The sequence below is a fragment of the Hetaerina americana genome, unplaced genomic scaffold (assembly GCF_022747635.1).
Source record: "Hetaerina americana unplaced genomic scaffold, ioHetAmer1.1.p SCAF_22, whole genome shotgun sequence".
Taxonomy (NCBI): Eukaryota; Metazoa; Arthropoda; class Insecta; order Odonata; family Calopterygidae; genus Hetaerina; species Hetaerina americana.
The window spans coordinates 10,445,296-10,517,384 of record NW_027286786.1 but is presented as its reverse complement, the minus strand read 5'-3'; the positions used below and the strand labels follow the sequence as shown (position 1 = coordinate 10,517,384).

General features: G+C 35.3%; 1 protein-coding gene across 2 annotated transcripts; it reads right to left on the bottom strand.

Annotated features, from left to right (window-relative positions):
- Positions 1-37,532: 37,532 nt before the first annotated feature.
- LOC139689311 (transmembrane protein 72-like) lies at positions 37,533-69,725 on the bottom strand. Of its 2 annotated transcripts, none has more exons than XM_071586387.1 (6): positions 69,171-69,725; positions 53,473-53,533; positions 51,711-51,782; positions 49,076-49,242; positions 45,849-45,954; positions 37,533-38,171 (listed from the first exon to the last, which is right to left on the bottom strand). In XM_071586387.1, the coding sequence occupies exons 1-6, from the start codon at positions 69,265-69,267 to the stop codon at positions 37,868-37,870; spliced, it is 807 nt and encodes a 268-aa protein (XP_071442488.1). In that variant the 5' UTR covers positions 69,268-69,725; the 3' UTR covers positions 37,533-37,867. The 2 variants fall into 2 exon arrangements, with proteins under 2 accessions (XP_071442488.1, XP_071442489.1); XM_071586388.1 differs by lacking the exon at positions 69,171-69,725 and adding an exon at positions 69,048-69,134.
- Positions 69,726-72,089: the final 2,364 nt, after the last annotated feature.

Here is a 72,089-nt window from a genome sequence, read left to right as displayed (position 1 = left end):
TTTTCATGGAAAAATGTGAAAAATTAAAATTTCTAAAAATGAAATTAATGCCTTTTAAACACCTAACACCTTCACTCAAAAACTGAAGATTGTTGTTTTTCGCAATATTTTTAGAAATTTGGGCTCTTTTAGTAACATTAACACTTGCGCTGAGACATCTTTTATGCTCATTTCTAGTCTTTAATGATTTATTCTGGGTTTTATTTTGTTTATTTGATGAATGTGAACAACAACACAAACCATGGAAACATTTTTGTTTGATTTGTGCCAAGTAAGATTTTCACCCAGAACCCAAAGGGAAGGCTATTGGTACTTTTCATGGAAAAATGCGAAAAATTAAAATTTCTAAAAATGAAATAAATGCCTTCTAAACACCTCAAACATTCACTCTAAAACCGATGATTGTTGTTTTTTACAATATTTTAAGAAATTTGGGATCTTTTTGTAACATTAACACTAGAGCTGAAGCATCTTTAATGCTTATTTCTTGTCTTTCAGGATTAAAACTATGTTTTATTTTGTTTATTTGATGAAAATGAACAACAATACTCACCATGGAAACATTTTTGTTTGATAGGTGTCGAGTGAGATTTTCACCTGGAACCCAAAGGGAAGGGTATTGGCACTTTTCATGGAAAAATGTGAAAAATTAAAATTTCTAAAAATGAAATAAATGCCTTCTAAACACCTCAAACATTCACTCTAAAACCGAAGATTGTCGTTTTTTACAATATTTTTAGAAATTTGGGCTCTTTTAATAACATTAACACTTTCGCTGAAGCATCTTTTATGCTCATTTCTTGTCTTTCAGGATTAATTCTGGGTTTTTCTTTGTTAATTTAATGAAAATGAACAACAATACACACCATGGAAACATTATTGTTTGATTTGTGTCGAGTGATATTTTCACCTAGAAACCAAAGGGGGGGGTATTGGTACTTTTAATGGAAAAATGTGAAAAATTAAAATTTCTAAAAATGAAATAAATGCCTTCTATACACCTCAAACATTCACTCTATATTGGAAGATTGTCGTTTTTTCGCAATATTTTTTGAAATTTGGGCTCTTTTACTACCATTAACACTTGTGCTGAGGCATCTTTTATGCTCATTTCTAGTCTTTAATGATTTATTCTGGGTTTTATTTTGTTTATTTGATGAAAATGAACAACAATACACACCATGGAAACATTTTTGGTTGATTTGTGTCGAGTGAGATTTTCACCTAGAACCCAAAGGGGGGGTATGGGCACTTTTCATGGAAAATTGTGAAAAATTAAAATTTTTTAAAAAGAAATAAATGCCTTCTAAACACCTCAAACCTTCACTCAAAAACTGAAGATTGTTGTTTTTCCGCAATATTTTTAGAAATTTGGGTTCTTTAAGTAACATTAACACTTTCTCTGAAGCATCTTTTATGCTCATTTCTTGTCTTTCAGGAATAATTATGGGTTTTATTTAGTTTATTTAATGAAAATGGACAACAATACATACCATGGCAACATTTTTGTTTGAGTTGTGTCGTGTGATATTTTCACCTAGAACCCAAAGGGACGGTATTGCCACTTTTAATGGAAAAATGTGAAAAATTAAAATTTTTAAAAAATGAAATAAATGCCTTCTAAATACCTCAAACATTCACTCTAAAACAGAAGATTGTTGTTTTTCGCAATATTTTTAGAAATTTGGGCTCTTTTAGTAACATTAACACTTGCGCTGAGACATCTTTTATGCTCATTTCTTGTCTTTAATGATATATTCTGGGTTTTATTTTGTTTATTTGATGAAAATGAACAACAATACACACCATGGAAACATTTTTGTTTCATTTGTGTCGAGTGAGATTTTCACCTAGAACCCAAAGGGGGGTATTGGCACTTTTCATGGAAAAATTAGAAAAATTAAATTTTCCAAAAATGAAATTAATGCCTTCTATACACCTCAAACATTCACTCTATATAGGAAGATTGGTGTTTTTTGCAATATTTTTTTAAATTTGGGCTCTTTTACTAACATTAACACTTGCGCTGAGGCATATTTTATGCTCATTTCTTGTCTTTCAGGATTAAAACTTGGTTTTATTTTGTTTATTTTTGAAAATGAAAACACAATACACACCATGGAAACATTATTGTTTGATTTGTGTCGAGTGAGATTTTCACCTAGAACCCAAAGGGGGGGGTATTGGCACTTTTAATGGATAAATGTGAAAAATTAAAATTTCTACAAATGAAATAAATGCCTTTCAAACACCTCAAACATTCACTCTATAACAGATGATTGTTGTTTTTCGTAATTTTTTTAGAAATTTGGGCTCTTTTAGTAACATTAACACTTTCTCTGAAGCATCTTTTATGCTCATTTCTTGTCTTTCAGGATTAATTCTGGGTTTTATTTTGTTTATTTAATGAAAATGGACAACAATACACACCATGGAAACATTATTGTTTGATTTGTGTCGAGTGAGATTTTCACCCAGAACCCAAAGGGGGGGTATTGGCAATTTTCATGGAAAAATATGAAAAATTAAATTTTCCAAAAATGAAATTAATACCTTCCATACACCTCAAACATTCAATCTATAATGGAAGATTGGTGTTTTTGCAATATTTTTTTAAATTTGGGCTCTTTTACTAACATTAACACTTGCGCTGAGGCATATTTTATGCTCATTTCTTGCCTTTCAGGATTAAAACTTGGTTTTATTTTGTTTATTTGATGAAAATGAACAACAATACACAACATGGAAACATTTTTGTTTGATTTGTGTCGAGTGAGATTTTCACCTAGAACCCAAAGGGGGGTATTGGCACTTTTCATGGAAAAATGTGAAAAATTAAAATTTCTAAAAAAGAAATAAATGCCTTCTAAACACCTCAAACCTTCAATCTAAAAAGAAGGTTGTTGTTTTTCGCAATATTTTTAGAAATTTTGGCTCTTTTAGTAACATTAACACTTTCGCTGAAGCATCTTTTATGCGCTTTGTTTGTCTCTCAGGATTACTTCTGGATTTTATTTTGTTTATTTAATGGAAATGAACAACAATACACACCATGGCAACATTTTTGTTTGATTTGTGACGAGTGAGATTTTCACAGAGAACCCAAAGGGGGGGTATTGGCACTTTTAATGGAAAAATGTGAAAAATTAAAATTTCTAAAAATGAAATAAATGCCTTCTAAACACCTCAAACATTCACTCTAAAACCGAAGATTGTTGTTTTTCGCAATATTTTTAGAAATTTGGGCTCTTTTAGTAACATTAACACTTGCGCAGAAGCATCTTTATGCTCATTTCTTGTCTTTCAGGATTAATTCTGGGTTTTATTTTGTTTATTTGATAAAAATGAACAACAATACACACCATGGAAACATTTTTGTTTCATTTGTGTCGAGTGAGATTTTCACCTAGAACCCAAAGGGACGGTATTGGCACTTTTAATGGAAAAATGTGAAAAAATAAAATTTCTAAAAATGAAATTAATGCCTTTTAAACACCTAACACCTTCACTCAAAAACTGAAGATTGTTGTTTTTCGCAATATTTTTAGAAATTTGGGCCCTTTTACTAACATTAACACTTGCGCTGAGGCATATTTTATGCTCATTTCTTGCCTTTCAGGATTAAAACTTGGTTTTATTTTGTTTATTTTTGAAAATGAACAACAATACACACCATGGAAACATTATTGTTTGATTTGTGTCGAGTGAGATTTTCACCTAGAACCCAAAGGGCGGGGTATTGGCACTTTTCATGGAAAAATGTAAAAAATTAAAATTTCGACAAATGAAATAAATGCCTTTTAAACACCTCAAACATTCACTCTATAACAGATGATTGTATTTTTTCGCAATTTTTTTAGAAATTTGGGCTCTTTTAGTAACATTAACACTTTCTCTGAAGCATCTTTTATGCTCATTTCTTGTCTTTCAGGATTAATTCTGGGTTTTATTTTGTTTATTTGATGAAAATGGACAACAATACATACCATGGCAACATTTTTGTTTGATTTGTGTCGTGTGAGATTTTCACCTAGAACCCAAAGGGGGGGGGTATTGGCACTTTTCATGGAAAAATGTGAAAAATTAAAATTTCTAAAAAAGAAATTAATGCCTTTTTAACACCTAACACCTTCACTCAAAAACTGAAGATTGTTGTTTTTCGCAATTTTTTTAGAAATTTGGGCTCTTTTAGTAACATTAAAACTTTCTCTGAAGCATCTTTTATGCTCATTTCTTGTCTTTCAGGATTAATTCTGGGTTTTATTTTGTTTATTTAATGAAAATGGACAACAATACATACCATGGCAACATTTTTGTTTGATTTGTTTCGAGTGAGATTTTCACCTACAACCCAAATGGCGGGGTATTGGCACTTTTAATGGAAAAATGTGAAAAATTAAAATTTCTAAAAATGAAATAAATGCCTTCTAAACACCTCAAACATTCACTCTAAAACCGAGGATTGTTGTTTTTTGCAATATTTTTAGAAATTTGGGCTCTTTTAGTAACATTAACACTTGCGCAGAAGCATCTTTATGCTCATTTCTTGTCTTTCAGGATTAATTCTGGGTTTTATTTTGTTTATTTGATAAAAATGAACAACAATACACACCATGGAAACATTTTTGTTTCATTTGTGTCGAGTGAGATTTTCACCTAGAACCCAAAGGGACGGTATTGGCACTTTTAATGGAAAAATGTGAAAAAATAAAATTTCTAAAAATGAAATTAATGCCTTTTAAACACCTAACACCTTCACTCAAAAACTGAAGATTGTTGTTTTTCGCAATATTTTTAGAAATTTGGGCCCTTTTACTAACATTAACACTTGCGCTGAGGCATATTTTATGCTCATTTCTTGCCTTTCAGGATTAAAACTTGGTTTTATTTTGTTTATTTTTGAAAATGAACAACAATACACACCATGGAAACATTATTGTTTGATTTGTGTCGAGTGAGATTTTCACCTAGAACCCAAAGGGCGGGGTATTGGCACTTTTAATGGAAAAATGTGAAAAATTAAAATTTCGACAAATGAAATAAATGCCTTTTAAACACCTCAAACATTCACTCTATAACAGATGATTGTATTTTTTCGCAATTTTTTTAGAAATTTGGGCTCTTTTAGTAACATTAACACTTTCTCTGAAGCATCTTTTATGCTCATTTCTTGTCTTTCAGGATTAATTCTGGGTTTTATTTTGTTTATTTAATGAAAATGGACAACAATACATACCATGGCAACATTTTTGTTTGATTTGTGTCGTGTGAGATTTTCACCTAGAACCCAAAGGGGGGGGGTATTGGCACTTTTCATGGAAAAATGTGAAAAATTAAAATTTCTAAAAAAGAAATTAATGCCTTTTTAACACCTAACACCTTCACTCAAAAACTGAAGATTGTTGTTTTTCGCAATTTTTTTAGAAATTTGGGCTCTTTTAGTAACATTAAAACTTTCTCTGAAGCATCTTTTATGCTCATTTCTTGTCTTTCAGGATTAATTCTGGGTTTTATTTTGTTTATTTAATGAAAATGGACAACAATACATACCATGGCAACATTTTTGTTTGATTTGTTTCGAGTGAGATTTTCACCTAGAACCCAAATGGCGGGGTATTGGCACTTTTAATGGAAAAATGTGAAAAATTAAAATTTCTAAAAATGAAATAAATGCCTTCTAAACACCTCAAACATTCACTCTAAAACCGAAGATTGTTGTTTTTCGCAATATTTTTAGAAATTTGGGCTCTTTTAGTAACATTAACACTTGCGCAGAAGCATCTTTATGCTCATTTCTTGTCTTTCAGGATTAATTCTGGGTTTTATTTTGTTTATTTGATAAAAATGAACAACAATACACACCATGGAAACATTTTTGTTTCATTTGTGTCGAGTGAGATTTTCACCTAGAACCCAAAGGGACGGTATTGGCACTTTTAATGGAAAAATGTGAAAAAATAAAATTTCTAAAAATGAAATTAATGCCTTTTAAACACCTAACACCTTCACTCAAAAACTGAAGATTGTTGTTTTTCGCAATATTTTTAGAAATTTGGGCCCTTTTACTAACATTAACACTTGCGCTGAGGCATATTTTATGCTCATTTCTTGCCTTTCAGGATTAAAACTTGGTTTTATTTTGTTTATTTTTGAAAATGAACAACAATACACACCATGGAAACATTATTGTTTGATTTGTGTCGAGTGAGATTTTCACCTAGAACCCAAAGGGCGGGGTATTGGCACTTTTAATGGAAAAATGTGAAAAATTAAAATTTCGACAAATGAAATAAATGCCTTTTAAACACCTCAAACATTCACTCTATAACAGATGATTGTATTTTTTCGCAATTTTTTTAGAAATTTGGGCTCTTTTAGTAACATTAACACTTTCTCTGAAGCATCTTTTATGCTCATTTCTTGTCTTTCAGGATTAATTCTGGGTTTTATTTTGTTTATTTAATGAAAATGGACAACAATACATACCATGGCAACATTTTTGTTTGATTTGTGTCGTGTGAGATTTTCACCTAGAACCCAAAGGGGGGGGGTATTGGCACTTTTCATGGAAAAATGTGAAAAATTAAAATTTCTAAAAAAGAAATTAATGCCTTTTTAACACCTAACACCTTCACTCAAAAACTGAAGATTGTTGTTTTTCGCAATTTTTTTAGAAATTTGGGCTCTTTTAGTAACATTAAAACTTTCTCTGAAGCATCTTTTATGCTCATTTCTTGTCTTTCAGGATTAATTCTGGGTTTTATTTTGTTTATTTAATGAAAATGGACAACAATACATACCATGGCAACATTTTTGTTTGATTTGTTTCGAGTGAGATTTTCACCTAGAACCCAAATGGCGGGGTATTGGCACTTTTAATGGAAAAATGTGAAAAATTAAAATTTCTAAAAATGAAATAAATGCCTTCTAAACACCTCAAACATTCACTCTAAAACCGAAGATTGTTGTTTTTCGCAATATTTTTAGAAATTTGGGCTCTTTTAGTAACATTAACACTTGCGCAGAAGCATCTTTATGCTCATTTCTTGTCTTTCAGGATTAATTCTGGGTTTTATTTTGTTTATTTGATAAAAATGAACAACAATACACACCATGGAAACATTTTTGTTTCATTTGTGTCGAGTGAGATTTTCACCTAGAACCCAAAGGGACGGTATTGGCACTTTTAATGGAAAAATGTGAAAAAATAAAATTTCTAAAAATGAAATTAATGCCTTTTAAACACCTAACACCTTCACTCAAAAACTGAAGATTGTTGTTTTTCGCAATATTTTTAGAAATTTGGGCCCTTTTACTAACATTAACACTTGCGCTGAGGCATATTTTATGCTCATTTCTTGCCTTTCAGGATTAAAACTTGGTTTTATTTTGTTTATTTTTGAAAATGAACAACAATACACACCATGGAAACATTATTGTTTGATTTGTGTCGAGTGAGATTTTCACCTAGAACCCAAAGGGCGGGGTATTGGCACTTTTCATGGAAAAATGTAAAAAATTAAAATTTCGACAAATGAAATAAATGCCTTTTAAACACCTCAAACATTCACTCTATAACAGATGATTGTATTTTTTCGCAATTTTTTTAGAAATTTGGGCTCTTTTAGTAACATTAACACTTTCTCTGAAGCATCTTTTATGCTCATTTCTTGTCTTTCAGGATTAATTCTGGGTTTTATTTTGTTTATTTGATGAAAATGGACAACAATACATACCATGGCAACATTTTTGTTTGATTTGTGTCGTGTGAGATTTTCACCTAGAACCCAAAGGGGGGGGGTATTGGCACTTTTCATGGAAAAATGTGAAAAATTAAAATTTCTAAAAAAGAAATTAATGCCTTTTTAACACCTAACACCTTCACTCAAAAACTGAAGATTGTTGTTTTTCGCAATTTTTTTAGAAATTTGGGCTCTTTTAGTAACATTAAAACTTTCTCTGAAGCATCTTTTATGCTCATTTCTTGTCTTTCAGGATTAATTCTGGGTTTTATTTTGTTTATTTAATGAAAATGGACAACAATACATACCATGGCAACATTTTTGTTTGATTTGTTTCGAGTGAGATTTTCACCTACAACCCAAATGGCGGGGTATTGGCACTTTTAATGGAAAAATGTGAAAAATTAAAATTTCTAAAAATGAAATAAATGCCTTCTAAACACCTCAAACATTCACTCTAAAACCGAGGATTGTTGTTTTTTGCAATATTTTTAGAAATTTGGGCTCTTTTAGTAACATTAACACTTGCGCAGAAGCATCTTTATGCTCATTTCTTGTCTTTCAGGATTAATTCTGGGTTTTATTTTGTTTATTTGATAAAAATGAACAACAATACACACCATGGAAACATTTTTGTTTCATTTGTGTCGAGTGAGATTTTCACCTAGAACCCAAAGGGACGGTATTGGCACTTTTAATGGAAAAATGTGAAAAATTAAAATTTCAAAAAATGAAATAAATGCCTTCTAAACAACTAAAACATTCACCTTAAAACAGAAGATTGTTGTTTTTCGCAATATTTTTAGAAATTTGGGCTCTTTTAGTAACATTAACACTTGCGCTGACACATCTTTTATGCTCATTTCTTGTCTTTAATGATATATTCTGGGTTTTATTTTGTTTATTTTTGAAAATGAACAACAATATACACCATGGAAACATTATTGTTTGATTAGTGTCTATTGAGATTTTCACATAGAACCCAAAGGGCGGGGTATTGGCACTTTTAATGGAAAAATGTGAAAAATTAAAATTTCTACAAATGAAATAAATGCCTTTTAAACAAATAAAACATTCACTCTATAACAGATGATTGTATTTTTTCACAATTTTTTTAGAAATTTGGGCTCTTTTAGTAACATTAACACTTTCTCTGAAGCATCTTTTATGCTCATTTCTTGTCTTTCAGGATTAATTCTAGGTTTTATTTTGTTTATTTAATGAAAATGGACAATATTACATACCATGGAAAAATTTTTGTTTGATTTGTGTCGTGTGAGATTTTCACCTAGAACCCAAAGGGGGGGGAATTTCAAAAAATGAAATAAATGCCTTCTAAACACCTCAAACATTCAATCTAAAACAGAAGATTGTTGTTTTTCGCAATATTTTTAGAAATTTGGGCTCTTTTACTAACATTAACACTTGCGCTGAGACATCTTTTATGCTCATTTCTTGTCTTTAATGATATATTCTGGGTTTTATTTTGTTTATTTGATGAAAATGAACAACAATACACACCATGGAAACATTTTTGTTTGATTTGTGTTGAGTGAGATTTTCACCTAGAACCCAAAGGGGGGGGTATTGGCACTTTTCATGGAAAAATGTGAAAAATTAGAATTTCAAAAAAGGAAATTAATGCCTTTTAAACACCTAACACCTTCACTCAAAAACTGAAGATTGTTGTTTTTCGCAATATTTTTAGAAATTTGTGCTCTTTTAGTAACATTAACACTTTCGCTGAAGCATCTTTTATGCTCATATCTTGCCTTTCAGGATTAATTCTGGGTTTTATTTTGTTTATTTAATGCAAATGGACAACAATACATACCATGGCAACATTTTTGTTTGATTTGTGTCGTGTGAGATTTTCACCTAGAACCCAAAGGGGGGGTATTGGCACTTTTCATGGAAAAATGTGAAAAATTAAATTTTCCAAAAATGAAATTAATGCCTTCTATACACCTCAAACATTCAATCTATAATGGAAGATTGGTGTTTTTGCAATATTTTTTTAAATTTGGGCTCTTTTACTAACATTAACACTTGCGCTGAGGCATCTTTTATGCTCATTTCTTGCCTTTCAGGATTAATTCTGGGTTTAATTTGTTTATTTAATGAAAATGGACAACAATACATACAATGGAAACATTTTTGTTTGATTTTTGTCGTGTGAGATTTTCACCTAGAACCCTAAGGGGGGGAATTTCAAAAAATGAAATAAATGCCTTCTAAACACCTCAAACATTCACTCTAAAACAGAAGATTGTTGTTTTTCGCAATATGTTTAGAAATTTGGGCTCTTTTACTAACATTAACACTTGCGCTGAGACATCTTTTATGCTCATTTCTTGTCTTTAATGATATATTCTGGGTTTTATTTTGTTTATTTGATGAAAATGAACAACAATACACACCATGGAAACATTTTTGTTTGATTTGTGTTGAGTGAGATTTTCACCTAGAACCCAAAGGGGGGGTATTGCCACTTTTAATGGAAAAATGTGAAAAATTAAAATTCCAAAAAAATGAAATAACTGCCTTCTAAACACCTCAAACATTCACTCTAAAACAGAAGATTGTTGTTTTTCGCAATATTTTTAGAAATTTGGGCTCTTTTACTAACATTAACACTTGCGCTGAGACATCTTTTATGCTCATTTCTTGTCTTTAATGACATAATCTGGGTTTTATTTTTTTTATTTGATGAAAATGAACAACAATACACACCATGAAAACATTTTTGTTTGATTTGTGTCGAGTGAGATTTTCACCTAGGGTATTGGCACTTTTCATGGAAAAATGTGAAAAATTAAAATTTCTAAAAATGAAATAAATGCCTTCTAAACACCTCAAACATTCACTCTAAAACCGAAGATTGTTGTTTTTTACAATATTTTTAGAAATTTGGGCTCTTTTAGTAACATTAACACTTTCTCTGAAGCATCTTTTATGCTCATTTCTTGTCTTTCAGGATTAATTCTAGGTTTTATTTTGTTTATTTAATGAAAATGGACAACAATACATACCATGGAAAAATTTTTGTTTGATTTGTGTCGTGTGAGATTTTCACCTAGAACCCAAAGGGGGGGGAATTTCAAAAAATGAAATAAATGCCTTCTAAACACCTCAAACATTCACTCTAAAACAGAAGATTGTTGTTTTTCGCAATATTTTTAGAAATTTGGGCTCTTTTACTAACATTAACACTTGCGCTGAGACATATTTTATGCTCATTTCTTGTCTTTAATGATATATTCTGGGTTTTATTTTGTTTATTTGATGAAAATGAACAACAATACACACCATGGAAACATTTTTGTTTGATTTGTGTCGAGTGAGATTTTCACCTAGAACCCAAAGGGGGGGTATTGGCACTTTTCATGGAAAAATATGAAAAATTAAATTTTCCAAAAATGAAATTAATGCCTTCTATACACCTCAAACATTCAATCTATAATGGAAGATTGGTGTTTTTGCAATATTTTTTTAAATTTGGGCTCTTTTACTAACATTAACACTTGCGCTGAGGCATCTTTTATGCTCATTTCTTGCCTTTCAGGATTAATTCTGGGTTTAATTTGTTTATTTAATGAAAATGGACAACAATACATACAATGGAAACATTTTTGTTTGATTTGTGTCATGTGAGATTTTCACCTAGAACCCAAAGGGGGGGTATTGGCACTTTTCATGGAAAAATATGAAAAATTAAATTTTCCAAAAATGAAATTAATGCCTTCCATACACCTCAAACATTCAATCTATAATGGAAGATTGGTGTTTTTGCAATATTTTTTTAAATTTTGGCTCTTTTACTAACATTAACACTTGCGCTGAGGCATATTTTATGCTCATTTCTTGCCTTTCAGGATTAAAACTTGGTTTTATTTTGTTTATTTTTGAAAATGAACAACAATACACACCATGGAAACATTATTGTTTGATTTGTGTCGAGTGAGATTTTCACCTAGAACCCAAAGGGCGGGGTATTGGCACTTTTCATGGAAAAATGTGAAAAATTAAAATTTCAAAAAATGAAATAAATGCCTTTTAAACACCTCAAACATTCACTCTAAAACAGATGATTGTTGTTTTTCGCAATTTTTTTAGAAATTTGGGCTCTTTTAGTAACATTAACACTTTCTCTGAAGCATCTTTTATGCTCATTTCTTGTCTTTCAGGATTAATTCTGGGTTTTATTTTTTTTATTTAATGAAAATGGACAACAATACATACCATGGAAACATTTTTGTTTGATTTGTGTCGTGTGAGATTTTCACCTAGAACCCAAAGGGGGGGGTATTAACACTTTTAATGGAAAAATGTGAATAATTAAAATTTCAAAAAATGAAATAAATGCCTTCTAAACACCTCAAACATTCACTCTAAAACAGAAGATTGTTGTTTTTGGCAATATTTTTAGAAATTTGGGCTCTCTTTGTAACATTAACACTTGCGCTGACACACCTTTTATGCTCATTTCTTGTCTTTAATGATATATTCTGGGTTTTATTTTGTTTATTTGATAAAAATGAACAACAATACACACCATGGAAACATTTTTGTTTCATTTGTGTCGAGTGAGATTTTCACCTAGAACCCAAAGGGGGGGTATTGGCACTTTTCATGGAAAAATATGAAAAATTAAATTTTCCAAAAATGAAATAAATGCCTTCTAAACACCTCAAACATTCACTCTAAAACAGAAGATTGTTGTTTTTCGCAATATTTTTAGAAATTTGGGCTCTTTTAGTAACATTAACACTTTCGCTAAAGCATCTTTTATGGTCATTTCTTGTCTTTCAGGATTAATTCTGGGTTTTTTTTTGTTTATTTAATGAAAATGGACAACAATATATACCAAGGCAACATTTTTGTTTGATTTGTGTCGTGTGAGATTTTCACCTAGAACCCATAGGGAAGGCTATTGGTACTTTTCATGGAAAAATGCGAAAAATTAAAATTTCTAAAAATGAAATAAATGCCTTCTTAACACCTCAAACATTCACTTTATATTGGAAGATTGTTGTTTTTCGCAATATTTTTTGAAATTTGGGCTCTTTTACTAACATTAACACTTGCGCTGAAGCATCTTTTATGCTCAATTCTTGCCTCTCAGGATTAATTCTGGGTTTTATTTTGTTTATTTAATGAAAATGGACAACAATATATACCATGGCAACATTTTTGTTTGATTTGTGTCGAGTGAGATTTTCACCTAGTACCCAAAGGGCACTTTTCATGGAAAAATATGAAAAATTAAAATTTCTAAAAATGAAATAAATGCCTTCTTAATACCTCAAACATTTACTCTTTATTGGAAGATTGTTGTTTTTCGCAATATTTAAAGAAATTTGGGCTCTTAAAGTAACCTTTAACTTCCGCTGAAGCCCTTTTATGCTCATTTCTTGTCTTTAATGATATGTTCTGGGTTTTATTTTGTTTATTTGATGAAAATTAAAAACAATACACACCATGGAAACATTTTTGTTTGATTTGTGTCGAGTGAGATTTTCACCTAGAACCCAAAGGGACGGTATTGGCACTTTTAATGGAAAAATGTGAAAAATTAAAATTTCTAAAAATGAAATTAATGCCTTTTAAACACCTAACACCTTCACTCAAAAACTGAAGATTGTTGTTTTTCGCAATATTTTTAGAAATTTGGGCTCTTTTAGTAACATTAACACTTGCGCAAAAGCATCTTTATGCTCATTTCTTGCCTTTCAGGATTAATTCTGGGTTTTATTTTGTTTATTTGATGAAAATTAAAAACAATACACACCATGGAAACATTTTTGTTTGATTTGTGTCGAGTGAGATTTACACCTAGAACCCAAAGGGACGGTATTGGCACTTTTAATGGAAAAATGTGAAAAATTAAAATTTCTAAAAATGAAATTAATGCCTTTTAAACACCTAACACCTTCACTCAAAAACTGAAGATTGTTGTTTTTCGCAATATTTTTAGAAATTTGGGCTCTTTTAGTAACATTAACACTTGCGCAAAAGCATCTTTATGCTCATTTCTTGCCTTTCAGGATTAATTCTGGGTTTTATTTTGTTTATTTGATGAAAATTAAAAACAATACACACCATGGAAACATTTTTGTTTGATTTGTGTCGAGTGAGATTTACACCTAGAACCCAAAGGGACGGTATTGGCACTTTTAATGGAAAAATGTGAAAAATTAAAATTTCTACAAATGAAATAAATGCCTTTAAAACACCTCAAACATTCACTCTAAAACCGAAGATTGTTGTTTTTCGCAATATTTTTAGAAATTTGGGCTCTTTTAGTAACATTAACACTTGCGCAGAAGCATCTTTATGCTCATTTCTTGTCTTTCAGGATTAATTCTGGGTTTTATTTTGTTTATTTGATGAAAATGAACAACAATACACACCATGGAAACATTTTTGTTTGATTTTTTTCGAGTGAGATTTTCACCTAGAACCCAAAGGGGGGTATTGGCACCTTTAATGGAAAAATGTGAAAAATTAAAATTTCGACAAATGAAATAAATGCCTTTTAAACACCTCAAACATTCACTCTATAACAGATGATTGTATTTTTTCGCAATTTTTTTAGAAATTTGGGCTCTTTTAGTAACATTAACACTTTCTCTGAAGCATCTTTTATGCTAATTTCTTGTCTTTCAGGATTAATTCTGGGTTTTATTTTGTTTATTTAATGAAAATGGACAACAATACATACCATGGCAACATTTTTGTTTGATTTGTGTCGTGTGAGATTTTCACCTAGAACCCAAAGGGGGGGGGGTATTGGCACTTTTCATGGAAAAATGTGAAAAATTAAAATTTCTAAGAAAGAAATTAATGCCTTTTTAACACCTAACACCTTCACTCAAAAACTGAAGATTGTTGTTTTTCGCAATATTTTTAGAAATTTGGGCTCTTTTAGTAACATTAAAACTTTCTCTGAAGCATCTTTTATGCTCATTTCTTGTCTTTCAGGATTAATTCTGGGTTTTATTTTGTTTATTTAATGAAAATGGACAACAATACATACCATGGAAACATTTTTGTTTGATTTGTGTCGTGTGAGATTTTCACCTAGAACCCAAAGGGGGGGGTATTGCCACTTTTAATGGAAAAATGTGAAAAATTAAAATTTCAAAAAATGAAATAAATGCCTTCTAAACACCTCAAACATTCACTCTAAAACTGAAGATTGTTGTTTTTCGCAATATTTTAAAATTTGGGCTCTTTTAGTAACATAACACTTGCGCTGAGACATCTTTTATGCTCATTTCTTGTCTTTAATGATATATTCTGGGTTTTATTTTGTTTATTTTTGAAAATGAACAACAATACACACCATGGAAACATTATTGTTTGATTTGTGTCGAGTGAGATTTTCACATAGAACCCAAAGGGTGGGGTATTGGCACTTTTAATGGAAAAATGTGAAAAATTAAAATTTCTACAAATGAAATAAATGCCTTTTTAACACCTAACACCTTCACTCAAAAACTGAAGATTGTTGTTTTTCGCAATTTTTTTAGAAATTTGGGCTCTTTTAGTAACATTAACACTTTCTCTGAAGCATCTTTTATGCTCATTTCTTGTCTTTCAGGATTAATTCTGGGTTTTATTTTGTTTATTTAATGAAAATGGACAACAATACATACCATGGAAACATTTTTGTTTGATTTGTGTCGTGTGAGATTTTCACCTAGAACCCATAGGGGGGGGAATTTCAAAAAATGAAATAAATGCCTTCTAAACACCTCAAACATTCACTCTAAAACAGAAGATTGTTGTTTTTCGCAATATTTTTAGAAATTTGGGCTCTTTTACTAACATTAACACTTGCGCTGAGACATCTTTTATGCTCATTTCTTGTCTTTAATGATATATTCTGGGTTTTATTTTGTTTATTTGATGAAAATGAACAACAATACACACCATGGAAACATTTTTGTTTGATTTGTCTCGAGTGAGATTTTCACCTAGAACCCAAAGGGGGGGTATTGGCACTTTTCATGGAAAAATATGAAAAATTAAATTTTCCAAAAATGAAATTAATGCCTTCTATACACCTCAAACATTCAATCTATAATGGAAGATTGGTGTTTTTGCAATATTTTTTTAAATTTGGGCTCTTTTACTAACATTAACACTTGCGCTGAGGCATACTTTATGCTCATTTCTTGCCTTTCAGGATTAAAACTTGGTTTAATTTTGTTTATTTTTGAAAATGAACAACAATACACACCATGGAAACATTATTGTTTGATTTGTGTCGAGTGAGATTTTCACCTAGAACCCAAAGGGCGGGGTATTGGCACTTTTAATGGAAAAATGTGAAAAATTAAAATTTCTACAAATGAAATAAATGCCTTTTAAACACCTCAAACATTCACTCTATAACAGATGATTGTATTTTTTCGCAATTTTTTTAGAAATTTGGGCTCTTTTAGTAACATTAACAATTGCGCTGAGGCATCTTTTATGCTCATTTCTTGCCTTTCAGGATTAATTCTTGGTTTAATTTGTTTATTTAATGAAAATGGACAACAATACATACCATGGAAACATTTTTGTTTGATTTGTGTCATGTGAGATTTTCACCTAGAACCCAAAGGGGGGGTATTGCCACTTTTAATGGAAAAATGTGAAAAATTAAAATTCCAAAAAAATGAAATAACTGCCTTCTAAACACCTCAAACATTCACTCTAAAACAGAAGATTGTTGTTTTTCGCAATATTTTTAGAAATTTGGGCTCTTTTACTAACATTAACACTTGCGCTGAGACATCTTTTATGCTCATTTCTTGTCTTTAATGACATATTCTGGGTTTTATTTTGTTTATTTGATGAAAATGAACAACAATACACACCATGGAAACATTTTTGTTTGATTTGTGTCGAGTGAGATTTTCACCTAGAACCCAAAGGGCGGGGTATTGGCACTTTTAATGGAAAAATGTGAAAAATTAAAATTTCTACAAATGAAATAAATGCCTTTTTAACACCTAACACCTTCACTCAAAAACTGAAGATTGTTGTTTTTCGCAATTTTTTTAGAAATTTGGGCTCTTTTAGTAACATTAACACTTTCTCTGAAGCATCTTTTATGCTCATTTCTTGTCTTTCAGGATTAATTCTGAATTTTATTTTGTTTATTTAATGAAAATGGACAACAATACATACCATGGAAACATTTTTGTTTGATTTGTGTCATGTGAGATTTTCACCTAGAACCCAAAGGGGGGGGAATTTAAAAAATGAAATAAATGCCTTCTAAACACCTCAAACATTCACTCTAAAACAGAAGATTGTTGTTTTTTACAATATTTTAAGAAATTTGGGATCTTTTTGTAACTTTAACACTAGAGCTGAAGCATCTTTAATGCTTATTTCTTGTCTTTCAGGATTAAAACTATGTTTTATTTTGTTTATTTGATGAAAATGCACAACAATACTCACCATGGAAACATTTTTGTTTGATAGGTGTCGAGTGAGATTTTCACCTGGAACCCAAAGGGAAGGGTATTGGCACTTTTCATGGAAAAATGTGAAAAATTAAAATTTCTAAAAATGAAATTAATGCCTTTTAAACACCTAACACCTTCACTCAAAAACTGAAGATTGTTGTTTTTCGCAATATTTTTAGAAATTTGGGTTCTTTAAGTAACATTAACACTTTCTCTGAAGCATCTTTTATGCTCATTTCTTGTCTTTCAGGAATAATTATGGGTTTTATTTAGTTTATTTAATGAAAATGGACAACAATACATACCATGGCAACATTTTTGTTTGAGTTGTGTCGTGTGAGATTTTCACCTAGAACCCAAAGGGGGGGTATTGGCACTTTTCATGGAAAAATGTGAAAAATTAAAATTTCTAAAAATGAAATTAATGCCTTTTAAACACCTAACACCTTCACTCAAAAACTGAAGATTGTTGTTTTTCGCAATATTTTTAGAAATTTGGGCTATTTTAGTAACATTAACACTTGCGCTGAGACATCTTTTATGCTCATTTCTTGTCTTTAATGATTTATTCTGGGTTTTATTTTGTTTATTTAATGAAAATGAACAACAACACACACCATGGAAAGATTTTTGTTTGATTTGTGTCGAGTGAGATTTTCACCTAGAACCCAAAGGAGGGGTATTGGCACTTTTGATTGAAAAATGTGAAAAACTAAATTTTCTAAAAATGAAATAAATGCCTTCTAAACACCACAAACATTTACTCTTTATTGGAAGATTGTCGTTTTTTGCAATATTTGAAGAAATTTGGGCTCTTTTTGTAACATTAACACTTGCGCTGAAGCATCTTTTATGCTCATTTCTTGTCTTTCAGGATTAAAACTATGTTTTATTTTGTTTATTTGATGAAAATGAACAACAATACTCACCATGGAAACATTTTTGTTTGATATGTGTCGAGTGAGATTTTCACCTGGAACCCAAAGGGAAGGGTATTGGCACTTTTATTGGAAAAATGTGAAAAATTAAAATTTCTAAAAATGAAATAAATGCCTTCTAAACACCTCAAACATTCACTCTAAAACCGAAGATTGTTGTTTTTTACAATATTTTTAGAAATTTGGGCTCTTTTAATAACATTAACACTTTCGTTGAAGCATCTTTTATGCTCATTTCTTGTCTTTAATGATTTATTCTGGGTTTTATTTTGTTTATTTAATGGAAAAGAACAACAATACACACCATGGAAACATTTTTGTTTGATTTGTGTCGAGTGAGATTTTCACAGAGAACCCAAAGGGGGGGGTATTGGAGCTTTTTATGGAAAAATGTGAAAAATTAAAATTTCTAAAAATGAAATAAATGCCTTCTAAACACCTCAAACATTCACTCTTAAACAGAAGATTGTTGTTCTTCGCAATATTTTTAGAAATTTGGGCTCTTTTAATAACATTAACACTTTCGCTGAGGCATCTTTTATGCTCATTTCTTAACTTTCAGGATTAATTCTGGGTTTTATTTTGTTTATTTAATGAAAATGGACAACAATACATACCATGGCAACATTTTTGTTTGATTTGTGTCGAGTGAGATTTCCACCCAGAACCCAAAGGGAAGGCTATTGGTACTTTTCATGGAAAAATGCGAAAAATTAAAATTTCTAAAAATGAAATAAATGCCTTCTAAACACCTCAAACATTCACTCTAAAACCGATGATTGTTGTTTTTTACAATATTTTAAGAAATTTGGGCTCTTTTACTAACATTAACACTTGCGCTGAGACATCTTTTATGCTCATTTCTTGTCTTTAATGATATATTCTGGGTTTTATTTTGTTTATTTGATGAAAATGAACAACAATACACACCATGGAAACATTTTTGTTTGATTTGTCTCGAGTGAGATTTTCACCTAGAACCCAAAGGGGGGGTATTGGCACTTTTCATGGAAAAATATGAAAAATTAAATTTTCCAAAAATGAAATTAATGCCTTCTATACACCTCAAACATTCAATCTATAATGGAAGATTGGTGTTTTTGCAATATTTTTTTAAATTTGGGCTCTTTTAGTAACATTAACACTTGCGCTGAGACATCTTTTATGCTCATTTCTTGTCTTTAATGATTTATTCTGGGTTTTTTTTGTTTATTTAATGAAAATGAACAACAACACACACCATGGAAAGATTTTTGTTTGATTTGTGTCGAGTGAGATTTTCACAGAGAACCAAAAGGGGGGGGTATTGGAGCTTTTTATGGAAAAATGTGAAAAATTAAATTTTCTAAAAATGAAATAAATGCCTTCTAAACACCTCAAACATTCACTCTAAAACCGAAGATTGTTGTTTTTTACAATATTTTTAGAAATTTGGGCTCTTTTTGTAACATTAACACTTGCGCTGAAGCATCTTTAATGCTCATTTCTTGTCTTTCACGATTAATTCTGGGTTTTATTTTGTTTATTTGATGAAAATGAAAAACAATACACACCATGGAAACATTTTGTTTGATTTGTGTTGAGTGAGATTTTCACCCAGAACCCAAAGGAGGGGTATTGGCACTTTTCATGGAAAAATGTGAAAAATTAAATTTTCTAAAAATGAAATACATGCCTTCTATACACCTCAAACATTCACTCTATAATTGAAAATTTTTGTTTTTCGCAATATTTTTTGAAATGTGGGCTCTTTTACTAGCATTAACACTTGCGCTGAGGCATCTTTTATGCTCATTTCTTGTCTTTCAGGATTTATTCTGGGTTTTATTTTGTTTATTTAATGAAAATGAACAACAATACACACCATGGCAACATTTTTGTTTGATTCGTGTCGATATAGATTTTCACCATGAACACAAAGGGGGGGGTATTGGCACTTTTCATGGAAAATTGTGAAAAATTAAAATTTTTTAAAAAGAAATAAATGCCTTCTATACACCTCAAACATTCACTCTATATTAGAAATTTGTTTTTTTCGCAATATTTTTTGAAATTTGGGCTATTTTACTTACATTAACACTTGCGCTGCAGCATCTTTTATGTTCATATATTGTCCTTCAGGATTTTTTCTGGTTTTTTTTGTTTATTTAATGAAAATGAACAATTATACACACCATGGAAACATGTGTGTTTGATTTGTGTTGAGTGAGATTTTCACCCAGAACCCAAAGGAGGGGTATTGTCACTTTTCATGTAAAAATGTGAAAAATTAAAATTTCTAAAAATGAAATAATTACCTTGTATACACCTCAAACAGTCACTCTAAAATAGATGATAGTTTTTTATGCAATATTTTTTGAAATTTGGGCTCTTTTACTAACATTAACACTTGCGCTGGAGCATCTTTTATGTTCATATATTGTCCTTCAGGATTTTTTCTGGTTTTTTTTGTATATTTAATGAAAATGAACAATTATACACACCATGGTAACATGTTTGTTAGGTTTGTGTAGAGTGAGATTTTCTCTTTGAACCCAAAGGGGGGGGTAATGGAACTTTTCATGGAAAAATGTGAAAAAAATGAATTTCTAAAATTAAATAATTACCTTGTATACACCTCAAACAGTCACTCTAAAATAGATGATTGTTGTTTTTCGCAATATTTTTGAAATTTGGGCTCTTTTACTAACATTAACACTTGCGCTGCAGGATCTTTTATGTTCATATATTGTCCTTCAGGATTTTTTCATGTTTTTTTTGTTTATTTGATGAAAATTAACAATTATATACACCATGGAAACATTTTTGTTAGGTTTGTGTAGAGTGAGATTTTCACCTAGAACCAAAAGGGGGGGCTTTGGAACTTTTCATGGAAAAATGTGAAAAAATTAAATTTCTAAAAATGAAATAATTGCCTTCTATACACCTCAAACATTCACTCCAAAACAGAAGATTGTTGTTTTTCGCAATATTTTTAGAAATTTGGGCTCTTTTAGTAACATTAACACTTGCGCTGAAGGATCTTTTATGCACATTTCTTGTCTTTCAGGATTTATTCTGGGTTTTATTTTGTTTCTTTGATGAAAATGAACAAAAATACAAACCATGGAAACATTTTTGTTTGATTTATGTCGAGTGAGATTTTCACCTAGAACACAAAGGGAAGGGTATTGGCACTTTTCATGGAAAAATGAGAAAAATTAAATTTTCTAAAAATGAAATAAATGCCTTCTATACACCTCAAACATTCACTCTATATTAGAAGATTGTTGTTTTTCGCAATATTTTTTGAAATTTGGGCTATTTTACTTACATTAACACTTGCGCTGCAGCATCTTTTATGTTCATATATTGTCCTTCAGGATTTTTTCTGGTTTTTTTTTGTTTATTTAATGAAAATGAACAATTATACACACCATGGAAACATGTTTGTTAGGTTTGTGTGGAGTGAGATTTTCTCCTAGAACCCAAAGGGGGGGGTATTGGCCCTTTAATGAAAAAATGTGAAAAAATTAAATTTCTAAAATTAAATAATTACCTTGTATACACCTCAAACAGTCACTCTAAAATTGATGATTGTTGTTTTTCGCAATATTTTTGAAATTTGGGCTCTTTTACTAACATTAACACTTGCGCTGCAGGATCTTTTATGTTCATATATTGTCCTTCAGGATTTTTTCTGGTTTTTTTTGTTTATTTGATGAAAATTAACAATTATACACACCATGGAAACATTTTTGTTAGGTTTGTGTAGAGTAAGATTTTCACCTAGAACCAAAAGGGGGGGTATTCCACTTTTCATGGAAAAATGTGAAAAAATTAAATTTCTAAAAATGAAATAATTGCCTTCTATACACCTCAAAAAGTCACTCTAAAATAGATGATTGTTTTTTTTGCAATATTTTTTGAAATATTGGCTCTTGGAAAAAATAAAATTTCTAAAAATGAAATAATTGCTTTCTATACACCTCAAACAGTTACTCTAAAATAGATGATTGTGTTTTTTCGCAATATTTTTTGAAATTTGGGCTCTTTTACTAACATTAACACTTGCGCTGCAGGATCTTTTATGTTCATATATTGTCCTTCAGGATTAATTCTGGGTTTTATTTTGTTTATTTAATGAAAATGGACAACAATACATACCATGGAAAAATTTTTGTTTGATTTGTGTTGAGTGAGATTTTCACCCAGAACCCAAAGAAGGGGTTTTGGCACTTTTCATGGAAAAATGTGAAAAATTAAATTTTCTAAAAATGAAATACATGCCTTCTATACACCTCAAACATTCACTCTATAATTGAAAATTTTTGTTTTTCGCAATATTTTTTGAAATGTGGGCTCTTTTACTAGCATTAACACTTGCGCTGAGGCATCTTTTATGCTCATTTCTTGTCTTTCAGGATTTATTCTGGGTTTTATTTTGTTTATTTGATGAAAATGAACAACAATACACACCATGGCAACATTTTTGTTTGATTCGTGTCGATATAGATTTTCACCATGAACACAAAGGGGGGGGTATTGGCACTTTTCATGGAAAATTGTGAAAAATTAAAATTTTTTAAAAAGAAATAAATGCCTTCTATACACCTCAAACATTCACTCTATATTAGAAATTTGTTTTTTTCGCAATATTTTTTGAAATTTGGGCTATTTTACTTACATTAACACTTGCGCTGCAGCATCTTTTATGTTCATATATTGTCCTTCAGGATTTTTTCTGGTTTTTTTTGTTTATTTAATGAAAATGAACAATTATACACACCATGGAAACATGTTTGTTTGATTTGTGTTGAGTGAGATTTTCACCCAGAACCCAAAGGAGGGGTATTGTCACTTTTCATGTAAAAATGTGAAAAATTAAAATTTCTAAAAATGAAATAATTACCTTGTATACACCTCAAACAGTCACTCTAAAATAGATGATAGTTTTTTATGCAATATTTTTTGAAATTTGGGCTCTTTTACTAACATTAACACTTGCGCTGGAGCATCTTTTATGTTCATATATTGTCCTTCAGGATTTTTTCTGGTTTTTTTTGTATATTTAATGAAAATGAACAATTATACACACCATGGTAACATGTTTGTTAGGTTTGTGTAGAGTGAGATTTTCTCTTTGAACCCAAAGGGGGGGGTATTGGCACTTTTCATGGAAAAATGTGAAAAAAATGAATTTCTAAAATTAAATAATTACCTTGTATACACCTCAAACAGTCACTCTAAAATAGATGATTGTTGTTTTTCGCAATATTTTTGAAATTTGGGCTCTTTTACTAACATTAACACTTGCGCTGCAGGATCTTTTATGTTCATATATTGTCCTTCAGGATTTTTTCATGTTTTTTTTGTTTATTTGATGAAAATTAACAATTATATACACCATGGAAACAATTTTGTTAGGTTTGGTAGAGTGAGATTTTCACCTAGAACCAAAAGGGGGGGCTTTGGAACTTTTCATGGAAAAATGTGAAAAAATTAAATTTCTAAAAATGAAATAATTGCCTTCTATACACCTCAAACATTCACTCCAAAACAGAAGATTGTTGTTTTTCGCAATATTTTTAGAAATTTGGGCTCTTTTAGTAACATTAACACTTGCGCTGAAGGATCTTTTATGCACATTTCTTGTCTTTCAGGATTTATTCTGGGTTTTATTTTGTTTCTTTGATGAAAATGAACAAAAATACAAACCATGGAAACATTTTTGTTTGATTTGTGTCGAGTGAGATTTTCACCTAGAACCCGAAGGGAAGGGTATTGGCACTTTTCATGGAAAAATGAGAAAAATTAAATTTTCTAAAAATGAAATAAATGCCTTCTATACACCTCAAACATTCACTCTATATTAGAAGATTGTTGTTTTTCGCAATATTTTTTGAAATTTGGGCTATTTTACTTACATTAACACTTGCGCTGCAGGATCTTTTATGTTCATATATTGTCCTTCAGGATTTTTTCTGGTTTTTTTTGTTTATTTGATGAAAATTAACAATTATACACACCATGGAAACATTTTTGTTAGGTTTGTGTAGAGTAAGATTTTCACCTAGAACCAAAAGGGGGGGTATTCCACTTTTCATGGAAAAATGTGAAAAAATTAAATTTCTAAAAATGAAATAATTGCCTTCTATACACCTCAAAAAGTCACTCTAAAATAGATGATTGTTTTTTTTGCAATATTTTTTGAAATATTGGCTCTTGGAAAAAATAAAATTTCTAAAAATGAAATAATTGCTTTCTATACACCTCAAACAGTTACTCTAAAATAGATGATTGTGTTTTTTCGCAATATTTTTTGAAATTTGGGCTCTTTTACTAACATTAACACTTGCGCTGCAGGATCTTTTATGTTCATATATTGTCCTTCAGGATTAATTCTGGGTTTTATTTTGTTTATTTAATGAAAATGGACAACAATACATACCATGGAAAAATTTTTGTTTGATTTGTGTTGAGTGAGATTTTCACCCAGAACCCAAAGGAGGGGTATTGGCACTTTTCATGGAAAAATGTGAAAAATTAAATTTTCTAAAAATGAAATACATGCCTTCTATACACCTCAAACATTCACTCTATAATTGAAAATTTTTGTTTTTCGCAATATTTTTTGAAATGTGGGCTCTTTTACTAGCATTAACACTTGCGCTGAGGCATCTTTTATGCTCATTTCTTGTCTTTCAGGATTTATTCTGGGTTTTATTTTGTTTATTTGATGAAAATGAACAACAATACACACCATGGCAACATTTTTGTTTGATTCGTGTCGATATAGATTTTCACCATGAACACAAAGGGGGGGGTATTGGCACTTTTCATGGAAAATTGTGAAAAATTAAAATTTTTTAAAAAGAAATAAATGCCTTCTATACACCTCAAACATTCACTCTATATTAGAAATTTGTTTTTTTCGCAATATTTTTTGAAATTTGGGCTATTTTACTTACATTAACACTTGCGCTGCAGCATCTTTTATGTTCATATATTGTCCTTCAGGATTTTTTCTGGTTTTTTTTGTATATTTAATGAAAATGAACAATTATACACACCATGGTAACATGTTTGTTAGGTTTGTGTAGAGTGAGATTTTCTCTTTGAACCCAAAGGGGGGGGTATTGGCACTTTTCATGGAAAAATGTGAAAAAAATGAATTTCTAAAATTAAATAATTACCTTGTATACACCTCAAACAGTCACTCTAAAATAGATGATTGTTGTTTTTCGCAATATTTTTGAAATTTGGGCTCTTTTACTAACATTAACACTTGCGCTGCAGGATCTTTTATGTTCATATATTGTCCTTCAGGATTTTTTCATGTTTTTTTTGTTTATTTGATGAAAATTAACAATTATATACACCATGGAAACATTTTTGTTAGGTTTGTGTAGAGTGAGATTTTCACCTAGAACCAAAAGGGGGGGCTTTGGAACTTTTCATGGAAAAATGTGAAAAAATTAAATTTCTAAAAATGAAATAATTGCCTTCTATACACCTCAAACATTCACTCCAAAACAGAAGATTGTTGTTTTTCGCAATATTTTTAGAAATTTGGGCTCTTTTAGTAACATTAACACTTGCGCTGAAGGATCTTTTATGCACATTTCTTGTCTTTCAGGATTTATTCTGGGTTTTATTTTGTTTCTTTGATGAAAATGAACAAAAATACAAACCATGGAAACATTTTTGTTTGATTTATGTCGAGTGAGATTTTCACCTAGAACACAAAGGGAAGGGTATTGGCACTTTTCATGGAAAAATGAGAAAAATTAAATTTTCTAAAAATGAAATAAATGCCTTCTATACACCTCAAACATTCACTCTATATTAGAAGATTGTTGTTTTTCGCAATATTTTTTGAAATTTGGGCTATTTTACTTACATTAACACTTGCGCTGCAGCATCTTTTATGTTCATATATTGTCCTTCAGGATTTTTTCTGGTTTTTTTTTGTTTATTTAATGAAAATGAACAATTATACACACCATGGAAACATGTTTGTTAGGTTTGTGTGGAGTGAGATTTTCTCCTAGAACCCAAAGGGGGGGGTATTGGCCCTTTAATGAAAAAATGTGAAAAAATTAAATTTCTAAAATTAAATAATTACCTTGTATACACCTCAAACAGTCACTCTAAAATTGATGATTGTTGTTTTTCGCAATATTTTTGAAATTTGGGCTCTTTTACTAACATTAACACTTGCGCTGCAGGATCTTTTATGTTCATATATTGTCCTTCAGGATTTTTTCTGGTTTTTTTTGTTTATTTGATGAAAATTAACAATTATACACACCATGGAAACATTTTTGTTAGGTTTGTGTAGAGTAAGATTTTCACCTAGAACCAAAAGGGGGGGTATTCCACTTTTCATGGAAAAATGTGAAAAAATTAAATTTCTAAAAATGAAATAATTGCCTTCTATACACCTCAAAAAGTCACTCTAAAATAGATGATTGTTTTTTTTGCAATATTTTTTGAAATATTGGCTCTTGGAAAAAATAAAATTTCTAAAAATGAAATAATTGCTTTCTATACACCTCAAACAGTTACTCTAAAATAGATGATTGTGTTTTTTCGCAATATTTTTTGAAATTTGGGCTCTTTTACTAACATTAACACTTGCGCTGCAGGATCTTTTATGTTCATATATTGTCCTTCAGGATTTTTTCTGGTTTTTTTTGTTTATTTGATGAAAATTAACAATTATACACACCATGGAAACATTTTTGTTAGGTTTGTTTAGAGCAAGATTATCACCTAGAACCCAAAGGGGGGGCACTTTTCATGGAAAAATGTGAAAAAATAAAATTTCTAAAAATGAAATAATTGCCTTCTATACACCTCAAACAGTCACTCTAAAATAGATGATTGTTGTTTCTCGCAATATTTTTTGAAATTTGGGCTCTTTTACTAACATTAACAATGCGCTGAAGCATCTTTTATGTTCATATATTGTCCTTTAGAATTTTTTCTGGTTTTTTTGTTTATTTGATGAAAATGAACAATTATACATACCATGGAAACATTTTTGTTAGGTTTGTGTAGATGGTGATTTTCACCTAGAACCCAAAGGAGGGGGTATTGGCACTTTTCATGGAAAAATGTGAAAAAATAAAATTTCTAAAAATAAAATAATTGCCTTCTATGCACCTCAAACTCACTCTAAAATAGATGATTGTTTTTTTGCAATATTTTTTTAAATTTGGGCTCTTTTGCTAACATTAACACTTGCGCTGCAGCATCTTTTATGTTCATATATTGTCCTTCAGGATTTTTTTCTGTTTTTTTTTTGTTAATTCGATGAAAATGAACAATTATACACACCATGGAAACATTCTTGTTAGGTTTGTGTAGAGTGAGGTTTTCATCTATAACCCAAAATATATATTGGGCATTGGATCTTTTTTGGAAAAATGTGAAAAAATAAAATTTCTAAAAATGAAATTATTGCCTTCTATAAACCTCAAACAGTCACTCTAAAATAGATGATTGTTGTTTTTCGCAATATTTTTTTAAATTTGGGCTCTTTTACTAAAATTAACTTTTGCGCTGAAGCATATAAAGTTCATATATTGTCATTCAGGATTTTTTCTGGTTTTTTTGTTTATTTGATGAAAATTAACAATTTTACACACCATGAAAGCATTTTTGTTAGGTTTGTGTAGAGTGAGATTTTCACCAAGAACCCAAAGGGGGGGGATTTTCCATGGAAAAATGCTAAAAAATAAAATTTCTAAAAATGAAATAATTGCCTTCTATACACCTCAAACAGTCACTTTTAAATAGATAATTGTTGTTTTTCGCAATATTTTTTGAAATTTGGGCTCTTCTACTAACATTAACACTGGCGCTGAAGCATCTTTTATGTTCATATATTGTCCTTCAGAATTTTTTCTGGTTTTTTTTGTTTATTTGATGAAAATGAACAATTAAAGACACCATGGAAACATTTTTGTTAGGTTTGTGTAGATGGTGATTTTCACCTAGAACCCAAAGGAGGGGGTATTGGCACTTTTCATGGAAAAATGTGAAAAAATAAAATTTCTAAAAATAAAATAATTGCCTTCTATGCACCTCAAACTCACTCTAAAATAGATGATTGTTTTTTTGCAATATTTTTTTAAATTTGGGCTCTTTTGCTAACATTAACACTTGCGCTGCAGCATCTTTTATGTTCATATATTGTCCTTCAGGATTTTTTTCTGTTTTTTTTTTGTTAATTCGATGAAAATGAACAATTATACACACCATGGAAACATTCTTGTTAGGTTTGTGTAGAGTGAGGTTTTCATCTATAACCCAAAATATATATTGGGCATTGGATCTTTTTTGGAAAAATGTGAAAAAATAAAATTTCTAAAAATGAAATTATTGCCTTCTATAAACCTCAAACAGTCACTCTAAAATAGATGATTGTTGTTTTTCGCAATATTTTTTTAAATTTGGGCTCTTTTACTAAAATTAACTTTTGCGCTGAAGCATATAAAGTTCATATATTGTCATTCAGGATTTTTTCTGGTTTTTTTGTTTATTTGATGAAAATTAACAATTTTACACACCATGAAAGCATTTTTGTTAGGTTTGTGTAGAGTGAGATTTTCACCAAGAACCCAAAGGGGGGGGATTTTCCATGGAAAAATGCTAAAAAATAAAATTTCTAAAAATGAAATAATTGCCTTCTATACACCTCAAACAGTCACTTTTAAATAGATAATTGTTGTTTTTCGCAATATTTTTTGAAATTTGGGCTCTTCTACTAACATTAACACTGGCGCTGAAGCATCTTTTATGTTCATATATTGTCCTTCAGAATTTTTTCTGGTTTTTTTTGTTTATTTGATGAAAATGAACAATTAAAGACACCATGGAAACATTTTTGTTAGGTTTGTGTAGAGTGAGATTTTCATCTAGAACCCAAAATATATATTGGGTATTGGAATTTTTTGGAAAAATGTGGAAAAATAAAATTTCTAAAAATGAAAAAATTGCCTTCTATACACCTCAGTCACTCTAAAATAGATGATTGTGGTTTTTCGCAATATTTTTTTAAATTTGGGCTCTTTTACTAACATTAACACTTGCGCTGGAGCATCTTTAATGTTCATTTATTGTCCTTCAGGATTTATTCTAGTTTTTTTTGTTTATTTGAGGAAAATAAACATTTATTCACACCATCGAAACATTTTTGTTAGGTTTGTTTAGAGCAAGATTATCACCTAGAACCCAAAGGGGGGGCACTTTTCATGGAAAAATGTGAAAAAATAAAATTTCTAAAAATGAAATAATTGCCTTCTATACAACTCAAACAGTCACTCTAAAATAGATGATTTTGTTTTTCGCAATATTTTTTGAAATTTGGGCTCTTTTACTAACATTAACACTGGCGCTGAAGCATCTTTTATGTTCATATATTGTCCTTCAGAATTTTTTCTGGTTTTTTTGTTTATTTGATGAAAATGAACAATTATAGACACCATGGAAACATTTTTGTTAGGTTTGTGTAGAGGGAGATTTTCATCTAGAACCCAAAATATATATTGGGTATTGGAACTTTTTTGGAAAAATGTGAAAAATAAAATTTCTAAAAATGAAATAATTGCCTTTTATACACCTCAAACAGTCACTCTAAAAAAGATGATTGTTGTTTTTCGCAATATTTTTTTAAATTTGGGCTCTTTTACTAACATTAACACTTGCGCTGCAACATTTTTTATGTTCATATATTGTCCTTCAGGATTTTTTCTGTTTTTTTTTGTTTATTTGATGAAAAATAACAATTATACACACCATGGAAACATTTTTGTTAGGTTTGTGTAGAGTGAGATTTTCACCTAGAACCCAAAGGGGGAGGTATTGGCACTTTTCATGGAAAAATGTGAAAAAATAAAATTTCTAAATATGAAATAATTGCCTTCTTTTCACCTCAAACAGTCACTTTAAAATAGATGATTGTTGTTTTTCGCAAAATTTTTTTAATTTGGGCTCTTTTACCAACATGAACACTTGCGCTGAAGCATATGTTATGTTCATATATTGTCCTTCAGGATTTTTTCCTTTTTTTTTTTATTTGATTAAAATTAACAATTATACACACCATGGAAACATTTTTGTAAGATTGTGTTGAGTAAGATTTTCACCTAGAACCCAAAAAGGGGAGTATTGGCACTTTTCATGGAAAAATGTGAAAGAATAAAATTTCTAAATATGAAATAATTGCCTTCTATACACCTCAAACAGTCACTCTAAAATAGATGATTGTTGTTTTTCGCAATATTTTTTGAAATTTGGGCTATTTTACTAACAAGAACACTTGCGCTGGAGAATCTTTTATGTTCATTAATTGTCATTCAGGATTTATTCTGGTTTTTTTTTATTTGATGAAAATGAACAATTTTACCCACCATGGAAACATTTTTGTTAGGTTTGTGTAGAGTGAGATTTTCACCTAGAATCCAAAGGGGGGGTATTGTCACTTTTCATGAAAAAATGTGAAAAAATAAAAATTCCAAAAATGAAATAATTGCTTTCTATACACCTCAAACAGTCACTCTAAAATAGATGTTTGTTGTTTTTCGCAATATTTTTTTAAATTTGGGCTCTTTTACTAACATTAACACTGGCGCTGAAGCATCTTTTATGTTTATATATTGTCCTTCAGAATTTTTTCTGGTTTTTTTGGTTTATTTGATGAAAATGAACAATTATACATACCATGGAAACATTTTTGTTAGGTTTGTGTAGAGTTAGATTTTCACCTAGAACCCAAAGGGGGGGTATTGGCACTCTTCATGGAAAAATGGGAAAAAATAATATTTCTAAAAATGAAATAATTGCCTTCTTTTCACCTCAAACAGTCACTCTAAAATAGATGATTGTTGTTTTTGCAATATTTTTTGAAATTTCGGCTCTTTTACTAACATTAACACTTGCGCAGCAGCATCTTTTATGTTCATATATTATCCTTCAGGATTTTTTCTGTTTTTTTTTGTTTATTTGATAAAAATGAACAATTATACACACCATGGAAACATTTTTGTTTGGTTTGTGTAGAGTGAGATTTTCACCTGGTATTGGCACTTTTCATGGAAAAATGTGAAAAAATAAAATTTCTAAAAATGAAATAATTGCCTTCTATACACCTCAAACAGTCACTAAAATAGATGATTGTTGTTTTTGCAATATTTTTTTTAAATTTGGGCTCTTTTACTAACATTAACACTTGCGCTGCAGCATCTTTTATGTTCATATATTGTCCTTCAGAATTTTTTCTGGTTTTTTTTATTTTTTTGATGAAAATGAACAATTATACACACCATGGAAACATTTTTGTTAGGTTTGTGTAGAGTGAGATTTTCACCTAGAACCCAAAGGGGGGGTATTGGCACTTTTCATGGAAAAATGGGAAAAAATAATATTTCTAAAAATGAAATAATTGCCTTCTTTTCACCTCAAACAGTCACTCTAAAATAGATGATTGTTGTTTTTGCAATATTTTTTGAAATTTCGGCTCTTTTACTAACATTAACACTTGCGCAGCAGCATCATTTATGTTCATATATTGTCCTTCAGGATTTTTTCTGTTTTTTTTTGTTTATTTGATAAAAATGAACAATTATACACACCATGGAAACATTTTTGTTTGGTTTGTGTAGAGTGAGATTTTCACCTGGTATTGGCACTTTTCATGGAAAAATGTGAAAAAATAAAATTTCTAAAAATGAAATAATTGCCTTCTATACACCTCAAACAGTCACTAAAATAGATGATTGTTGTGTTTGCAATATTTTTTTAAATTTGGGCTCTTTTACTAACATTAACACTTGCGCTGCAGCATCTTTTATGTTCATATATTGTCCTTCAGGATTTTTTCTGGTTTTTTTTGTTTATTTGATGAAAATGAACAATTATACACACCATGGAAACATTTTTGTTAGGTTCGTGTAGAGTGAGATTTTCACCTAGAACCCAAAGGGGGGGGTATTGGCACTTTTCATGGAAAAATGTGAAAAAATAAAATTTCTAAATATGAAATAATTGCCTTCAATACACCTCAAAGAGTCACTCTAAAATAGATGATTGTTGTTTTTCGCAATATTTTTTGAAATTTGGGCTCTTTTACTAACATTAACACTTGTGCTGAAGCATCTTATATGTTCATATATTGTCCTTCAGGATTTTTTCTGTTTTTTTTGTTTATTTGATGAAAATGAACAATTATACACACAATGAAAACATTTTTGTTAGGTTTGTGTATAGTGAGATTTTCACCTAGAACCCAAACCCCCCTTTGGCTTCTTTGCGAAATTTTCGATCCTGAAAAATAGAACCAAAATCATTCAAAGCTGTTTATTAATGTCCATTTTTACCCAAAAAAAACCAATAAACCCAGAAATAATTCAAAATTAGGTTGAGCCTTTATAGAAGGTCCATGTTAATTTTCAATGATTGTAAATTTACCATTATTTCCAAAAATTAAGCATAAAAAAACCTTCTTTTGTTTTAGAATGAATGTTTGAGACGATTAAAAGGCATTTAATCCATTTTTAGAATTTTTAATTTTTCTCATTTCACCATGAAAACATCCAATATTCTCCCCTTTGGCTTCATTGCGAAATATTCGATCCTGAAAAATAGAACCAAAATGATTCCAAGGTGTTTTTTATTGTTCATTGTTACCAAATTAACCCATTATACCCTAAATTAATTCAAAAGGAGAAAAGAAAACCATAATTCAAGGTCATGCAAAATTTTCAATGATTTTAAATGTAACATTATTTCCAAAAATTAAGCATAAAACGACTTTCTTTTATTTTAGAGTGAATGTTTGGGACGTTTAAAAGGCATTTATTCCATTTTGAGATTTTTTTTATTTTTCTCATTTTACCATGAAAAGTGCCAATGTTCGATCCATAAAATATAGAACCAAAATGATTCCAAGGTGTTTATTTTTGTTCATTGTTACCAAATAAACCCATTAAACTCAGAATTTATACAAAAGGAGAAAATAAAACCGTAATAGAAGGTCCATGAAAATTTTCAATGATTGTAAATGTAACATTATTTCCAAAAATTAAGCATAAAACGACTTTCTTTTGTTTTAGAGTGAATGTTTGAGACGTTTAAAAGGCATTTAATCCATTTTTAGAATTTTTTAATTTTCTCATTTCACCATGAAAAGTGCAAATAGTTTTGGCTTCAATTCTCCATTTTACCGTAGGTTTCGGGAGATGGTCCCTTTTTAATTAAGGGAAAGGGCGAGCGGTTTCTCATATGCCTCCCGGGGATTACTTTTTTGCTTATTTCTTCTCTAACCACAAAGAGAAACGCATCTAGCGAGTAACCTCTTTGGGTGATGTGGATACATTTGCAGATATACTAAAACCGTGATGTATTAATGAACACTACCAATTATACAAAACAAGGTTATCCATACATACTTTCTAAGACCTTTTCATCGAATCCCATCTTCGCAGCTCAAGAAACCTCGGAAAGAAAATGGAGAGAAGGGAAGAATCAGGAGAAACTGTGAAAATGAGGAATCCATGGCCGGAAAATGGTGAAAAAATAAAAAAAACACCTGTAAGTAATAAATCAAGAAACAAATTGCTGAAATGGTGTGTTTTTCATAAAAAAAATTGGTCTACTATGTGAAACTGATGAAGAAAAAACGGTCGTATTAGAGAGAATATTGCGTACATAAAAGAGAAAACTTGAAAAAACCTATCTCGATGGGCCAAGCTCATTGTTGTCGTACTCACTTTTGGTGGGCCCTGGCTACTAAACTAGGGCATGAGCATGGGGTAAGCGAAAGGTTGCTGATAGAGGAAATAGGGTTTAGTGTTTTTTGCCATATTTTAGAAAAAAAATGTTCTAGTTTAGGAGATATTGTTAAGTAGTTTCTTATTTTTTGTGTGAAAGGGCGACTCTGGTGACTGCACTGAGCCCTGGATGCTAAATTAGGCTATGGATGTGGGTTTTATGCCTTCGTCGTGATAGAGCAGGGAAAGCCGAGTGTTTTTGGTGATTTTCAAGAAAAGTACTTTTCTAGTTGAGCAGATATTGTCCACAACGTTTTCGTCACGACCTCTTAGTTTTCGCTCTAAAAGACGACCTCCTGCTTGGGCTAACTTCAGTTAGATGTCTTTCTAGGGCCGTATATCATATACTACAAAACTCATCCCGGTCTTACAATAGCAAGGGAGTATCACTAAGTATAGTACAGGGAGTATCACTAAGTATAATATGTCCTTTGTCGTGAGATTACTGCAATGTTTTAGGGGATTTACTTAGTTACTTTGTGCAAAAATACTTACGTTGGTATGACTGAAAAATCCAGAGCTCGATCGGCCGGTAGATAGTCGTGGGCTAGCTCTCCGTGGGCCAAGTTGAGTTAACTGGTCATATATATTATGTGTGTAACTCAGAAATTCTTTCAAGATTACTGAAATAAAACAATGTACCTATACATTTTACTTATTAATTTATAGAGTTGCTGTAATCAGGGGCAATTTCTGTAAAAATATTTATCTACAAGATTTAACTTTCACACAAAAGGTTATTGAACAAATCGACATTCGTATATTACAAATTTTTCTTGCCATGGAAAGTGATTGCCTGATTTTATTAAGTATTTTCGCAACTTTTAAAAATTCCATTGCAAGTCAAATACTACATGAGTTCTTCTGACATTAAAACAATTTCAATTCATTCCAAGGAGCATAATTAATGCCTATAATACTCCCAATTTTTACATCAATGCCAGTATTAGTCACTTGGCCAAGAGACATTAAGCCTTTTGTACATTAGGGAGAAAACAGATGACAAAAAATATGTTTATTATTCAATGTAGGTAATTTTCGTTGCCGTATAACGTTATCCAGGACATTGCCCAGACATGAAAAAGAAACCTAAGTCGAACGCGACTCACATTTCGGCGACGAAGTTTTCTCTCTTCCTGTTCCTTGTTCCTTTGCCAGTTCAATAGATGGTGGTTTTTTGGCAATGCTGCTTAAAAATATAGAAATCTGTCGGCAATTTATTGCATTTATAAAAAACAACCACGGGTTGCTCCTATCCCTCACGTCCTATGCAAATAAGATTTTCAAAGCATTAAAACGTTAAAATTCTCTCTCAAAGAAGCTAAAATCATTGAATGATTAATGCAGAGTCTTTTTCTCAAGCTAAAGCGGGCACTACTAAATATTAGGTCGTAAATTTACGATTAAAGCGTCATTATGAAGACTAGGTAAACAGAACGGATAGCTTACTTTCAATTCCAATAACTCTTCTATTGCTTCCCGCACAATCATCCCTGCATCATTGTTTTCGGAAAAAATATTTAAGTACCGTCCACCACGGCTAAGACATAATCTACACATTAAACTTCCGTGTCGAGGCAACTTCGATGCATGTCTAACTGTCAACACTGACAACTTGACGACAACAAAATATTTCATAATGGCCGACTAAATTTGGATGGGTCGTTCGTTCTGCATCGATTACTAAGTGCGAGTTTGAGAATCGATCTCGTTTTGTTTTGGCACCAGGTGATCACCATATTCAAATGAAGTTCAACATCTTTCAATAATTCTAACTCTCACTCACAAATAATACTATTGAAAAATAAAGGACTTAAAAAAGTACTTGGATCTCGAAATGTGAGACATTAAACCCAACAATACATTAGCTGATGCATTAGAGTATATTTAATGTTGCACGCGAACCAAAAATTTTAATTCCGTGAAAGCGATGTTATAATTAAATACTAGATTCGTGGAATAAATATTTACAAGAAGATTCATTATTCTAATTGGACATTGGATTTTTTTTCGTAAAACATTAAAGTTAACTTTATATGTGGCATTGAACCAAATACATTACCTTAATTAGGAAGATTTAGTTAGAACTAATGTATGTTAAGGTTCTTTACCTATTATTAGAGAACCTTCCAAAATCGTACCTCTCATACTCAACATTGTGATAGGGGTTTTAAAAGGTTCATCATTTTCATTAGTACGCATTTTCACAGCCAAATCACGGGTCTAATAAAGGAATAAAAAGGCATTCTCGAGCTCATGCAATTTACGTACAACCTTTGAAGGTGGAGGAAATCAGAAGTGATGTTGAGGCTTATGAGTGCACCAGTGACGATTAAGCAGACGCGATGACATACAAGTGCTAACAAACATGATGCACAAACAATTCTCAATATCCTCCCCTCTTCGCACTTCCTTGTTTTATTTTCCTTTCTGTCCACTTCACCTCCTCCATCCGTCTCCACACTCACTTTTCAAAGGGCTCCAAATTACCCCTGTTATACGCGTCAGCAACACAGGCGATAATGAAATACACCCCATGCAATAGTTTTCTTTCTAACACTGCCCATTCGTTCCCCAATCACACCTGATAACAGTCTGAGACATGTACTGGTTGCAGATTAGCCTACTGCTCCCCCAATCTTATAATTTTTCTTCATTTTCATTATTAGTTTTTCAAAATATATGCTATAAAAGCCCCTTTTCGACATCTACAGAACAGGAATATATGTCCTGATTGTATTATATTTTTTCCTGTACGTATTAGTTCCCTTATTGCTGCGATGCCTTTTCCCCTCCTGAACCCAAACTGAACATCCCTTAAGCATTATTCATTTGCCATTGATCTCCATCTTCTTGTTGATGACCTTGAGTATCTCGTTAGTTGCATGCAAAGTCAAACTTCCTATATTTCTGAATTCATTACAAATTGAAGCCTTTCCTTTCCTTGATATAGAAACTATTACTGATACAGAGAATTTTTTTGACAGATTCTTCTCACATGCCAATACTATGATATAATCGTTGGTGACTCTTCCTCCTCCATATTCATATACCCATAATTAGTTTGTAATGATTCTAGTAGTTCAAAATATCAAATTCTTTTCACAACTATGGCAATATGATTGGGACGTAAGGTATATAATTTACATTAGTAGGTATTTTCATTTCCAAATAATGGTGAATAAGTATACCACGACTAATTAAATGATTTATATCTCTTCAAACCATTCAAAGGTATTTAATACCCTTCATCATATCATCCTCTTCTTAAAACAGCAGGGCTGTGGTGACATTGCAAGAATTGTTTAGAGTTGAAATTAAGTCACCCTATGCCAGGCTTCAGTCTTTTTGCTCTTACGAAGAGTAAAATTGACATTACCTTCCTTCCCCATCTGAATCCTTCCCGTAGATGCCCTCTTTATTTTGCGATGGTTAATATTCCCATGATTTAATTAATACGAGAATTATCTTTTGCTGTTCATGGGTGGCCTTATCCCCCTGTGTGGCTGTAGTATGTTGGTATGGCAGGGATTTAATAGCTATGCAAATGAAGTAACAACCTGAATCATTTTCCCCAAAGATTTATTATAGAATTATATTATAACATTTACTCTCGGAATGCTCTCAGTGAATAATTAGGGAAGGTTTATTGTGAATATTTTCTCAACTTAATGTCAAATATTTGACAAATTGGAAATTTGGCAATAGGGTCACCATAAATTCAACCAAGTATTTTCATTATTTATTTGACATAATCCACACCGGACAACTAGCGAGTAGTTCCATTTAAGCATTGACTACGCATCCAGCTGCATGGATTGAAAACTGCCATGCCTCCAAAGCGACAATGCCTTTGCTCTTCGCAGCACACAACCACAAGGATATGGTTGAGAGGCCATTCACATCCGCAAAATGATCTCCTGATCACCAAAGCCATCAACGAGGGCGTGAACATGGCGTCCGGCATCGCCACTGGGGACAGCAGGCGTCTCAAGGCTCCTGTCTCCCACTGCCCCAGTGGTGGCGACCTTCTCTGTGGGGCTTGAAACAGCGTGGTGTGTGGGAGGTGAGGACCGCGGTACGTGGAGAGGGAACTGCACCGACAGCGTGCCGGGGACGGGTGTGGTGGGCAGGCCGCCACTCCCTCCAGGTGCCAGCGGTTCTGGGAGGCTGTCATCAAGAACCTCGGACACGTCATCAAACCTAGAGAACATATGGTTAGAGGGAGGAGTGAGAGAGCACTCACACCACTCTGAAACGAGAGCTCACAGAGTGAACTTTTGCTACGTATTGAAAATGGACAACGTCATCACTGGCGATGAAATCTGGGTTTTTGAATAAGACCCAGAAACAAAATGCCAAAGCTCTAAGTGGCACAGCGACCAGTCTCCCAAGCCCAAAAAGGCAAGAATGAGCAAATCAAAAGTGAAAATAATGCTCATTGTTCTTTTTGGACAGTAAAAGAGCAGTCCATAAAGAGTTTTTTCCTCAAGGACAGACAGTTTTAACGATTCTTTGGCCAAGAGATGGCGTTAGGGAGCTGTTTCACCAACCAAAGGAGATATGTATGACACACTAGAAAAAAAGACAGTAGGAAAGCAATCATACAACATCATAGATGATATATATATATATATATATATATATATATATATATATATATATATATATATATATATATATATATATATATATATATATATATATATAACACTTTTTGAAAGACTCACGGACGTGAATAATAATGTATAACACTTAGCACTAGTGGACACAGACAAAAACACAGAAACACACAAAAAAAGAGACTCACTATTTTTCGAATTTTCGGTGGTCGTTGCCAGCTTTATCAAGGAGGAGAGGGACAGAACTCTCTGGGAGTTCTGTCCCTCTCCTCCTTGATAAAGGTGGCAACGACCACCGAAAATTCGAAAAATAGTGAGTCTCTTTTTTTGTGTGTTTCTGTGTTTTTGTCTGTGTCCACTAGTGCTAAGTGTTATACATTATATATATATATATATATATATATATATATATATATATATATATATATATATATATATATATATATATATATATATATATGTAGTACAATACACAGTAACACACAATATAGAAACACAAAAAAAGAACACTCACACGTATTTTCTTGATATTTTGACGGAAACAATCCGTCTTCCTCTGAAGATATAGAAGTAATGACTGCTGGAATTGTTGAGGTGAGGGGTGTGAGAGAAAGGGAAGGGGGCCAGGGAAAGGGGAGAATGGGAGGCGAAGGAGGGTTGAAAGGAATGGTTGGGGAGAGGAAAGGGAGAGAGAAGGGCTGGAATTGGCACAAAATCGGAAAATAGAACAACATGCTCACCGCAACTATTGCAACATACGAGACTCATGTTTCAACCTACAAAGTATTGATAAAGACCACGCAAGTCAAAACAAAGGCCACGTACACCAAAACTCATTCGGAAAAACACAGTGTCCACCCCCAGATATACTTTGCTTCCACAAAGTAACAATTTTAGGCCACTCCCATCAGTGAACGACATTGAGGCCCGGATGCTGATAGGCCATACAGATGTAAATGAATGCCATTTCAAGAGTTTTTAATTCTATAGGGTTATCAGATGTGGGAAGGGACGCTAGGATGGAAACATTGTAACACTGGTTGAAAGGGGTATTATGATGGGAAGCATGTTTAGGGATGGGGAGACCTGCAGACGGGGAGGAGGGATTGCACGAGGCGCGGTGGTTATTAATCCTAATGTTAAGTGGTGTGGAACATTGGCCCATGTAAAAGGACAGGCAGAGTTTACAGGTAAGAAGATAAACAACATTCTTGTATGTGCAGGAGGAATAGGGGAAGGGCGGGAGAGAGTTAAATGGTGGGATGGAGTGGGGTGGAGTGGTGAAAATAGGGCAGGTTTTGCATCTTGCTCGATGACATGGAGTGGGTATGGCTCTGGGGGTGTGAGGGGATTTTGAGAGTGGCCTGGTGGATTTGAGGATATCTGCTAGGTTGGCGGGACGTTTGAAGGTGACAGAGGGGCAATTGGGGAGAAGGTTGGAGGAAGTGTTGTGATTTTTGAGGATGGGGAATAGGTAATTGAGGATGAATTTGAGAGACTGAATGCCTGGGAAGTAGGTAGTACAGATTGAGAGAGGCTGGGAGTCTGTGGTTGAGGCAGGCTTGGGGGTGTAGGAATGTTTAAGTATTTTTTTATGGAGGAGAGAATCAGGGTATCCTCGTTGGAGGAGGGAGTGGTGAAGGTTGTTAAGGTATTTGTTAAGGGATTCGGGATGGTTGCAAATGCGGTGACCGCGGATAGAGAGAGAGTAAGGGAGGGAGCGCTTTGTATGGGAGGGGTGACAACTGCTGTAATGAAGGTATTGCTGCTTATTAGTAGGTTTGATGTGAACAGAGGTAAGGAATTTGTTGTTACTGAGGGAAATATTAACATCGAGGAAGGTAATCTGAGAGGATGAATTGGTCGAGGTGAAAGACCGAGATGAGGAATCATTGAGTTGTGAGATGAAGGAATTGAGGGAATCTATGCTGTGTGGCCATAGTAGAAAGATGTCGTCAATGTATCGGAGCCACAGGAGGGGTTGCAGAGGATAGTTTGAAAGGGAATTCTCTTCCAGGACACCGAGGTGGAGGTTTGCATATGAAAGGCTGAATCTGCTACCCATGGCACAGCCCTTTATTTCTTCCCTCTCCCTTTCCTCTCCCCAACCATTCCTTTCACCCCTCCTTCGCCTCCCATTCTCTCCTTCCCCTGGCCCCCTTCCCTTTCTCTCGCACCCCTCACCTCAACAATTCCAGCAGTCATTACTTCTATATCTTCAGAGGAAAACGGATTGTTTCCGTCGAAATATCAAGAAAATACGTGTGAGTGTTCTTTTTTTGTGTTTCTATATTGTGTGTTACTGTGTATTGTACTATTCCGCACTACCGTGTTACGTCTACGAAAGCATATATATATATATATATATATATATATATATATATATATATATATATATATATATATATATATATATATATATATATATATATATATGTATGTATATAAATATATATATTATTTTTTAGGTAATGTACCAGTACAGGTAGGTTTTTGGGTGGACACAGCTAACAAATAAATATTTTGTGACTCCTAACAAAACACAAACTCCAGTATCCTACTCTACATCAGGTCCCTCTTCATCTCTGAGTATTTTCTTCCCCCGTTCATTCCATCCAACATCCCTATCTAGTTCCTTCCCTTTCCTCGTTCGCCCAACATTCTCCCCTTTATTACCGTCCTCAACATCCCACTGCCGGTCAATACCCCCTTCAGCCACTTTTCCTGCCCCCGTAGGATTTCTCCAAACAAACCCCTCTCTTCGCCCACCATACCAAGTACTTCCTCATTTATTTTCTTCTCTGCCCATTTCACCTTCTCCATTCTTCTCCACACCCACATTTCAAAAGCCTCCAGTCCACGTCTATCCTCCTACTTCAATGATCACGTTTCCACGCTGTAGATAGCTATGCTCCATATCAAAGTTTTTACCAGTCTTTTCTTAACATCCTACTCAACGTCCCTGTCATCAACTCCCTCCTCCTTGTGAAAGCCTCTTTGCCTAGCGCAATTCTTCTCCTTAGGTAACTACTACTTTGACCGTGTTGGTCCAAAACACTACCGACATACGTAAACTGTTCTACCTGCTCTAGTTTTTACCCTCCTATTTTAATGTTTAGCTTAGCCTATTTCTTTCTAGAAAATCGCATAACCTTTGTTTTATTAATATTGATTCTCATCCCATACCTGTCACACTGAATTTCCAATTCACTAAGCAATGCTGACAACCCCTTCGCTGACTGAAAAACTAAAGCTTGGTCATCAGCAAACCTAACCGATTTTACGGATTCCCCACCGACTTTCATTCCTACCTACAGTTCTTCCCATGCCTCCTTAATCATTTCTTGTACATAAAGGTTGAACAGCAACGGTGATAATGGGCAACCCTGCCTTACACCTCTCCCTAACACTACCCATCCGGACTTTCCATTATTCCCCGCTCGCTTCCAAGCAGTCTGAGACAGTTTGCGGATTAGCTTCCTGTCCCTCCAGTCTATTCAGCAATATTCTGCTATATAATCATTAGTTTTTCCCATTTCACTCTATCAAATGCTTTTTCAAAATCTACAAAACAGGCAAATACGCCCTGATTGTATTCTATATTCCTCTTGATTTGTGATCTCATTACTACATCTACATAATACCTCGAAAGCCGCCGCAAGGGCGTGTGGCGGGGGGTGTTAGGTCACCAACCGTAAAATGGAACAATACCACATGCAAAACAACAACGTGGAAATTTACACCCACAGCAGCGCACACACTCATGCAAAAATAACTTCATCCAGCACTCATGCAAACACATATACTGCAAGCCAACGAAGAACTGCACCCCAGGATGCAGCACGAAATCCATTTAACAACACGCAAGCCAGGACACAACAAGCAAGAATGTAAAAAACCACTACCACATGAACATGCACCACTAAACACTCAACCCCCCGAGGAGACTGTAAAAGGCAGGGAATGCGACCCAACGTTGCAGGTAGCAGGAATTTCCGCCGCGGAGAGGGATGAGGGATTGAAAGGGAGACTTAAAAATAGATGAATAGAACATGAATGAGGTCATTCGGAAAGAATGGGTTATGATAACAAAACACACAAGGTTAGTGGAAGAGCATGCATTTAAATACAACTAATTATTTTTTAGACGCTGAGGGTGGCAAGTGGAATTTTTGCTATCTATAACCCTGCAGTTGCTATCCCGTATTGTCCGTGGGAAGAAGGAGTCCTTGAGTCGGCTAGTTCTGGCATCTATTTCCCGAATTTTATATGCATGATCCAAGCGACTAATGTATGTAGGAGTACGAATAATTTGCGAGACCTCGGTGCTGAAACATGCGGATCTAAATTTATTTAATAATTTCAATCTTGCATTGAATCGTCTCTCAGCCAATGATTCCCACCCCAAATCCATGAGCATTTCGGTGACGCTTTGCGTTTTATCGTAAGAATTTTTTACAAAACGGGCTGCCCGGCGTTGAACCTTCTCAATTTCCCGAATAAGGCCTTTTTCACTCGGATCCCACACGCTGCATGCGTATTCTAAATGAGGCCTTACAAGAGCTTGGTAACAACGTTCCTTGACCTTCGAGTCACTTTTGCCGACAATGAGTCCAATAAATCCCAATTTTTTATATGCTTGCCAGCAGACTATACGTATGTGAGTCCCCCAAGTTAAGTCTTTTGTGAATGTAACACCTAAGTATTTTACAGTATCAACTACTGCCAGGTCACCTCCAGCTAATTTGTAAGCAAATCCCGTTGATCTTTTAAAGAAATTTACCACCGAACATTTTTTATAATTTAGTGTCAATCCCCAGTTAAAACACCATTTAGTAATGCAATCTAAATCCTGCGCTAGAATAAAACGATCCTCATCCCCAGATATCTCCCGATAGATCACCGTGTCATCCGCGAACATCCTAATTTTACTTTTCACATCGCGGTTCAAATCATTACTGCAATGGCATCACACGTACCTCACCCCTTCCTAAACCCAAACCGATCATCCCCTAAGTAATTATTTGCCCTACCCTCTATCCTTTTGTTTATGATCCTGAGAACAACTTTAGCTGTGTGGGATATCAAACTTATTGTCCTGTAGTCCTCACATAATGTAGCCTTTACCTTTTTCGGAATAGGAACTAAAATTGATCTCACAAAGTCTTCCATCCAGATTCCTTCCTCTTAGATACTACGAATCAGCCCATATAGCCTCTTCCTCCCACATTTTCCTATACATTTCAATAGTTCCGCATGAATGTTATCCACCCTCACGGCCTTATTTAGCTTCATCTCCCTTAATGCCCTTTCTATCTCATTGTCTAGTATGCCTGGACCTAAGCTATCTTCCTCTACTTCATGTTCTTTTTCTATGTCTAACTTTGTTGGTTGATGTTCTTTACTATACAGTACTTCTATATACTCCTTCCATCTCTCTTGGATCTTTCCTGTGTCAACTATTATCTTACCCGCCATATCTCTAACTGTTAGCATAGATCTTCCTTGCTTACTCCCCGATAAAGACTTAACTTTGCTGTACAGCGTACCAATTTCAACCTTCCTCATCAAACTTTCCATATCCTCACACTGCATCTTCCAACATGCTTCTTCTGCTTTATTTTTTGCCCGCCTCAATTTATTGTTTAACTCTTTGTACTTCACTTTGCCTAACTCTGTGTTTAAATTCTTCCATTTTCTCCTCTCATCCATCTTTGTAATCATCTCATCCATGATCCATGGTTTCCTAGTCCTTTTCGCATTAATGGCTCCAATAGTGTCTTTTGTGGCTTTCGATAACCCGTTATTGATAATTTCCCAGTTTTCTTCGATAGTACTTAGCTCTTTCCCATCCTCCATGATTTCCTCTACCGCCTGTTTGTATTCCTTCCTTTTCAAACCATTTAATGCTTCTACATTCCATTTTCTAACTCGCCGCCCCTGCCTTATCTTTTAGAAACGGACACTACATTTCAAACAACTAAATTGTGGTCGGAGTCTGCATCTGATCTTGGGAAGCTGTGCAAATTTATCACACTGTTCCTAAACCTGTGTCTAACCAGAATATAATCAAGCTGATACCTCTCTGAGTCACCTGACATTTTCCATGTATACCTGCGTCTTCTGTGGTGTCTAAACCAAGTGTTGGTGATGACTAACCCCTGTCTCCTGCAGAACTCAACTGCTTTCTCCCCTCGGTCATTCCTTGTGCCTAAACCGTAGTCCCCCGCCTCATCTCCATCTCTTCTTTTGCCTACCGTCCTTTCCAATCCTCCATCACTATCAAATGTTTCCCTGCGGGAATACATGCGATTATGTCTTCTAACTGATCGTATATCCTATCGACCTCTTCTTCCTTACGGTTGCTCGGTGGCATGTATACCTGAATAATAACCAAGTTCGTCGGTTCTGCTTTTATCTCTACTAGTAATATTCTATCCGTTACCTGTTCTATGTTGACTGCGTTTCTTCCTACTTCTTCATGTATTACTATGGTAACCCCTCGTTGGCTCTCGTCCCCGCCGCTGTATATTATTCTATACTGATCACTCCAGTAATCCCCGCTATCCTTCTATCTCACTTAGCATAGACCTAAAATATCTATTTTTCCCCTTTCCATCTCTCACTTAATATTTTCCAATTTCCCTGTAATCATCATTGTCCTATCATTCCACGTTCCTATTCTAACTAATTTGGTCTTCTTCTCCTGCGTCTTCTGTCCTGCTGCTGTCGGTTTTCCCTTGCAAGGGTTTCATGGGATGACGACCATGGAAGCCTTGCCTCCCCCGCTGCCGGGCACGACACACAGCCGATTGGGCCGAGCCCCGTAGTTGCCAGGACTCAAAATCTCTGTATTGTCCATCATTTAAATCTTGGGAATGATAATTGAGGTGGTTTTCCATTGCCTGTTTAAACAATTATCCTTAGTTGTTCACAGTCATTTGAATTTCCCACCAAACTCAAATTCAGTTAGCTTTGTGTTCAGATTTTCATTAATCTCTCCAATTACAAGAGAGTATATCAAGAATTGGGTTGTTGCTATCACCTTTCCTCTCAGTCGAAGTTGGTGTATCCTAGTTCACCCTTCCCTCATGCACACATCAAGGAGAAAATTCATTTCCAATATTTTTTACTCATATTCAAAAATGTCAAGTTGCTGCTCCGAAATTCATGCCTTCATTATTACTCTAGGAATATTTTACCAAGTTAACTAATGGTTATCAAATACACCGCCTGACATTGCTTCTGGTGGTGGTACCTGTCGAAGCTCCCATCCCGGCCTTGCAGTAGTGTGTCCCTTGCCTCACCCTTCTTCTTCAGTGTCAGCAGGAAATAGAGTGTTGACAGCAGTAGAAGCATCACCCCTGCAAAGAGAGATTGGACTCAGCATGAGAACTAAACAGGTTTGGAAAGCAAGGTGGGGCTGATGGAGTGTATACATGTATATACATACACACAACATATGTTCAAAAAAAGGTTAGACTGTTCAAATAAATACTTGTTTTAATTAGTTACCCATTAATAATGCTTATTGCCTTCAAAATGCATCCCTTAGCTGCCAATAAAATGTCCCCAAACCTTTTTCCAGCTTTTGAATGCTTCTTTTTGAATAGCCTTCACATTCACATAATCATTTTGTTTGATGTCTTCAATATTTTCAAATTGGCATCCTTTCAAGTTGAATTTCAAATTAGGGTATAGAAAAAAATGTCAACTGGAGCAGGAACCAGAGAGTAGGGTGGCGAGATCACTGATGTGCTGTTTTTGGCCAAAAATCAGAAACAGTCAATGATGTGTGCGTTGTCATGATGAAAGCACCAAGACATGTTTTTCTGCATTTGTCATCTCTTCTGCAACATGCTGTGTCTTAATCTTCTAATAACCTCTACATAATGCTCGCCATTTACTATTTGTCCTTTTGGGACATACTTATAATTAATAATCCCTTCATAATCAAAGAAAAAAGACCAAATCACCTCCACATTCGTTCTCAACACGCAAGCTTTTTTTGCGTGATAGGGAAGATGACCCCTTCCACCTCCCCCTTCCCTTAGCACACTGCCCAAGAGATGCACTCATTGCTGAATGCCTCTTGAATTATTGCATAAGTTTCAGTTACACTTTTCCCAAGGCTAAAACAAAATTAAATAAACACACACCACACCTTCATTCTCACCAACACAAGAATTTGCACAGCAAGTGGAAGCCCAGACAAGAGTCACTGTTGTGTGGAGACAAGTCCAGATAGGGCCATAAGCAAGGCCATGTTTTACTTCTCACAAATGCCACTTGAGGGTGATACCTCACTCTTTATCTTTTGTCAAATGCTTTGCACATAGAAAGACCAGTCTCATCTTTTTTTATAGAGATCTTGTATGTCAGAAAGGCTTGTGGTGATACATGAGGATGACTACAAGGGAGAAGACGTATGCTTCAGAAAATGATCCCCCATTACCTTAGGTAACAACAAAATTGACGTGAATTTGGTTAGCTAACAACTTCAATGTGGGCACATGAATTTTGATTCTGGTTGTACATGCGAGTCCCTTGAATGCTCTTGATCAAATTCTTGGTCATTCCAAAGGAATATTGATTTTTCTTCTATGACCTATAGTGTAGATCTACTGGAAATTTAAGCACATGCAAATATCCGACTAAAAATTGTTCATCAACCATACCATTTTGAGAATACCTTGATGGTCATTCGTGGTCCACTTTGGATAGGAAGTGAGCAGGAATTAGACAATGCTCTTCCTGATGGTGACAAAAGAGAAACGATTGGCATAGGCTGACATCTTCATCATTATCATCTCCAGCGATAAATTTGAGCAATGGTTCTTAGCGGCTCTCCAAACTGTAATGCTGTTCTAATCTGTCAATCTCTCGTTATTCTCTTGTGACCCTTTTTACTGACATTTTCCATATACATGCTTGCAGTAGTTCATCCTTGACCTTCTCTACCCTTTGCCTTTTATCTTTAATTTAATTTTTATCATCAGGATATCATCAAGTATCATGATATGTCCAATAATTTCTCTTTCCTTAAAAAGTTTTCCCACCCATTCTGCAAAGTACCTCTTTTTGTCATTCCCCTTTATTTTCAACATTCTCCTATAGTACCACATTTCCAAAGGCCAATACCCTTTTCTATTGCTGGTCCTATCAACCAAGTCTCACATTCATATAAAGGTATTCTCCATATATTGCTTTCTATGAATTACCTCCTTCTATGGTAGTACTTATTTGACATGAGTTGTTTCTTATTCTGCTAGAAAGCATTCTTTTACAATCTCACTCTATTTCTTCCAGCTACAATGGCACTGCTGTCTAAAAAATTGAATTATTGTTGTTGCAGTATATCTTTCCCATAAGTAAATTACAGATAATTATCTCTATTTCGACTGCATACCTGAGTTTAAATTTTGTTTATCCTGATATTACACTTTTTTGTCACATTCCCAATTGTGCCTAGCATCCACATAGGTTCACTTTTCTCCTCTGAAATTAGACATATTTCCAGCCAGCACTCTCCACTTCTAATTATTACTGTTTACTCCCTATTCTCAGCTCTCTCAGTCTACCTTGATGGGGGAAACATTTCTTTTGGGAATTTTCAATAGTACTTAGTGTACCAAATACTTATTAGTAAATATTTTTCTGATTAATTGGCTTTAGCCTATAGGTTGAAGTAACGCCGTAAACCCATATAATATACCCATAAGATGCAGGCTGATTTTAGAGCACATTTTGGAGTAATAAAAGTGTGTCTTATGGGTCAGCAAATAGAGTAACACACAAGTTACATACTTTGCTGGTCTCACAGATATTATCTGGCCAAACATTTACAAAGTTTTCACCACAAAAATTATTGATACTACTACGTACTGACTATCATGTGTTGGTGAACCCAGAGCAGAAATCCCAGTAATGATTATGAGATGCTACTTTTTTGACAAAACTTAAGGAGCAGGTTTAATGCATAATTATTTGGTATGATACATGAATCAGCAACTGATCTCTTAAAGGAGCAAGAAGGCAAATAGTTTGAGTGAGGGACACCCATCTGGTGTTGCTGAAAAATCTGAGCATTATTGGTCCAGATTCTCACAATTGAGATCACCTGGTTTTTTTTATTCTTAGTTAATTTCTGGTAATTGCAGGATAATGGAATGAATGGAAGTTCATTATTGAGGAAAGAAGGGCAGAGATACTCCGATTCGATGAAATTTTGGAGTATACTATGAAGAACTATGTAAAAGACCTTGGTACAAAGAAAATTACGTGGTATCAGTTGCTATTGGAACTGTGAATTGGTCGAGGTTTGTAATGTGGGCAGGTTGTTTACAGTCTTGCTCCACATCTCCCTCACTAGGAGGCTCAGGCATTTAATACTAATGGGACCTTCCATATTTGTGAGAACTTTATCCTACTTCAAGACAATGATGTAAATGATTGAAAATGATCTCTGAAAACTCTATGACTAACCAGCCACTGGAGACAACCACAGACGATGCTGAGGCCACAGAAGAATGACAGCACCCAGCACGACATAGAGAAATCCCTTCTTGGAAGGCTTGTCACACCACTGGACAGCAGCCCTAAAGCTGCCACAACCAGTTTCATCTGATGCTGGTTGGCCACCCTCTTCCTGCCTACACTGGCAAATGACAGAGAAAGAGAATGGAATAAGGGAATGCCAAATGTAGCCATTTTCTTTAAGTCCAAAATATTTTAGCCTCAGTCATACATTATGCACGAGACTCTAGAACACACATTGTAAGCTAGAAGAAAGAAAGCACCTGATATGGTTTCTGTTCAAAAGATAGTTATTATTTCTGCAAAAGGAAGAGTAAAAAACTAAGGAAAAACATGCAAAAAATTACCTCCTTGTGAGTGTCCCTGAATTACGATATCTGAGTCCATCAAATACTCCAAAATATGGTGGGAGACAATGCAAGAATATGGGAAGTTTGCAAAAGAAGGGTGAAATTGGTGTGCTTCTATGGGAAGATGAAAGCACTATCAAGATGAAAGCGAAGAAAATTCATGCAAACAATCGGTGATAAATCATAAAAACTATTAATTGAATCAAAGACGATTCAAGAGAGATGGATAGAATACATATAAGAATGATATGGTGAATTCATTTGGCCAGCAAAGTTAGACATACTACTCTGTCCAATAAATATGTGAACTGATGCCATAAAAAGTTTATTTTGCAAATTTAGTCCACATCAATTTGTTCCTTTCAAAGTACTCTCCTTTCCTTGCAATGCTATTATTTCATTTTCTTTTCCACTATTAAAAGCAACCTTGGAAGTCCTCGGCAGTTAGGCTTTTTAGTTTTCTTGTCGCTTCTTGCTTTATTGTGTCCACATCTTCCCAGTGATGTCCCCTCATCACATTTTTGCATTTTGGGAATCAGAAAAAGTTGCAGGGGGGTGAGAACTGGCAAATAAGGAGGATGATCAAGGATGATGATTGAATTTTTGCCAGAAAGTGACGAACAATCAACGCTGAATGTGCAGGTGCATTGTCATGGTGGAGGATCCATCAAACATGTTCGGTTAAAATAGTGTGCACTGTTGATGTTCCTAAATTTAGTTCGTCAGCTATCATTCGGACAGTTTTTTGATGATCAGTATGGACAAGGGACTGCACATGGTCAATGTTTTCGTCAACATAGGTGGTTGAAGGTCGTCCTGGCCTTGCATCTACTTTGGGTCTTGTAGGCCATCTTCAAAATGCTTAATCCACTTGAAAACAGATGTTTCCTTTGAAGCATTATCTCCTTCAACTGTCAATCAGCTGTCTACATTTCCGTAATTCCTTGATAACTTTTACGGCACTTCACCAAAAAACTTGATGCTCTGTGATTTCGTCAATTTCCATTTTTGACAAAGAGTAAAAACAAGGAATACAGAAACTAACATAACTGGCATACCATAATGCACAGTTCAATGACTGGCCAAGCACAGACGCCTGGCTCATTGAGTCTCAAGCAACTAGCACCGCTGCCAGCGGCGTATTGTAGTGTATTTGAGAGAATATGACATAGATGAGGATAGCTTAGATCCAAACTTACTCAATGATTACTGAGCGGACAATCAGTTTTGGTTAAGACATGGGAGAGGAATATAGAATCAAGATGTATTTAAATGTTTCATAGATTTTGAGAAGGCATTAGATGAAATTGGTTTAATAAAATTAATATTTTGCTGGAAAAAGGAATAGATTGAAGGGATAGGAGACCCATCTGCAACCTGTTCATGTACCAGACTGCTGAGGTGCGAAAGGGTGATAAAGAGTCCAGATGAGCAGTGTTAGAAGAGTAAGGCCCCCTGCCTTGGTCAATTATCACCTGTTCTGTCTAATATACGAGTAAATGTGGAGGAAATGGTCAATGAGGGATGGGTAGAACTGGAGATAGGAATTAAAGAGTAGATATGAGTGACTGCCATCCATCTGGCTCCTATCCTTTGATCTATTAATTGTAGAAAGTAGGTATCTATGGATTGTGCTCAAAAGAGGTAGATGTAACTTTGGGCATCCCTCGGTAAATGTAATAAAAACACCACTATTCTTATTATGAAATGATGACTTAAGCTCCCGTGTGAGTAGCAAAATAAGTTTTGAATGAATATATATGCCTGGGTAATTGTGTACATTAATGCTTTTGTTGCTTTTGCATGCAATATTTTATGGATAGCGTCCTATCTACCAACATCACATGCCTTTGCAGGAGCTTTTGTGGTATTGGGTGGATGTAGATTGGCTGCTTTTCTAATGTCAGTTGATAGAAGGATGTAAAAGATGAAATGATTGGAATGTAAAACAAACAAAGAAGTACCATTATAACAATCATCTTATAGTGTAAACAATTTAAATGGTCAAATGGCCTCTTCTTGGGAAGCAAATACAAGGGAAGAAACATGCATAGGTAGGTATCCTCTATTCTCAATAATCATCTATTCCCTCAGCTATTCCTCAATTGAATGATTCTGTTCAATGTCATTCAATGGCATTATAGGTGTGGAGAAAGGGGTTGGGAGCCAAGCAATGAACAGAGAATGAGAAGAGCACATGGCCCCACATCATCCATTTCATGATTTTGACTCACCTAAGACATACATGCAGGAACAGCTGGAGAGCCCAGGCAATCTCCAGAAGAAACACCAGGAGAGATCCTATCCTGCAAAAGCAAATAATGAGTAAACAAAGGAGGAAACTGTGGTCAAATTTGGGATGACTGCGCACTGGCTTTTTTTTCCTTTTGTACTTATTTTCAACCAAAGAACTTAGGCAAATTAATATTAATTTTCATGCACACGATGCACTAGATCTTTAAGAAAATATATGCTGGTTACCGTTGCATACTCAGTTATTCTCTGTTCTTCATAAGATTAACCAGGGTATGCAAATTTAACCTCAGTTCACCCACTAAATAAAATATCTATCAGCATTCTATTTTTCTATAAAAGTTTTTGTTGACCATAAAGGAAGAAAATTTCTTAATTAGTGAATACAAAAATAAAATTAAATACTTATCTCTAAGCCTCATATTCTCTTAGAATCATATCTTAACCATTATTACAATGAAACATGAATATTTGAAGTAAAATTGAGGCTATTCAGCCTTACTAGTGCCGCAAATAGAGAAAACTCTTTTACACATTATATTTTGGATGTTGTCCATCACGGAGACAACTTTCTCATTCCGCTGATGGATGATATTCACAAAATAACATCTGAAACAGCTTTCTTAGCTATTCTTTTTAAATGTTGCAAATATGATCTAATTATCATATTATCCTTATTAGAGGTTTGAAATTTAAATCTTTTTTTTAATAATTTTAATGTAGTGCATGGAGAGTGTAGAAAAGTCACATAAGAAATTTTACTTTATTAATATGCATTAGCGCACATGAAACGAGATGAAAAACGAATCTTTTAGAGGCTGGTAGACAATATTTCAATAAATAAAGAGCTAATACCGGCAATAATATAGCTATCAACTTCATTCACAGTTTCTTGCTTTATAATGTTAAAATGATTACTATAGGTAATCTATCAATTTAGGTAGCTTTTGGATAAGCCCATAATTCTCTTGTCTCTTCTAACAACACACAACGAAACATCTTATTCTTCAACAAGTCCATCTTCATCTCTGTACACTTCCTTCCTCCTTTCATTCCATCCAACACCCCTATCCTATTCCAACCCTTTCCTCACCTGCACAACCTTCTTCTCCCTATCATAGTTTTTAACAAGCATCTCCTTACCAACCAATCTGCTCTCTGCATCAATCTTTCCTGCCTCTTGATGATTTCTGCCAATAATCTCTCTCCCCCCTGCAATACCTAGTGCCTCCTCATTTGTTTTCCTTTCTCTCCACTTGACCATCTCCACAATCACATTTCAAATAGCAATCTATACCAATCATCCTGCTTCAATGACCATGCTTCCGTGCCATACATGGTCAAAATGACCATTAATGAAGGATGAAAAATATAGTTTCAATTTCTGTCCATATAGTATACTCATTAATAGCTATGTCCACATAGTATACATATCTATTGATTGTTAGTCCCATGGACATTAAATGGCATTAACTTTTTACAGTTCTCAATGGAAACCAATGAAGCCTCAGGAAGTTAGTACAAATTATTGTGTCTAATGGAAAGTATATCAATTAATGTTCTTGCTCTTATTCTCCTTATTTTCCCCTCTCTCCTTTCCCTCAACTTAAAAATATTAAATGTGATATGAAAAAAAAACTCGAAAAACTAAAAATTAGTTGAAATGCAAGAATCATCTAAACAACTTGCAAATCTAGCAAGTGGTGTTAGGGTTTTTTTTAAAGAAATTGGAGCAACACTCACAGAACACAAGTGCCAATACTGTGTCCGTGGTAAATGAGATCCACTCCAACACCGCTCATAACTGCCAAAGAGAAAAACACAGATTTTAGTTGATTTATTTGTGGAATTGTTTTAGAATTTACATGGGTTTACAATCCTAAAATATGAAGTGTGCATACTTGAGGTCCTGTGATAAATTGGAATCAAGTTTCTGAGAAATTAACAGAAAATCTTAGCTCAAATGTAAACTCTTATTGAAATATCATATTGGAGCAAATGAATTTACACTCTGGAATGTTTTTTGTGATATGGTTGTTAAATTCATATAAACCTTTGAAATATTTATTTGTGTTAAAATAATCAAAAATATTAAATACTGCTTTGTCATCCTATTTTCGTCAATTTTGAAACTTCTCAAATGGTATCCAATAACCAACTAAATGTAAATACGATGACAATTGTGGGTCATGATGCTGTCATGTCAAACCTTGTAATTATGATAAAAAGTGACTACCAAACCTTCAGCACTGAATGAGCCAGGAGGAAGATGGCATGATGGGAACTTTGATACTTGAGTGATACAGTAATACCTATGAATTCACAACAGAAAACATGAGATATGTTACAATAAACAATTCCAAGTGATTAGATATTATATTTTCTTCTAGGAATATTGGATGTCTTGGGTTGCATAGCTGTCTGAGTCTGATTTGGAAAAATGCTGCAATTAAAAAGTGGCTTAATTTTGCTTTGCACTATCTTTTCAAGGGCACAGGTCAATTCCACATTTACATCACACCATCGGGATTTCTCATTAAGTAAATGTTGCATTTATTCAATTAATTTTACAATTTAGAGGTCAGTACATTATAAATATACCTCACATACAATTATTTGAAGTGATTTTATTGATTTAAACTAATAGACTAGCAATAATCCTTTAAATCTATATACCCTATTTTCCCATCGATAATGCACGCGTTATCTGTCCAAAAATGTTCAGATGATTCAAAAAATGATAATGCAAGTTATGTAATGAAAATTGAAAAAAAAACAAAATATAGACGTATTTTTACACACACACACACACATCTGATATAGACGTGTGTGTGTGTGTGTGTGTGTGTGTGTGTGTGTGTGTGTGTGTGTGTGTGTGTGTGTGTGTGTGTGTGTGTGTGTGTGTGTGTGTGTGTGTGTGTGTGTGTGTGTGTGTGTGTGTGTGTGTGTGTGTGTGTGTGTGTGTGTGTGTGTGTGTGTGTGTGTGTGTGTGTGTGTGTGTGTGTGTGTGTGTGTGTGTGTGTGTGTGTGTGTGTGTGTGTGTGTGTGTGTGTGTGTGTGTGTGTGTGTGTGTGTGTGTGTGTGTGTGTGTGTGTGTGTGTGTGTGTGTGTGTGTGTGTGTGTGTGTGTGTGTGTGTGTGTGTGTGTGTGTGTGTGTGTGTGTGTGTGTGTGTGTGTGTGTGTGTGTGTGTGTGTGTGTGTGTGTGTGTGTGTGTGTGTGTGTGTGTGTGTGTGTGTGTGTGTGTGTGTGTGTGTGTGTGTGTGTGTGTGTGTGTGTGTGTGTGTGTGTGTGTGTGTGTGTGTGTGTGTGTGTGTGTGTGTGTGTGTGTGTGTGTGTGTGTGTGTGTGTGTGTGTGTGTGTGTGTGTGTGTGTGTGTGTGTGTGTGTGTGTGTGTGTGTGTGTGTGTGTGTGTGTGTGTGTGTGTGTGTGTGTGTGTGTGTGTGTGTGTGTGTGTGTGTGTGTGTGTGTGTGTGTGTGTGTGTGTGTGTGTGTGTGTGTGTGTGTGTGTGTGTGTGTGTGTGTGTGTGTGTGTGTGTGTGTGTGTGTGTGTGTGTGTGTGTGTGTGTGTGTGTGTGTGTGTGTGTGTGTGTGTGTGTGTGTGTGTGTGTGTGTGTGTGTGTGTGTGTGTGTGTGTGTGTGTGTGTGTGTGTGTGTGTGTGTGTGTGTGTGTGTGTGTGTGTGTGTGTGTGTGTGTGTGTGTGTGTGTGTGTGTGTGTGTGTGTGTGTGTGTGTGTGTGTGTGTGTGTGTGTGTGTGTGTGTGTGTGTGTGTGTGTGTGTGTGTGTGTGTGTGTGTGTGTGTGTGTGTGTGTGTGTGTGTGTGTGTGTGTGTGTGTGTGTGTGTGTGTGTGTGTGTGTGTGTGTGTGTGTGTGTGTGTGTGTGTGTGTGTGTGTGTGTGTGTGTGTGTGTGTGTGTGTGTGTGTGTGTGTGTGTGTGTGTGTGTGTGTGTGTGTGTGTGTGTGTGTGTGTGTGTGTGTGTGTGTGTGTGTGTGTGTGTGTGTGTGTGTGTGTGTGTGTGTGTGTGTGTGTGTGTGTGTGTGTGTGTGTGTGTGTGTGTGTGTGTGTGTGTGTGTGTGTGTGTGTGTGTGTGTGTGTGTGTGTGTGTGTGTGTGTGTGTGTGTGTGTGTGTGTGTGTGTGTGTGTGTGTGTGTGTGTGTGTGTGTGTGTGTGTGTGTGTGTGTGTGTGTGTGTGTGTGTGTGTGTGTGTGTGTGTGTGTGTGTGTGTGTGTGTGTGTGTGTGTGTGTGTGTGTGTGTGTGTGTGTGTGTGTGTGTGTGTGTGTGTGTGTGTGTGTGTGTGTGTGTGTGTGTGTGTGTGTGTGTGTGTGTGTGTGTGTGTGTGTGTGTGTGTGTGTGTGTGTGTGTGTGTGTGTGTGTGTGTGTGTGTGTGTGTGTGTGTGTGTGTGTGTGTGTGTGTGTGTGTGTGTGTGTGTGTGTGTGTGTGTGTGTGTGTGTGTGTGTGTGTGTGTGTGTGTGTGTGTGTGTGTGTGTGTGTGTGTGTGTGTGTGTGTGTGTGTGTGTGTGTGTGTGTGTGTGTGTGTGTGTGTGTGTGTGTGTGTGTGTGTGTGTGTGTGTGTGTGTGTGTGTGTGTGTGTGTGTGTGTGTGTGTGTGTGTGTGTGTGTGTGTGTGTGTGTGTGTGTGTGTGTGTGTGTGTGTGTGTGTGTGTGTGTGTGTGTGTGTGTGTGTGTGTGTGTGTGTGTGTGTGTGTGTGTGTGTGTGTGTGTGTGTGTGTGTGTGTGTGTGTGTGTGTGTGTGTGTGTGTGTGTGTGTGTGTGTGTGTGTGTGTGTGTGTGTGTGTGTGTGTGTGTGTGTGTGTGTGTGTGTGTGTGTGTGTGTGTGTGTGTGTGTGTGTGTGTGTGTGTGTGTGTGTGTGTGTGTGTGTGTGTGTGTGTGTGTGTGTGTGTGTGTGTGTGTGTGTGTGTGTGTGTGTGTGTGTGTGTGTGTGTGTGTGTGTGTGTGTGTGTGTGTGTGTGTGTGTGTGTGTGTGTGTGTGTGTGTGTGTGTGTGTGTGTGTGTGTGTGTGTGTGTGTGTGTGTGTGTGTGTGTGTGTGTGTGTGTGTGTGTGTGTGTGTGTGTGTGTGTGTGTGTGTGTGTGTGTGTGTGTGTGTGTGTGTGTGTGTGTGTGTGTGTGTGTGTGTGTGTGTGTGTGTGTGTGTGTGTGTGTGTGTGTGTGTGTGTGTGTGTGTGTGTGTGTGTGTGTGTGTGTGTGTGTGTGTGTGTGTGTGTGTGTGTGTGTGTGTGTGTGTGTGTGTGTGTGTGTGTGTGTGTGTGTGTGTGTGTGTGTGTGTGTGTGTGTGTGTGTGTGTGTGTGTGTGTGTGTGTGTGTGTGTGTGTGTGTGTGTGTGTGTGTGTGTGTGTGTGTGTGTGTGTGTGTGTGTGTGTGTGTGTGTGTGTGTGTGTGTGTGTGTGTGTGTGTGTGTGTGTGTGTGTGTGTGTGTGTGTGTGTGTGTGTGTGTGTGTGTGTGTGTGTGTGTATTTATATAAATATATATATAAACCATAAACACAGTAATCAACCTGAAGGTCGGTTTAGTAGGTGATGGTAGAGTCCACCCAGTACTAAGCCCTATACGGCGTGTGAAATTCACACATCAGGGTAGGGGGGCCAGTTCCTTTCCCTGTGCCGGTTATGGTTTCCCAGGAAGATCTGGTACCCGAAAAATCACTTAAGCTTGGGTGGAGCTGCAGGTGCCGAGAGTGCCTCGCCCGGGAATCAATCCCGGGACCCTCTGATCTGTATATATATATATATGGCCCAATGTGGCCCGTCTCTTCCTCTGGCTATGCGTGCCACGAAATGCACTGTTCTTATCCTTTATGATGTTGTATGATTGCTATACTACTATCCTTTCTCCTTGTGTGTTTTCTATTTCTCCTTTGGTGGGTGAAACAGCTCCCTAATGCGATCTCTTGGCCAAAGAATCGGGGCACTTGGTTGCATAAAGCATCGCAGATCTCAGTGTAAATTACATTTACCTGATAGCTCAAGTGATTAAGAGCCTCCGCCGGCAAGTGGAAAGATCCGGAGTTCAAATCCCGGTCTAGGACATATTTTTACATTCGTGATCTACTTGATTCTGCCTTCCCCACCTCTCCTGTGTTCATCCTTTATGTGTGTTCCTATCCCTTTTCCTTACATCTGTTTCTATATGAATGGGTTATTTATATGTATATATATGTATGCTTATCTTTAATTTCCCTCCCACCATTCCCTGCTCCACACCTCCCCTCCCCGCCCATACCCCTTCCCCCTCTCCAGCATATTTTCAGTCTCACTTGAAGAAGGCCTCTGAGAGGGCCAAAAGCTCGAACAATTTACCGTGTGAGTGTCCTTTTAAATGTTGCTATTCTATTTGTGTTCTATTGTGCCGTCCCATTATATATGTATATATATAATATATTATATATATATATATATATATATATATACATATATATATACACACACACACGAGGGTCATCCGGAAAGTAGTACCCGTTCGTGCCGCATGAAGTGCTGACGACGCGAGTAGCCGCTGGACGAGGTCAGATAGCTTCAGTGGCTTGTCTGCCTTCTCTGAGCCAAGTTGCGTGACGCTAGCATTGCCTGTGTTGTTTCTGTGATTGTTTACAATGTTTAAAAAAATTGAGAACGCCGCCAGTTGTGAAGTGAGGGCAGTGATTAAATTCCTCAATGCAAGAAACGTTCGCCCATGTGATATTCATCGCCAATTAAAGGAGGTGTATGGAGACAATGTAATGGACGAGTCGTCTGTTCGGCGGTGGTGTCGCAACTTCAACATGGGGAGGGGGAACACACAGGACGATGAGCGTTCGGGGAAACCGTCTGTCATTACAGACCAACTGGTGAGCTCAGTTGACGAATTCGTGAGGAACGATCGGCGCGTCACAATTGATGACATCTGTGAGCATTTTCCCAATGTTTCTCGAACAATTGTTCATGAAATTGTTAAACACCATCTGCATTATGCAAAAATTTGTGCAAGATGGGTCCCTCGCGTATCTCAATGAGCTGGCGGCGAAGGACTATGCAGCAGGAATACAGAAACTTGTCACACGTTATGACAAATGCCTTAATTTGCTTGGAGATTATGTTGAGAAGTAGTTTAAAGTATCCTCTTTCAAATAAAATTTTTTATGCTTGTTAATATTTACTTTTGTGTCTTTATTTCACGAACGGGTACTACTTTCCGGATGACCCTCGTATATATGTATGCATATGTATATATATATGTATACATATGTATATGCTTTCGCAGACGTAACACGGAAGTGCCGAATAGTACAATACACAGTAACACACAATATAGAAACACAAAAAAAGAAGAACACTCACACTTTCTTGATATTTCGATGGAAACAATCCGTCTTCATCTGAAGATATAGAAGTAACTTTACTTCTATATCTTCAGATGAAGACGGATTGTTTCCGTCGAAATATCAAGAAATAACGTGTGAGTGTTCTTCTTTTTTTGTGTTTCTATATTGTGTGTTACTGTGTATTGTATATATATGTTATATATACACATGTATATATGTATGTACATATATTTACATATATACATATATATTTATTTATTTATATATATGTATATGTATATATATATATATATACGTATATATATACATACATATTTTTAGATGATTTCGTTGAAGTAACACAGAAGTGTTGAATAAAAAACTTGGACAGTAACAAACAATATTTCAAGAGTTTTTAATTCTAAAGGGTTATCGGATGGGGGAAGGGACGCTAGACGGGAAACATTTTTGCACTGGTTGAAGGGGGTTTTATGATGGGAAGCATGTTTAGGGATGGGGAGACCCATGGATGGGAAGGAAGGATTGCACGAGGCACGGTGGTTGTTAATCCTAAGGTTTAGGGGTGTGGAACATTGGCCTATGTTAAAGGCCAGGCAGAGTTTACAGGTCAGAAGATAAACAACATTCTTGTATGTGCAGGAGTGGGAGAAGGTGGGAGGGAGTTAAAAGGTGGGATGGAGTGGGGTGGAGTGGTGAAAATAGGGCAGATTTTACATCTTCCTCGATGATATGGAGTGGGTATGGTTCTGGGGGTGGGAGGGGATTTTTAAAGCGGCTTGGTGGATTTAAGATTTAGGTTGGTGGGACCGTTGAAGGTGACAGAGGGGCATTTGGGAAGAAGGTTGGAGGAAGTGTCATGATTTTTGATGATTGGGTACAGGTCTTTGAGGATGAATTTGAGGGACTGAATGCCAGGGAAGTAGGTAGTGCAGATTGAGAGAGGGTGGGAGTCAGTGGTTGAGGCAGGCTTGGGGGTGTAGGAATGTTTAAGTATTTTTTTATGTAGGAAAGAATCAGGGTATCCTCGTTGGAGGAGGGAGTGGTGACGGTTGTTGAGGTTTTTTTTAAGGGATTCGGGATGGTTGCAAATATGATGACCGTGGATAGAGAGGGAGTAAGGTGGGGAGCGCTTGGTATGGGAGGGGTGGCAACTGCTGTAATGAAGATATTGCTGCTTATTAGTAGGTTTAGTGTGAATAGAGGTCAGGAATTTGTTATTGCTAAGGGAAATATTGACATTGAGGAAGGTGATCAGAGAGAACGAAATGGTCGAGGTGAAAGACCGAGATGAGGAATCATTGAGTTGTGAGATGAAGGAATTGAGGGAATCTATGCTGTGTGGCCATAGTAGAAAGATGTCGTCAATGTATCGGAGCCACAGGAGGGGTTGCAGAGGATAATTGTAGAGGAAATTCTCTTCCAAGACACTGAGGTGGAGGTTTGCATATGAAGGGCTGAATCTACTTCCCATGGCACAGCCCTTTATTTGGAGGTAATAGTTATTGTTGAAAGAAAAGGAGTTACGGTCGAGAATGAAATTTGAAAGATCAATGAGACATTCAGTGCTGGTGCATTTGGAGAGGAAGTCAATCTACTTAGGTTCTTAAAATTAAAAATGTATTATTCAATGGCTGAATTTTTTGATAATGCCTGATATGTAGCTTGTATCCAGGTATGTTATTTTGTTACTTTCCCCTGATGTGTCTTATATCAACTATGACAGTTGTAATAACTTGATCACTGGACAAATAAAATGGATTATTATTAACTGACAAAATATGATGAAAACCAAAATTTTATGTGCTAAAGCTTAAGTGGTATTCACAGCAATAAAGAAAAGATATTTGAGAAATGATTTTTTGCATTTTTAAATGTACTCAATTATGCCTCCTGTTTTGTAAATTGAAATCACTCTGCTTATTATCCTCAATGCCAAAAGGGGCCAAAACAAACATAATGTTCACATAATGCTTGTTTAGAGGTTCAGTGAAATTGAAATCAATAATATGCAATTGACATAGTGTTAGCCAAAAACAAAAGTAGTAATACATTGCTGAAGTAGTAAACAATAGTGAAAAATGAGGCCATCATAAACAACAGACACCAAATTGAAATTGTTCTTTTTTGATTCAATTGAAAGCAAGCAAAATTCATATGCACATGTCATCAATGAGTCACAAACATGTTCTAAATGTTATCATACATTTTGAGAAGCACATACATATTTATGCTAATTCCTTCAGAAAAAAACATGCCATGACCCAATCCATGTTCCTGTAACATTACTCATGCCAACAAAAATTAACACATCCAAGCCCAGCAGACAATTTTCTATGCATGAACAGATGGTGGCAGGTTGTTGTAAAATATTGCATACCATGTGTCAATAGCTAAAAATTATATATTTTCCAATACTTTTTTATGTACTCCTTTCTAATTTATTGTTTAAATACAGATTTGAACTTGTATATCACATACTTGCAGTATAGTCACAAAGTCAAAATTTCACTGATTTGCAGTATGAGCCACTGGAGGGCACGTCAAGGTGTGTCTTTTTTTTCCCATTCAGCAGTATTTTGAGTGGCGCACCGAAACAAATCCATAAATCATACCGTTTCCAGCCTAGTTATTTTGTTTTGCATGATGACATTTCTTAATGAATATTTCAGTTTGGGTACAGTTTGGGTTTGGGTGTGCTTTTTGAGCTATTACTGCACCGAGCATATTATATATATATCGCTTTAGTTTATTTACCCAGATTTTGCCAGATTTGTACATATCGCTTATAATGGGAAAGATATGGAAAGCATTATGTTTATTGTCATGGTCACTATTACCATTGTGCTATGGGCACAGAAGTCAAATCAAAGAGTTTGTTAAGGGAGAAGCAAGGATAGAATTTTGAGCCATGACCAGTTTTCATTTAAAGAAGAATATTTAGAGACATTGATTAACATCATTTTCAACAGATTGAGCACTTTTCAAAAACGTTTACTTTTAGGTTCAAATTTTCAGCCTGTAAATTTATTAGTTCTCTTCCATTCTTGGTTAGATGACATCCCTATAAGTACTATAAATGAAAGAATACATTTATGTATTGTTTTCTCTTGTTTCACACACATGAGCTAGCAAAAGATATATCTCCAATATCTCTTTAGCGACAGTATTTTCTGATTATTTAACCCCAGTAAGACCTAATGAATTTGTATTGAAAGATATGGTGAAGCAAAGAGCATCTCCTTCTTCTACCCAGCACTACTCATTCTGACTCTCCGTCCCCCACTCACACCTGAGCCATCTGAGACATGTACAGGCTGCGGATTAGTCTCCTATTGCTCCAATCTATTCCTATTTTCTCCTATATATTCATTAGTTTTCCCAATTCACTCCATCAAACACCTTTTTTAAATCTATGAGACAGTCGTATACCTCCAGATTTTATTCCATGTTCCTCTCTATTAGTGATCTCATGACATGTGTCTCTTCCTGCCCTGAACCCAAACTGAATATCCCCTAAATAATCATTTGCCCGGCCCTCCATTCTCTTAATGTCAGCCTCATCCTTCGCATCCCTTAAGCAGATCCCTTAAATCAAACTTATTCTCTTGTGCTCACTTAAGGCTACCTTTCCCTTTTTTGAGATGAGAACCAAAACTGATCTGAAGAAACCCTCCAGTCTTTTCTTCCCTCGTTAATTCTACAATTTAGGCCATAAAAACTCTTCCGCCCAAGTTGCTCCATAAGAATATTACATACCCCCAAGGCCTTCTACTATTTCAACTCCCTCAATGCATTTTTGATTCTCCCCATCAATTATGTCGGGATCTAAGTCATTTTCTCTTTTTATCTTCAAGCTTGCTGACCTGATGTATTAATTTATTTTAAAACATTATTCACATGCAACAGTAGCGCCAATTTGCAGTGAAAAATATAACAAACATGAAAGAGGGCAAAAGACAATAACAGCATAACAATAACAACGAGAACCGAATATGGAGGGGGAAAATTTTAATTTACTGAAAGGTGGGATAAAGCTTGGCTGGTGAAATTGTTGCATGATAAATTAAAAGGGTTGACAGTGTGAGGGAGTGAATTTAGAAGGGAGGAAAGGCAAAATAAAGGTGAGTGCTTGGTGAGAGATGTACTAGGAATTGGCAGTGGGTGGATCGATTTGGTATCCTGAGGTTGAGAGAGAGAGAGAGCAGTTCAGGGCAATCAATAGTCGAGTTTAGGGTGTTGTGGAGGAGTTTTAAATCAGCTTTAAGTCTGCAGCTTTAGGGTCTAGAAATGGATAAAGAAGACAGAACAGCATTTGAGGACACATTGCAGAAATATGGGACTCGGTGTTTGACTATTTTGGCTAAGAAGTGAGAGATGCAATCAAGTGATTTTTGATTAGTTGGGGATGAGGCTGACCAAATTGGGGTGCAATATTATACTATGGGAAGGACAATATAATATAATAAAGATTCTCTGTGTTCTATCCATATCTGTTGAATCAGTACAGGTCCAATTAATAATTTAACCAATCTTCAATTTTTTAATAGACTATCCTTTCCTACTTCCTTATAGTGTTTTCACATTCCTGTTAAGGGCACCAATCTCAACTGCCCCCTCTAAACTCTTCAAAACCTTTACTTCACCTCCTTCACACTTCTTTCATCATATAAGTTTCTTGGCTGAGTTTATTATTTCCATTTACTCCCTGCTACCTAATTCCATGCTTATATTCTTTAATTTCCTTTTTTTTGCCTTTATTACTAATCATCTTGTCTGCAATCTATAGCTTCCTTGCCATTTTCTTCTCAATTGTACCTATATTTTTGTTTGCAGCTTTTGATATCCCTTATATGTTCCCATTGTTCTTCCGTTGTTCCCTTGACCATAAATTTCTCTAGAGTCTGCTGGAACTCCTTTATCATTGTCCTGCATAATATCTGGTCTACTTTCTGTTTCCTCCACAGCTTTCTTTGTCTTATCCACTTGAATCTGATCTCACACTTCATTATTAATGACTAATGATCTGAACAGTTCCTGACAAATTCTATGAATTAATCATGATGTTCCTATACAGGGTCTGGCTATAAAATAATGACACTGACTAACAGCTGTATAGTGTCAAGTACACATGCATGCATCCAATATTAGCTTGGTTCAAAAAGACGGGGCAATTTGGGATCGATTGAATGAAACCGATGGTATTTTGAAAAATTTCACTAACTTTTTTATGACAAAAAAAATTTCACAAGGTTCCCCATCAAAATAGTCTCCTCCCCATTGCATACACTTATACTAACGGTGCCTCCACTTTTTGAACCAGTCCTGGAACGCTTCTTCTGGAATTCTCATAACCTCCTCAATCGAATCTTTCTCTATCTCTGGAATGGTGGCAAATCTTTTTCCTTCGAGTGGAGTATTTATTTTGGGAACAGGAAAGAGTCATATGGGGCCAGGTCTGACGTGTAGGGTGGGTGGGTAAGCACAGCGGTCTTGTTTTTGGCTATAAACTCACGAGTTTTGAGAGAAGACAGCTGGTGCGTTGTCGTGGTGAAAAAACTACTCGCCGCCCCTCCAAAGTTCGGGTCGTTTTTGCCTGATTCTCTTTCTTAGGCATTTCAAAACCTGGTGGCAAAATCACTGCCCTTTTATATAAATGTGATTCACAACCCCCTTTGCATCGAAAAAACAGTCAAAATCACCTTGACATTGGAGCGAACTTGTTGAGCTATTTTAGAGGGCGGGGGGGGGGGGGATGTTTCGCCAATCCATTGTGATGATTGGTCTTTTGTTTCGGTATCAAATGCATAAACCCATGACTCCGCCAGTTGTGATCCTAGACAAGAAGGTTCCATCCTCAACAGCTCGATCAAAAAGTTCCTGACGGACTTTAACGATGTTGTATCTGGTCTGGTGTCATCAGACGAGGCACGAATTTGACGGCGACTCGATTCATCTTCAATTTTTCATTCAAGATTTCATAGCACAGGCCAATTGAGATACCATACTCTTCTGCAAGTTCTCTGACAGTCAAACGTCGATTTGCACGAACGATATCGTTTACTTTCTCGATGAGGGGATTATCAGTCGACGTTGATGATCGTCCGGAATGCTCGCTGTTTTCCACTCATTGCCACCCCTTTTTAAATAGGGTAAACCACTCTTAACACTCGGTACATTTCACAGCATCCTAATCATAAGCCTTAGTAATCAACTCAAAAGTTTCCGTGAAGGATTTGCATGAAAACTATGCAAATTTCACCTAACAACGCTGCTCCTATGAAGAGTTAATTTCCACGGATCTGATTTTTCGCCGGCCTTCACACAAACAGCCGTAACTAAGCAACAAAGCAAGATATCAACAAAGAGGTTGAAGTCAGCGATTCGGGAAATTTCCGCAACAAGCTCGGGAACCTTTAGAAAAGACCACGTATAAGATTTGATTATTTTTCTCAATGAGAAATAACCTTGGAAAGTGGCCTATACTTGAAAATATTTTTTATTATTTCAACAGACCGAGAGTACTGTAAATTAGTGTTGGTGTGAGATAGAAAATGGTAATCAAAGCCATTTTATTGACATTTCATTTTTTGTAATTTCCTAATACTATTTATAGATTGACATTAACTGTTGAATACATCATAGGAAGAAGTAGCCATGCAAAAGCTATTCCTTAAACAGTTAATTTCAATATGCTTCCTAAAATTAAGGAGGATATACAGGGTCGCACCCAAAAGTGGTAGAACTGATTTTTTTACGAGAATTTTATTGACGATATACTTACATCGACTTAATAATCTTCAAAGTATGCTCCTTGAGCTGCTACACACATAGTATAATGTTGCTCCCATTCCCCGTACGCCCGCTGGAAATTTTCTTCGGGGATGGCGTTGATGACCCTCGTCGAAGCCTGTTGAACGGCCTCTATCGAGTCAAAAACGTCGTCCCTTGAGCTGTCTTTTCATCACAGGGAAGAAGAAGAAGTCCGGTGGGGCCAGATCGGGAGAATAGGGCGGGTGCGGCAACGTGGCAACGCCGTATTTGGCCGTTGCCTGTTGGTCGACACTCATAATTTTCGGCACCATCTTGGCGCACACCTTGCGCATGGCCAAATCCTGTGAAATAATGCGTTACGTTGGATGCAGACAGACCCAACTGGTCTGCAATTTCTTCACTGGTTAAGCGTCGGTCTGTGTTCAGCAGTGTCCTCACTCTGTCCACATTCGCGTCGGTTCTTGCCGTCGACGGCCGTCCGGAGCGATGGTCGTCTTCAACGAGCTCCCTACCCTCTTTAAACAACTTCTGCCATTCAAATACTATGGAACGGCTTAAGGCAGTGTCCCCATAAGCCTGCCTGATCGTATCGAGGGTCTCAGAGTCCGTCTTCCCGAGTTTCGCACAAAACTTCACGGAATAACGTTGCTCTAAATTCATATTCATTTTGTTTTTCGACGCGGACAAAAAACTTGCTTCACTAAAAACGGTGTCCTCACTCAACGACAGCCCGCAGGCGACTGAGGTTGGTGTCGGTCTGTTGTCAAGAGCCCCCTCCACCTTACCCTGCCAGGCAGACCCCCCTCCACCTCTCCGTTCGCGCCAGAGAAAATCAGTCCTACCACTTTTGGGTGCGACCCTGTATTTAAATATGAGACCGATATCACTTTTCAATTTTTGCCAGCCACTGATACTGTCCGCAGAACCTAAATACTAAGAATTATGAAACATCCATGCATTATATAGTTCATTGCTATTGTCGGCAATTTCCGATGTTCCTTCTTTTACTTTACCCAAAAACTGCAGCTTATAGGCAGTGTTTAGATTTTCATGGTGAGAAACTTCACCACTGCGACTATATTATATTATAAATACTACGTTTATTGACCGTACGGTAGTTCCAGTTGATTTCGGGATGAACTTTCAGTACCTGTGACACTGGCGGTGATTGTCGAAACGCATAATGGTCGTGAATTAGTTATCACAGAAGGGTAAGCCAATTCAAACATTCGTGTTTGGTGGGTATGCCTTAGGTTCAAATGTGAGCACAGTGTTAATATATGACACCAAGGACCAGGAAATTTAAATATCGGCTAATTACTTTCTCACTCCCGCTTAGTACGATCCCGAACAAGCGGTATGGTAGTGCGGAGAAAATGAACTTTTATAGTGCTATAATTTAAAATGTCATAACATTCAAATCATTCTGAGCCATAACCAATGGACATTCAACACATTTTCCTGCATTTATCTCTATGGATAGATTATACCCTTACGTATAATTCCCACTTATCCCGATTGTCGAACGTCTTGTTTGATCAGCTTACTGTGTTTCGAGGTTAAGTAAATATAATATTTAGCAACCCATTGGAATTATGTCAAGGACGTTACGTGTATATAATGCATTGGTAGACGAAGTCACTTGAGAAGCGGGAGGAAATTTAAAAATCCCCTCATCTCACACAAAATTGGAAGAACGTTGAAATAAATGGGGAAAAATTATTCACGTCAGTTTACCCCAATGGCGACACATTTGTGTTCCACTTAAAAGATCGAAGCACACACTTAATATTTTCCATTGCTAATTATTACATGCGCGTGTGTTGGCAGAGATCAGTTAGGAGAAGATTAATTTCCTTGTAAGTCTTGCATAATTTCGGAATTTCGTTGCATACTAAAAAGAATTGTAAGAAGCGAAAGTCACAATATTATTTTAAAAGGGATACAGAAGTAGATGTGAAAAGTATAGTTATTCGTTCATTTGATACATGCTATGAAATATAAAGTAAAATATTGAATGCCCAGATTTTTGGAACCTCACAATTGCTCGAAGTACAAGCTGGCTCAAGAAAGGGGAGATCTGACGTTTTTACCGTGAAATAAATTTGAGAGAAATGAAGGTAATTCTATTTGGTAATGCACTTGGGTTTCATCGAATATATCTTAATTTTATCGAATACTTTCGGTCAGATTAATACAAAATAATTAATGGCGTATAATGAAAACAAAAAAGGCCTAAACATTTGCAACTAGGCATAAAAACTCAATGAAAGAAGAACCAAAAAATGCAAACAAACTCACTGTTTCCGCTGGAATAAGAATCATACCTAAAATAACAATTAATATCTTACTATTCGCCTATCACCAAAACTTACTGAGGATATGAACCACTGAGAAATTAAGCATTAATAATTAATCTCGACAGAGAACAAAAATCTAAAGTTCAGTATCAAGGAGACGACATCCCGTTGATAAAGAACTAGGTAATGGTCGATAAAAACCAGGGAAAAACAAGAACGTATAAAAAATCATATGAATACAAATAATATGGCAGTGCTACTCTTCTATGGTTCAGAAAGACGAACACAGGAATGTACTTTCTTGGAACAGTTGAGGTTTGACTAGACAAGACAGGCCACGGAATAACTTGAAATAAAATATACAAACGAAAGTAATAGTAAATTGGATAAAATTGAAGGATAATGTAGAACGGCTGGAAGAAGAGGAGCTCTTAAATGCAAACTTAATGGTGGGAAGTTCGAAGACCTAGGAAAAGATGTGGGCCCCAAAATGTTAGTCCCCGCAACAGCCTGATTCGAGATAAAAGATGATGGCATTATTTTGTGACCAAAGTAAGCACCTACATTTTAAACCCTGCTTTAGTTTCTAGAATTCACACCTCAGGGAAGGGGCTCAGTCCCGTAACCCTGTGCCACCGGGGGTTTCCCAGGAGATCTGGTTCCTCTAAAACGTTCATACAACCGTGGCAAAGATGACAGCGCCCATAGGCGTCGGTCGCCCGAAATCGAGATGAGGACTCTACTGTCAATAGCTGGTCACATTGCTCACTACGCTACCACACCTTCAACACGGGCACAATACGTGTGCATATTACATTGGTAGACGAAGGCACTTGAGAAGTGGAAGACTATTTAAAATTCCCTTTATCTCACACGAAATTGGGAGAACGTTGAATTAATTGGGGAAAAAGTTTCCACGCCAATTTACCCTAATGGCGACACATTCGTGTTCCACTTAAAAGATCGAAGCACACACTTCGCCCCGTCTTATTACCACCCGAAGGTGCCTCCTCGAGGTAAAAAATTGGACGGATTCCACTAATTGTCTCACCGGTGGCAGTCAGAACGCCCCAAAGCCTCGTCATGGTGACCAGGTAATCCCAGAAGCAGGGGCACCGGCCATCGCCGTAGGACGACGAGGGCGCCATGGAACGGTCGCCGATGGGCTTCCGTCAGACCGCACCGCTCAGCCGGACGAGGGAGGGAGGGCGCATGCCAGGGGCCCTTGGGGGGGCCACCGGCGAGAGAGCGGGAGGACGGGCGGCTCCCCTTCGCGCCAGGCACGAGAGCGCGCTCTCGGCGAGGAGGCACACACTGCCGCTCGCCAGGGCTATTACGAGAGGCGAGGGCGGGTGGAGGTCGCTGCGCATTCTATTTCCAGCGCGCGGCGAAGGGTTTCCAAATGTCAGGCCACAAAAGGGTTAATTGCACTCGCGACATAGCGGACGCTGGAAGGAAAACAAGCCGAGGCACAAGCCAAACTAGCAATGCCGCGCCAACAATTAGTTGCTTAAATATGTACGGTGCATGTCACCTGGAAAATTCCATCGGTGTATTCAGGGCGCGTTATTACGACGTTCGACCTCAATTGCGTTCAATCTATAGTCGTTCACAATGCTTGGGACAGGCTTGTTTTCCTTCCGACTTAATCTTCACTGCCTAACTGCATGGTCATGTCTGTAAAACCAGCCACGCCGTTGAAATTCGGTCTCGAGATGCACAGACTGGATGGAGTCTATTCGTATTATATCGGTCAATAAACCACAACCAAGTTCATCAATGGTTTCATCGTATGGATGACGTGGCTTTATCAATTTGAACAAGTAAATGGCGATATTTAGGGGAAACGGTGTCAAATGTAGTCAACAGATATTTGTTTGACTCCCAAATTTCACTTCCCGAATGACGAAATGAGGAAAAGGTGATTCTCCGCCGGACCTGGGATGATACATTCGCGCCTTGGGATCCACACCAGATATTCCCGGCACAGAGTTATTTTCCAAATTCGCCCATGGCGTGGGCAGACTAGGCCAGTACGTATAAGGCCGAATACACTGCTATGAGCCTATAAGGGGTCGTGCGGGCCTTATATTAGCGGATTGTGAACGGCGTCACATATGCATGCATGGGATCTCACTAAGCCAGAACTTCGCAACGCGTGCACCTACGGGTGAGGGAATAGAACTGGCCAGGTGAAATGCGAACTGGAAGTATGTTGCGATTTCGGCGCGGGCCTACGTCAAGCCGCGAGGCTCCTTCCACTCAATGAAACACCTTCCCTAATGAACAGATAATCGAAGTGTCCATTTAAACTTAAAGCCAAGTTGAAAGTCAGCAGTAATTCTGTTTTTCGACACGAACTAGCTCACGTTAAATTACTACGAATCGGCCACGGACATAATTATGAAATAATATCTGCCAAAAACTTCTTCCAAACTCATTTAAAATGTTGTAATTATATAAGGAGATTTTATGTTAAACCGTTGTAATTCCAAGGAAGATTGTTGTGAGAGGGTCTGGAAATTTGCAATAGTCGCGTGGTTATTGGGCAAAATGGATCCATTCCAGGGAAAAAATTACCAGAAGGGTTTAATAGTAATACAATGGCTAAAACCAAGAAAACTTGATGCAGCATTTCACTCCATAAAAATAAATGTCACATGTTCCAGGATATGTTTTCAATAAATTCTCCTCCTGTATTAAAGTTACACTTGAGTAAATTTTCTAGTGAAAATAGGAGACAAGTTTCAGTGGTGGTTATATTTAATAAAATTAATGACTTTCCTTTCTAATTCCCTTAAGCATAACAACATCTACAGCCATTATTTGAAAATCATGGCACACTAATAAGTATTGTTTCAATGGGGTGGTGTCCAAATTTTCTACCTCATATATTTTTTAACTTTAATTCAATGAAGAATTTTAAAAGATATGGCTGCACAATCAAATTATTATTTGAGCTAAATGTAAAAAGTAATCAAGTGTGGTAAGGTTCTCTTGATTGAATATTTATCAATAACTTCAGCAATACCTCACCACCCATAAAAGAATCCAGGCTATCATAGACCCAAATGTGGGAAAACAAAATATTCGGTAGTTTAAACTCTGGGAGTGCAATTAGTTCAAATATATTTATGTTCTCATGAATAACTATGAGTTACTAACCCATTAATATCTTATTATTTAAAAATTTTCCCATAATGGAAATTGTGAAATATAACTTCATCTCAATCGATTAAATTAATTATGATCAGCTATGTTCGAGCATTTTTGCTGGGGGGGAAATATAGGAAAAAATTGGAAAAAAATTCGTGCTAATTTATTTCTGTTCTCATGAATAACTATGAGTTACTAAAATAGTCAAGATGGGTGAACCAACCCAAAATTGGAAAATAGAAAAATAGAACATTTGAAACCAAGGAAACACAAAAAAGACAAGTTTGCAATGAAGAAGGTAGAACAGAACAATCTTGGAAGTATTTGACGTGTCATGTCAAGGATGGTTTTTCAGATTCTAGACACATGGGGGCTCACTGCAATTAGTGTTAGTTGTGAGTGCTAAAGGGGCCCTGGCGAGGTGTATCTGCATGCATGATTTTTCATATCATACTCCATTACATTTTAATGCAATAGAGAATACCAAATCATTATAAAATGGTAACTTGGGCTTAAAGTTTGTCTTAATTTTCAATTGTAAAGCATATTGATCCTCCCATATCAACACACAAAATGTGCATAGGTAACTGAGTAACAATGTAATGAAATTTAAAGCATACATTTCATGGCTTTCCATTTCTTTAATGTTGCCTGTTTTGTATTTATCCTATTTACAGATGCGCTACTATATTATTATTGATAAACTAAATGTTAAGGTAGATTTTGGATGAACACAAGCTGCCACACAGTACAGCAACAATTCCCATAACTCCCCCAACAAACACAACCGAACATCCTATGCTACATTAAACCC

What these genes read in the sequence shown, in the direction of transcription:
- LOC139689311 (XM_071586387.1), bottom strand. Translation starts at nt 69,267, where the DNA reads ATGGCGCCCTCGTCGTCCTACGGCGATGGCCGGTGCCCCTGCTTCTGG. An exon ending in AGTATTGGCACTTGTGTTCT is followed by an intron (nt 51,783 to 53,472) that starts GTGAGTGTTGCT and finishes TTGCTTTTGCAG; the next exon opens with GATAGGATCTCTCCTGGTGT. An exon ending in TTCCTGCATGTATGTCTTAG is followed by an intron (nt 49,243 to 51,710) that starts GTGAGTCAAAAT and finishes TTGCCAGTGTAG; the next exon opens with GCAGGAAGAGGGTGGCCAAC.